The sequence below is a fragment of the Lissotriton helveticus genome, chromosome 7, assembly GCF_964261635.1.
Source record: "Lissotriton helveticus chromosome 7, aLisHel1.1, whole genome shotgun sequence".
NCBI classification, from domain to species: domain Eukaryota; kingdom Metazoa; phylum Chordata; class Amphibia; order Caudata; family Salamandridae; genus Lissotriton; species Lissotriton helveticus.
The window spans coordinates 571,782,203-571,854,291 of NC_136068.1; the positions used below are offsets into that span (position 1 = coordinate 571,782,203).

General features: G+C 46.3%; 1 protein-coding gene across 1 annotated transcript; it reads left to right on the forward strand.

The window, feature by feature from the left end:
* The first annotated feature begins 6,260 nt into the window (after positions 1-6,260).
* On the forward strand, positions 6,261-40,374 carry ARMC5 (armadillo repeat containing 5). The gene is made up of 7 exons (XM_078652689.1): positions 6,261-6,554; positions 6,681-6,711; positions 8,966-9,073; positions 9,820-10,639; positions 12,411-13,387; positions 18,555-18,687; positions 38,494-40,374. The coding sequence occupies exons 1-7, from the start codon at positions 6,291-6,293 to the stop codon at positions 39,332-39,334; spliced, it is 3,174 nt and encodes a 1,057-aa protein (XP_078508815.1). The 5' UTR covers positions 6,261-6,290; the 3' UTR covers positions 39,335-40,374.
* The last annotated feature ends 31,715 nt before the right edge of the window (positions 40,375-72,089 follow it).

Genomic DNA, 72,089 nt, shown 5'->3' on the forward strand with positions numbered 1-72,089 from the left:
TAAACTCGCTGGGTCTCGTTGTTGGGAGAGCCTGTGCTGCTGACGCCGGGAGCGGGACTGCGAGGACCAGAGGTGCTTGCGCCAGGAGATCGCTCGCACCTGGTGCCTCTTCCCGCCCCCTCCTCCTACTTAGCTCAGCCTTCTGACGCGAACGCGGGACGCGGGCGAAGACCGGGCAAAGAGCGGGCCGTTTGAGGCCGTTCGAGGACGGAAGAGACCGGACCGGGCAACCCCTACGTCTTGCCCGTGACCCTCTCTCCTCATAACACTACTTGATCCTTGCCTGCATCCACAGAGTGCCCTATAAACAATGAGTAAAATGGAGACTAGGAGCAAAGCCAACTTGGCTGTCGCTGGACCTACCACGCCCGCTACGGCCCAAGGTAAAATTGATAATTATTTCCTCAAGGCGGGATCCTTGCTGATTGATGATATCACTGTCCTAGAAATACGCATTTCGCAAGAAATCGAGTGGGCTAGGAGATCATCCATGGGCATTCTAGCGATGGCAAAAACCCCTGAGGAAAGGCCGAACACAGATGTCTCGCAGTTTGGAGCTTGTGGAGGGGACCAACTAACTACCAGTCTAGATCTTTCAGAGGAAACTTTAAGTGACCTCGAAGATATGAGTCTACTCTCACTCCCACTGACACAAATTACACAACCACCAACTTTCATTAATGTGGGGGAACATTCCGAACTAACTCCTAACTTACTTGGGGAAGAACCGCCACTGGCAACGAACACCTTAGATGTAATAGAGCCTCCTAGTACAGTTAGGGGCGCAAGGGAAGGAGCAATACAAAAAAGGAAAATGGGGAAACAGAGCCACAGAGAAAGGAAGGCGAAAAAACTAAAGCCAGGTACAATACATAACAAATCCAGCTCTGATAATACCATACACGAGACCCCACCATCAGCCAGAATGGAGCTCCCTCCCCAGGTAAAACCCCCCAACATTTCCATTGATCTTCCGCCTTCCACAATAGAATACAACACTGAAACAGTCGAAGAGGATATTACACTGGCAGACACAGGAAACCTCCTTAGGTCACTGCTTAGTCCTATAGAAGCCCGTCTGATTAAAATAGAAGCAAGGCTAAATAAATTTGAGAAAACTGCCTCCCAGTTTATGGACAGTTGGAAACCTGTGAACTCCTGCCCCATAGCACCTAGCGTAGACTCAAAACATAAGAAGGACCTTGAGTCCCAGAATTCAACTAAGAACAATGAGGCTGGAAACGTGAAATCCGCAACTACATCTATAAATCCAAAACTAGTTAATCGCCAGGCACCCAGTCTGAAGCAAAACAATCCCCTGGCCAGACCACAGCAACCTGTGACACCCGCGGGTGAATCCCACAAACAACCCCCCAGCTCACAACAAACACTCGCACCCACCGATGCAACAAATTCACAGCTACAACATACAAGTGCATCCAAACCTCCACCAAACAAATCACAAAACCTTCAAGATCACAACACTACATTGCCAAAAATACAAAAAACAGTAACTGTAAATCTTCCACCAGAGGTAGCTGCATACACTGTCATTCTAGCTGGGGCACCTGAATTAAAACCTGCATCAAGCGAAACAGGGGCCTCGCTAAAAAATAAAGTAATTAACTGGTTATCTACATTCAGACCACTCACCAGAGGCATGACCAGCGATATTCGCATAGTAAGAAGAGTTTCATGGGTAGGAAAGACGCCCAAATCAATTAGTGGCGACTGTATACTGGTCAGTTTCAAAGAACCAGGAACAGTCTCCTATATTTGTGGTTGCTTCCCAGAGGACGAGGGAAATAACATCCAGCCACTTCCCCTCTCGTTCTTCTACCCATCAAACACTCACACATCCAATGATCAGAGATGGGGACACCCGCATGACCCACTAGGAAACTGGGGGGGAAACTTGGGAATAAGGAGAAATCCCTACAACCAAATGCGAATGGCATCGGGTTACCCCTTAATTCATGATGATGCCCAGGGATGGGAGACTGTTAAAGGAAGAGGAATGGGAAGGGGTGGTTTGGAACGAGGATCAATTTGGCCCCTCAGACACTACCAGCCACCATTTCTGCCGATTTTCAATCGATTTGATTGTCTTGAAATGGTGGATTGACAGCTTGCATCTGAAGATAGGGTACCCCCGCACCCACTCGAGCATGCCATACCTAATTTCATTCAAGATGGCGGCCATAAATCCCCTATCCATGGGGACGAGCATTTTGCTCCCAGAAATTCAGAAAATTTCCAACAGAGTATATAGCGTAACTGAACCAGAGGCCCTACACAGGGGACAAGGGCCGATACAGGGAACATCCCCAAAAGATCATATAAATTTAAAGATAAATCAAGGCACAAAGGGAAATAGCCAGTACGTCCCTTACATATTAAAGCTGCTCTCATGGAATGTCGCAGGACTGGCCAATAAAATAGATTCTGAACCATGGGCTGAATTAGTTAACTCTAAAAGTGCTTGCCTCTTTCAAGAGACTTGGGCAAGGGAGGAGCATACCTATAGGGGCTTTGAGATATTTTCGATACAAGCAGTATGGGGTGGGAGAGGTCGACCATCTGGAGGTCTGGCAATCTGGGTGGCTTCAGACCTGGGCTGCACAGCTTCACGATACACCGTGGACTCGGAAGATATACTGGCTGTCCTCCTTGAATGGCCGAGACTATACAAATTACTCATAATAAATGTCTACTCCAGACCAGTCTCCATATCTGCCACCTCTAAAACCATTGGCGAACTGTCCTCTCTATTAGAAACCATTCCAGAGGGGATTTCATACTTAGTAGGGGGAGACTTCAATTCGCATTTCGAACCACTACCTGGCGTACTTGATGGACCCTCCCTAGAGGAGGATTCAAGTTGGCATGTTCCAGCGACAGAGGCTCCCCCCCTCCGAGAGCATGGACACCATTAGCTGTCCAGATCAACATGCTTACCCTCACACATGGCCTTAGGGCCTGCAATGGTCGTGTTAAGACCGATATCCCGAGCAAATGTACGTATAATAAAGTCGGGAGAGAATCTAGATTAGATTACCTTCTGGTACAGTTACATGCTTGGAAAAGGGCGGCTGACTTCAGAGTAATACCTAGAGAGGACAGCGACCACAATGCCTTGGAACTGGGATATGCCATCCCCCGTATGGGGGATCGGGTATCAAACGAACAAAAACCCAGAGAGGGATACCTCCTAGAAAACAATAGAAGGAGGATAAGATGGGAAAAGCTATCTACTAGTGAAGATAAGCTAGCTGCCCTCTACGCTAGGATCACTCCAATCCTCGCGGAGGCATTTGACCTAGGGGCCCCAGTGTGTACGCAGGAAACAAGAGAGGATCTCGCACACGTACATGAGCAACTTATTAAAACACTTGAGGCAGACTTTTTCTGCACTAGACCGCACAGAACCCAGGGATCACATAAAGGCACATGGTTTAACACCTCCTGCAGAAATGCCAAACGTGACCTCCTAGGTACCATTAAAGCTGGAGGCCCGAGGGAAGAGATCCGCATCAGAAGGAGGGCGTACAAAATACTCGTGACTAATGCTAAGATAGAGTGGGACCTCCAACACTGGGAGAATCTTTCTGAGTCATTAGCAATAAGAGACTCCCGCAAATTCTGGCGAGTAGTCAACCACGGTTCTGAAGACCTCCCCTCGGCAACCGAACCAAACATCGCCGCCAGTGTTTGGCAAAACCATTTCCAGTCACTATATTCTTCGGAGGCTGGAGGGACAGAACCACCGCCTTCCATCATCCAAGACAATCAGGCCTCGGATCCCTTTACTGAGAAAGAGATTAGGATGGCGATAGCAGGGTTATCCTCTGGAAAGGCACCTGGTCTGGACGGGGTGCCGGGCGACCTATTTAAGCAGGAACCAGGAGTCTGGGCACCCTATCTGTTAGTGATATTCAACGCAGTGCTTGGGGGGATGGAAATACCTGATACTTGGCTGGGGGCGGAGGTGGTCCCGATTTTCAAAAAGGGCTCGCCCCTGCTCCCAGCCAACTATCGCCCAATAAGCCTCATTGATGTTTTCCAGAAGTTATTTGGCAGACTAATACTCAATAGGTTACAATCTTGGATAGAGGAGACCAATATCCTAAGTCCTCTACAGGCGGGATTTAGAAAAGGAGTTTCCACAGTTGATCAAATACTCCGATTGAACATCATTTACTGGAAGACAGTACTTATCGAAGGCGGCACACTATACGCGGTCTTTGTGGACCTCCGTGCCGCCTTCGATTTGGTCCCACGGGCCAAACTGTGGGAGGTATTGGCGGAGCTGGATGTCCCAGGAGATATCCTCCATATTTTAATTAGATTGCACACTGACAATTATGCACGAGTTAGATGTGGGAAAGAGGGCAGGTTGGCGGATAGGTTCCCCGTTCGCAGAGGGGTACGGCAGGGTTGCGTACTGGCCCCGACCCTGTTTTGCCTATTTGTGAACGGGGTGATAGAGCACTTGAGTAGGATCCCTAACATTGATGCACCACAATTGAACAGCAGCAGGGTGCCCGCGATTATGTTCGCGGATGACACCCTGCTGCTGTCTAAATCGCCAATGGGGCTACAAAGGGTCGTGAATGGGTTCTTGGGGTTCTGTAGTGAAAGGGGCCTCGAAGTAAACCCCTCAAAAACAAAATTTATGATCCTTAACCCCAAGCCCAAAAAGTGCCCAAACCCCCGCCTAGGCTCTACACTTCTGGAAAGGGTGCATACAAAAGAATATCTTGAAATAACCCTCAACCAGAATTTGACATGGCTGCCACATAAAACAAAAGCAACCACAAAACTAGCTCAGAGGGTGGGAGGCATTATAAGAATTGCTAAGAAATCCCCACTGTGCCCGTTGGTACCTGCCATTCACATTTATAAAGCTCAAGCTCGGGGGGGTATCATTTATGGGGGCGAGCTTTGGGGGCACACTCCGCTATATACCATACAGGTTGCAGAAAATAACTTCATCAGGCAATTGGCAGCACTCCCCCCAAGCACTCCGCTTCTCCCCCTAAGACTGGACTTGGCACTGCGACCAATCACTGAGGAACTGGGCCTCAAACCTCTGACCTATTGGCGTCGCTTGTGGAGTAGTCAGGACCTTGTAAATTACAGAAATGAGCTGCAGGAATTTCTTAGATTAACTAATGCCACCACAATTCCCTGGATAAAGTACATCAGGGAGATGTGTATGACTCTCGGAGTGCCAGAACTATGGACAGATCCGGAAACTGCGTCCGCAAGGATTTCTAGAAAAGCACTCTCACAACTATTTTATAGCTTTATGCTTCAAAAAACATTGAATTCCACTCGGGAAGGGTCTTTAACCGACACATTCATTAAAATAAAAGACTCATATTGCCACGAACATGTATTGGATGGCATGACGCCAGTGCTCGCGCGGAAGATCTATATGCAATGGCGGTATGGATCTCTCCCTTTAAGGTCCCTCACAAAATCTTGGGCTGATTGCTTGGACTCGGGGTGTGTCCGGCCTGTGCTTACAAACTGGAAAGCGATCTGCACGTGGTCTTGTTTTGCAGAGCCTATAGCAGAATTAGGAGTTTCTGGTTGGTTCCTCTTTTAAAAAACCTGGGCTTTAGAACATATGCTCCGGCCTACAGAGTTCTTAAGACTGATTTATCTGCACCAATAGTGTTCGCTATGGCAAAATTCCTGACTGCAATGTGGCGACTGCGTGCAAGAATAATTAAGGACACTACAACTGTGTGAAAAATCTTTTTAAATTCCCTCGTATAAATGCTGATCTTGTTCTTAAAAATGCTATTTTATTAACCATTGGCGTAATTACCACTTTTGGAAATTCTTTTTATAATGGACAGTATATTTATATAAAGTTTTTAAATTGCTCAAAGTGAATAATTAACTTGTATATCTTTTATGATTGAAATAAAGATTTTGAATTTGAATAATACCGGGTCATACTGTTTTGACCCTAACTTGGACAATTATAAAAATACACACCAAGCTAATTAACAAACTACAATAAAAAAACTGCCAATAACACACTGGTCTCGGACACTCAAGCTTGGAGATCATTCACTTCGTCGGAGCCCAACTTCTGACATCAATGAAGGTGCTCTTATGCTTGGATCGGGAATGTCGGGAATAGTAGTTCCCCAACTACTAAGTGCCACTGAATCCAAAAGCAAAACAACTGAGCGGACTTTAAGTCCCAGCAGCCCAATCAGCTGGCATCATAAGGCGAGCGACGCAAACACTGAAGAGGGAGGGGCTGCAAGATGGCGTCGCGGGAAGCGGGAGGGGAGTCACTGGCGGCCACCCTGGCCGGGTTGGCGGGGCCCGATCCTACGGCTCAGGCGCGAGCACTCTATGCTATCCGCACGCGCCACATCAAAGAGCCCGGCGGTATCGAACGATTCCGGGCACGCGGCGGTCTAAAATACGTGCTGAATCTTCTACAGAACCCCCGAGCGCGGCGGTCTATGGACCTGGCACTGAGTATCTTAGCGAATTGCTGCACAGAGAGGGGGAGTCGAACACAGGTGCGTTAGTATGTGGCGCTCAGGGTGTGCCCAGGAAGGTGGGAGCGATGAGCTTTGATCACTTGGTGAGTTATTTTCTCAGGTGGACGGCTCTGTAATCATTTTGCACTTTCTTTCCTTCTATAGGTCAGGCAACTCGGTGGAATCCCCCCTCTTGGTGAGTAGATAGATAGTTCCTCCTGCTTTGCCACATCGACACTTTTGCGTGGTTGTACGTGTTGACGTAAATACTCTACCATCCCGACGCTCTCTTGTGACGTGCTTTTCTGCCATCTTTGATTGGTAACGTTGTGTTGCAGCCGAAGTTTACAGATGACCATATGTGTTGAGTTGGATTCAGTGCTACCATTTTGGATCAGGAATGGATCAGGAATGGCTTGCCGTAGCCCGAAAGGTTTTTCGACCATTTATAAACTGTTTGTATTGACGTAAAGTGGCCATGATGGGTGTGTGTGTTCACACCCAATATCTATAACGGCAGCCTGGCGGTGATGTAATAATTGCCACGTGACGGGTTTGATGGTCACCCAACAGCCAAGTGTGTTTTTTTAATACGTGTGACGACAGCCCACTTTTTTGTTGTGGGTTTTTTTTGTTGCCAGTAGCTCCCTACATTTAAGATACTTAGGGGCAGATTTGCAAGCCCCTTGCGCCACTTTTGCGTCACTTTTCCCATGGTAAAAGTGGCGCAAGGGGCTTGTAAATCTGCCCCTTAGTTTCCCTTTTATTCCAACATACGAAATGAAAGTTGTTATAAAGGCAGGTCTGACTATGATGTTAACTACGGTGATGTTTGCGGAAAGCGTTATGGAAGAAGCTAGCTTTTTTAAGATATTCAAATAATAAAAACTATACAGTCCAGGGGACCGGTTATGACATTGCTGGTGGTACTCGCACTGCATGCCATGATATACAGAGTTGAGGAAACAGGACTGGTGACCCCTGAGGATGTGTAAAAAGTATGTCACATAAGACCTGCATGAGCACAGTGTCGAATCCTAAACTAGTTGCTATAACCTACACCAGCACCCATTTCTTCTCAGTGCCGTGTTGTCCGATATTTATCCCATTTGTAACTGGGAGGCATGCATTTCAAAATGCTGTCTGTATTTCAGAGACTTTCCGGTATTTTCCTGCTCATGGGGCTATTTTTGACCATCCGAGAAGCTCAGTCAACAGTTTCCCCTAAAGCAATATGGTGATTTTGAGGAATCTTCAGAGTTAAGTCACCTTCCTCAATCTGTGTAATTTGCATGTGTTCAATCCCCATGGTAATTTAGCAGCTATGCAATTAACTAGTTATGGATTTCTAACACATGCATTTTTGTATTGTTGACTTCTTTGTAGTTTTTCTTTGCAAAGTATAATTTAGTCTCCGTTTTCTATTTTTACACATACATCGCAGATCCTGGGCGTTCCATTTTCTGTGCAGATTGACAATTTAGAGAGCTCAAAGGGGGCGATACTTCCAAAAATAACTGCATATGTGTATATACAACAGTCTGACTGTCTTGTGTTTTGTATTGTCTGTCATCATATCAGGCATGTCTCATTGTGGGAGTTTCGGGGATCCTCAGCATTACCTGATGGACCACTTGGCTCTACATCACAAAGTTTTGGAGAGTACTATCCTGTTACTCGCTAATCTCTACATGTTCCTGCAACACAGCGATGTTAGAGCCCATGTTGGGCTTTTGTTTAATGCTAAAACTGACAGGCGCCTTAGTGTGGACGAACATTTATTCATATTACAATCTCATTTTTGTTCTAAATTTGGATTGTTACAGACACAATGTGAAAAATAAAAGCAAATGCCTAAAGGAGTGTTTAAAAATTAAATGCTATACAACTGAGCCCTCTTTATTGTTCAAGGTCCCAGCATGGATAATGTTTGGCTGAGGACCAGAACTTACTAATGGTGTCATACATGGAGATTTATGCAGTACTGGGAACAGTTTTTCCTGGTACAATGTGTGGTCCGCTTCACTAAGCCATGTTTTGTCTTTGCGTTCTGCTTCTTTTAGTGCTGAATTTATAATGGGATATATGCTCAAATGAGATGCAAAAAAATGGCCTGGACTTGTGAAGTGTTATTCATGTAATTGTGGAAACTTCAGATACCCAGTTCTCTTTTCAATCCATATATATAGTTTGACAGGAGCACGTATTATCACTGGGGTTTCAAGTACAATTTAAGATTCCAAGGGTTCCTAATGTTTGTACTTGTGCTGCTAAACCTAAATGCCATGTTGCCCGTGGTCATGTGACATGTACATTCGATATGTAGATCCAGATAAGGGGAATGATATGTAATCTTTTATGACGCTTCTAATATATACTACAGTACAAATGTAAACAAGCTTGTATAGGTGGTGAGAATGTCTGATTTAAGGAAATATTTTCTTCTGCAGTAACCATCTTGAAGTCGATCAATGTTGACAGCATCTTGAACCGGACAGCCAGGGCCCTGGGAAACCTGGCGTTGGAGCCTGAGAGTGCCCGTGCCATCCACGAGTCTGGTGAGTTTTTAATGCAAGCATGTCTGTCTGAGTTGCTTTTGGTGTTGTGAGTAACTGAACTGATGATTAAGAGATGTGTGGAGGTGAGGGTAAAAATTCCATCTTTACTCTTCTCAGAATGTTTCCTGTGTGATAGCCTAGGGAATGTAGGTTCATAGATTCCATCATTTTAGAAGAGAAAAGTAGGGGATAAAAAAATGGGATAATGTATTTCCCCTATTGACTTCTTTTGAAGCAGGTGCAATTTCAGATGAGAGACAGCCAAAATAAAGCCGCTTGTGGATTTACAAATTGAGTCTCCACCTGAATTGGGTCTTTAGTCATGTATGCAAAATATTGGCTGATGGGGGGGGGGGGGGTCTGTGGTGTTATCAGCAGCCTCGAAGTGCCATCAAATTATAGTCTGCAGGGTAAGTCTTTGATCTGGATGATTCACATAGCATGGGGGGGATGCATGATGGAGAACTGGCTGCAGGATGAAGTGTAAATCCACCTGTATGGGAAGGAGTACAGTACCAGGAGAGGGCATGCAGGACCAATAGAGCCCTCTAAATTGGGAAAGTGTCTGCCTGGGGATTGTTTGTGGCCCTGGCAAGTCTATGAAAGGGGGAGGGTGTGGTGCCTTTGGTTTGAGTGCTGGGCAAAGTGTTAAGTGTGTCTGTCAGTGGTGAAAAGTTGATGTAGAAAAGTTTTCTAGGATTGTCATGCTCTCTGACTAACCAGTGGCCATTCTGGTATCTTCATAGGTGCTCTCCCGCATCTTGTGGATGTACTTAAGAACAGCCAGGACATAGAGTGTCTGCAGAGTGTTATCCGGGCCTTGCGTAACCTGGCAGACACCCCTAGCCACCGATTTTCTATCACTCAGCATTGTGCCATCCCACCCATAGCGGAGAAGCTATCTTCCTCAGATGAAACCTTGGTGGCAGCCAGTGTTCGTGCCCTCTCTGACTTCACTAAAGGCTGCAGCCTGGACTGTGCTGAGCAACTTTCCCAAAGTGATGGTGTGGCCAAGTTGGTGGTCCTGGCTGATCACTCAACAAAGGCCATCCATGACTGTGCCCTCATTACTTTGAGCAACATATGTGTACAAGGAGTGATACGACCCACAGTGGGCAATGCAGGTGGCATCCGCTGCCTGGTTGAGAAGATGAAGGAGCAGAATTTGGTGTCCCTGCCATACATCCGGGCTCTCTGTCTCTGCTGCCGAGAAGCCATCAATCGTGTGCGAGTACGTGAGGTGGGTGGCCTAGAGCTGCTATTGACCTTAGTCAAGGATGAGCGCTACCTGCAGGCACACACCCGCATCATGGCTGCCTTCCTTAACTTCTTCTATGATGAGGTTGCCCTGGAGTATCTGCTGGCCAATGGACTGGTTCCACTTCTGGTCTCCCGCTTGGAGGCCTTGGCTGAATCCACCTCCATGGCCCCAGTTATGGGTGAAGAAGAGGAGGAGGAGGACGAGCGATATGCAGCCTCGTATGACTTCCCAACTGAGTACAATCGAAGACCGGACCCAGAACAGCAGCAGCAAGGAGCCGAGTCTTCCAGCTTCCAAAGCCTCAGGTCAGAGACTGAAATCTGTGTCCCTTGTTTTCTCTTCTGGGCCTTCCAGTATTGCACATTACATTGCTTTGATCTTTCCTTAGTCTATTCTCCACTCTTCTAAGCCTCCCTTTAAAGCACAGCTGTCTTTTTTCTTCTTCCTTATATGCCCTGTTCTTTCCTCCCTCTGAAGCAGCATTTTTTCACCTCATTTAGACCGCTCTATTTCTCAATTCTCCCTTCTCTTGTTCAGGGGTAGGGGGATTTGGGGTTTTGTGTTTGGCACACACTGCAAGCAGAGCCACCTTTTAAGAACATTGGTGTAGATTTGACAGTTGTTGATGGTTGAGAGCCCGAGGCCTGAACTCATCCAGATGTGAGGTTTGCACATTGCCAAATGTTCATCAGTATGTTTTAGATACATACAGCCTTTGTGTCTCAGAGTAGAAGGCGTACTTGAGCAATAGTGGCTCGGATGAGTAGCGAGGGAGTGTATGTATGCTGTTGGTAGTTTATGTGAAGAGAAGTCAAACAACTGTCCCGAAACTCAAGGCAATTTGGTAATATTAGGGTGTAGGAAACCTCAAAAGAAGGCCTTAGTGTGTGATACAAAAGAGAAGGTGGATAGCGAGGAATAGGACTAGGGATGTCCTCCTGTACAACAGGTCAATCAAATTGGACCGTAAGCCAGTCCTAATAGAACCTGCGTCTGTTCTTGAAATGATCTACTTTATGATATTGTCCAAAGGCCATCCCAAAGCACTCTTCACCCAACTTGCACTTACTGTTGTGATATCAATACTTGCCACAAAGTATTTGTCAATGCCATACCACACACCAGTCGATTGCCAAATCATGTATGCACTCATTGTGAAGGACATCATTTTGTACTTGACTCCCTCTGGGATTTATTTGCCAGCAGTGGCTTTTGAGGTCCAGGGTGCTTAGAAGCCAGACGTTGAATAACTTTTTAACAGATTTTGTAGGTAGAGGATAACCGGGCTTACTCAATTGGTGTGATCACTCCTTAATCACTAAAGTGACTAGATCTTGTCTAGTCTACCTTCAGAGGTTGCATTTTCAGTTTTTCTGAACTTTAATCACCCTGTTTTTATCACACATGACTCATGTAAACAAATGGAGAGCTAGTCTCTGTCAGCTAGGTTTCTCAGAGGAACTCTGGATTGCAAATCATGTCCTCGGAATTATCTTCTCATGCTGTAGGTGAAATAAACACCACCATAAATTTCCTCCTTTTCACTTGACGTCTCCCTTTTTGCATCTTAGTGCTGGTCTTTCTCTGTTTTTAATTTAGTCCTATCTTGTACTCTCCAGTTTCCTTCGTTCCAGGCTCTGCACAGTTGAGTGTCTCTGCTCATGCTTTTTTAACTCTGCCTCTTTTTCTTTTGACTTCTTATACTTACTGGTGCCCTCCTAACACCTTCACCATTTCTTGATCATTCTTTTCTTTGCCTGTTCCCATTACCACTCTGCCCTTGAGTTAAACTATAGCTTTATCTTCCTTCCTCACTCTCTTCTCATTGTTACTCATCTCCTGTGACCTCTGTACCCTGCGCTGCCCCCTCCCTATTATTTTCCTAAATCTGTGCACCTCAATGCACAACTTGACTCTTCCTTTCAATGCCTTTCTTCCCCACGCCTTCCTTTAAAGACCGATATCTATTATTTTTGCACTTCTGTCTTTGACCAGTACCGCTCTGCCTTCTTTTCTAATTGCATGCTTTCTGGCTCACCCTCCTTGACTCTGCTCTTTTGTCTTCACCTCATCCAGGTCTTGGCTCTTGTCTGAAGGATACATTGCCAGTCCTGGAGACCTTTCTCCACAGTGGTCGCCAGAGGCTGGAAGCCCTGAGCTTGACCCACAGTACCTGGATGGCTCGGGCAGCCCCACGCTCGGCCTCCGGGATGACGCTGCCAGCACCCTTGAAGAACTTCTGACCCAAGATAACCCTGACACCAGCCTGGTAGATGAGACCAGTTGTCCGATCAGGGACCAACACCCTGGAGCTGTGACTGATCCAGAACTGGAAACCATAAATCTATTATCCTCTTCAGCTGGGACCCTGGAATCGCTACTGAGCAGTCCTGCAGCTGATGTCCCTGGGCAGCTGCCAGCAAGTGAGCATACCGGCAGCCGTGACCCAGACTCCAAGATGTCCTCCACTTTTTGTCGAAGGAGGCGATCCAAGTCCCGCTCAGTCCTGGGCACTATTGACTCCTCCCTGAACTTCTCAGACGCTTCCACGTCCACCCCTATCCGCGTACGATGTGAGGACAGGCTGGCTTCAGCGCCGGATGCTGGGGGGCAGCTAGTCACCCCCATACAGGAGATTCTGCAGGCATCTGAAGCACTTTCCTCATCCTTCTATCGACAGGAGGAGACCTGGGGTCCTGAGGCCCCGCTTTTGTTGTTGCTTTCCAGGTTCTCACAGGTCGTGGACCCCAGTACTACCCTGGTGACTGATGCCACATTGCGGGGCCTGCTGTCCTATGTGGCCAGGTCAGTGGATCCGAGCCCCCGCTGCCTTCGCCTTCTCAACCGTCTCACCTGCAACCCCAACTGCCTGGAGGCCTTCATCCGCACCTATGGGGCGGCTCTGATTCGCACCCAACTGGTTCTGGGGCTATCGCCCAAGGACATTACTACTTCTTTGAGTGACCCCAATGGAGAGGAGACTGGGAACCCAGTGCAGGAGAGCAGTTATCGACCGCAGGAACGTTGGCGTATTGCAAGGAAGAAGGAACTGGGTGAGTGAAAATGATTTTGGGCAAATGGTGATCACACCGAATCAAGATACAGCTGGGCATCACCTATAAAAGCAGGGACTTCTACATGTGTCCTTTTGTATGGGCTGGAAGTGCTGCTGAAATGACACTTCTAGGCCACCAGGGGGAGCTCTCTAGATCTTGTGCAGTTAATCTAGCCCTGTACTATGCTGTGAAGTTAATTCTAAGCTTTAATTTGCACGTACCCGATTGTTTGTTTTGACCGATTCGTCTGCTCTGGCCCTTTTTTTTTTTTTTTTTTTTTCTTTTCTTAATGCAAATGCTATGTTGGCCTCTTCAATTGATGTATACATGTTACCCCTTTTTTTTTTTTTTGCCCATACTCTCTGTACTTCCCTCTGTGTAACCGACCTTTACCCATTTCCCGCTTTCTTATTTTTCTGTTCCTTCAGTGTTGCTGCCAACTTTTATTTTGTTTTGCGCTCTATTCTCTGGTGACCCTGATCTCTCTACATGTCCGTTCCAGCGATGGGCTATGCTTGCTCTTCCCTTTGCCTGTAGACCACCTTTTGCCGCCTTTCCCATGTGCCCGTGGTCTATAACCTACTCTCGGACCTTGTCCTTGATTTCTGTCCTGCCTCCACACTGGCATTTGCCATGGGCGTGTATTCTGTTTTCCCACTTTATTCCGAAGGGAATACCAGATTTCCTTCTTTGGCCTCTGTGGCCCCTCTGCCTTTTGTCCTGGATTCTGATCGCTTTACTGAAGGTTCTCTGTCCTTTGCATGTGGTCTTGCTCTTCGCTTTGGTCTCTGCATATGATTTTGTGCCTGCTCGTCCTTTTCTTCTGGTTTCTGTCGTCTTTGCCCTGTCTTTTGTCGTCTTTGCCCTGTCTTTTGTCTACCATCGGTCATGCTTTTCTTTCCATTTGTGTGCTCCCTCGCTCCGATGCTTAGTTCTGGCCTTTCGCCTTTGCTTGTTCTTTCAGCACACCCCTCTTTGCTATTTTGTGTGTGTATTGTCCTCTGTGCCTGGCGTCTACCCTACTTGTTCTGTTTCTTAACTGTATTCAGTCATTCTCACCATTACCTTTAGTCTTTGCCTACGCTGTCATTTCCGCTCCAGTCTCTAACCTCTCTACCCATGGAGGAGTATCTCTTCTTGATCTTGCCTGTGTGTGACCTCATTTATCTGGACACTGTCAGTTTTTCGGTTTGATTTGCTCTCTTGACTTTTTCCATCTGCCAATCTCTGCCATTTACCTGTAGTCTGTGTATTTTGTGTAGGGTCTGTCTTCTTTGCCCCTTTTCCCATGTCTGCCCCTTACCCTGCTTTTGCTGGCTTGGCCCTATGATTGTCCTTTGTCCGTAGTCTTAGAGTTGCTACCCCTTCAAACACAACAAATTGAATATTGCTGCTATCTATGACACTAACTCCACTCTACAGCATACTGACACCGCCATTCTTTCAGAATTTTCCTTCTTCTGTAAAACCCTGTACTCCTCGGAATCCCAACCCACTCCCCAATCACTCACTCACTATTTCTCTACCATCCACAAGCCCTCTCACTTCCCCCTTGATCTCTCTGCTCTAGAGTCTAACATCACTCTCGAAGAGCTGCTTGCTGCGCTCAAACACCTCAAATTAAATAAGGCTCCCGGACCTGATGGCTTCACCGTCGAATTCTATCTCCATTTTCCCAAACTTCTCCTCCCCAAGCTCTATTTACTTATTAACTCCTTCTCTGCCTGCGGAGGCTCCTCTGGCACCTTCTCAGAAGCACACATTTGCCTGATTCCCAAGGAGGGTAAAGATGCCCAACACTGCAAGAACTACCGGCCAATCTCGCTGGTGAATATAGATTACAAGATCTTTGCCAAGTCTTTAGCTGCTCGGTTAGACTCCCTCCTCCCTGATCTTTTGGGTGAGGAACAGTCCGGCTTTGTTAAGGGTCGCTTTATCACAGATAATACCAGGTTACTTTTTAACATTCTCACAAAATCCTCACGTATGCAATCCTCACTTGCTGCGATTGCCTTGGACGCAGAAAAAGCGTTCGATAGGGTGGAATGGTTTTACCTCTTTCATGCTCTCACATGGTTTGGATTTGGCCCTAATTTCATTTCCTTGGTTTCCCTTTTATACTCTCGCCCGCGTGCTGAAGTTTGTGCTAATGGCAAGGTCTCTCCCTTCTTTGACTTAGGTAGAGGAGTACGTCAGGGTTGCCCCCTTTCTCCCTTCCTTTTCAATTTGGCCCTGGAACAGTTTCTCTCCAGGTTACGCCAAAATCCCAATATACATGGCTTTCCCTCCACGGATTCCCACGTCAAACTTGCTGCATACGCGGATGACATTTTACTGTTCATTTCTGATCCTGAATCCTCTATTCCTGCTTTCTTGTTAGAAGTGCAGGATTATTCCCTAATCTCAGGATACAAGCTTAACCATGAAAAATGTCAGATATTGCCATTGACCAAATTTACTTTCAAAGCAGACTACGCTGCCTCAAATTTTATCTGGAATTCCTCTCACATCAAATATCTCGGCTTGCACATCACCCCCTCCATACCCGATACGATTTCCTTATGCTTAAATAAATGCATTCAGAAAATCTCCGATCTCACTGCTTGATGGCATCCTCTCTACCTCTCCTGGTGGGGTCGCCTCGACACGATTAAAATGATGCTCACCCCAATTATCCTTTACACCATATCCAATATTCCTGTACCTATCGCTGCAAAGTTATTTAAAAAGATTAACTCCGTTCTGTCAACCTTCCTTTGGCACAATAAAAAGCCACGAATGTCCATCGCACGACTGATTCGCCCTACTTCTGAAGGCGGGGTCAACTTTCCAGATTTCCCCTCATATCAAAAAGCCTTCCTACTCCGGCAAGCATCGTTCTGGCTACAGGATCCTGACGACCCATGCCCCTTGTGGGTCAAGTTAGAACGCCTCTTCCTTTCCCCTTTCTCCTTTGGAGAATATCTCGCTTTTTCTCGTAAACCCTCCTCTGTTTCCACACCCATTCACAGATTTACAACCAAACTCCTTTTGGCTTCCTCCCCCACCCCTCCTAGCTCTATTGCGGATTTTCTCTCCTCCCCTTTATGGCACAACACTCGCCTCCTCATTCGCTCTAAACCCTTCTACTGGAAGTCCTGGAGGCAGAAGGGTCTTTTGTGGGTTTCGCAATTGTTCTCCCATTCTACATTTCTCTCTTTCTCAGACCTTAGAGCGAAATACGCCTTACCTGCTTCTTTCGCTCCTAATTACTCTCGGCTCAAAACGGCGGTAATGGCTGTGTACACATCACTTGCGCAGACGCAGACACCCTCCATTCCCCCTACTCCTACTTCGCGCCTACACTCTTTACTTCGCACAACTCCTAAAGCTTCGGCCATTTATAAGCACCTTCACGTGACAGACACCCCTAGACCCAAATCCACGGTGGAATTACAGTGGGAGCACGACTTTGACATGGCTTGGCCTTTGCTCACCTGGGACAAGTTGTGGCTCAAGATACGCAAATCATCCAGAGCGGCATCTCTCACGCAATTCATGCTCTTCATTTACAATAGATTACTCCTTACCCCCTCTGCCCTTCATAAGAGGTTCCCTTCCACCCAAGATATATGTTGGTCATGCTCCGTTCCATCCGCTACCCTGTTCCACATGCTCTTCTTAAGTCCCTCTGTTCACGCTTTTTGGCTTAAGGTGTGGGCTCAAATCAATGTAATATTTCAAATATGCATTCCTTTCTCCCGTGCTCACATTTTTCTAGGCAGCCTTTCACCTTGCTGGGACATATTTCAGTTTGATATACGTATTGTGGATCTATTGCTGGCTGTTGCGTTTCAACAGATTACCACTCATTGTAAACCCTCATCTAACCTTTCCTTCCAAGCATGGTGGAATATGTTTGTTATAATCACAGACTGGACACTACCTTTGTTTCCCCCCCCCCCAGCTAGCTACGAAGAGAACGGCCCTATGGCTTCCTGTTGTTCTATACCTGGACAGATGTTCTGCTACCTCCCATTGTCCTTTACCTGCCCAGCAAGAAGTTCTCAAACCCCCTTGATTGCCTTATCATTCCCTCATTGTTAAATTTCCATATGTACTCATTCTCTCTTTTTTGCATCTTGTTAATCCGGTAATCACTTTTATGCCTAGATTAACTTGCGCCTTTTTCTTATTCATGACTATTATGTATCATTATATTTACTGTATTTGCGAATGTATTTGTATTCCTTTTTTTTTTTATATATACTTTTTCCCCTTATTGTCAACCCTTTTCCCCCTCTTCTCCTTTCTTTTTATGCCTACTTCTCTGCCTAATAAAATCTTTTTGAACTTAAAAAGAGTTGCTACCCCTAGCCCTTTTAGAATGTGAGGACCCTGAAATTGCAACAATAAAGTGTGAGCAACATAATAAATGACAGGGACACTTTTTGTGGCTAAGCTATGTCGCAAGTTTATTGATTACAGAGGTTGTGTTAGCTTAGAGGCAAGCCAGGTGTCGATGATGAGTTCCTTGAACAGCCGACACCCATCCTGAGAAAGCTAGAGCTGTCCTGTTGGTGTTTTTTTCACCCACTGAGTTAGATTCTTTACAGCTCCTTTATTACACTAGGTTGCCACCTTACTCTGTGTCATGCTCCTGAGAAGTCCGAGCGAGACCCCGGCAATTCTCTCCTATTCCTTATGAAATGATGCGAGGGTGGGTGGATAATGCTGACCGCCAAAGAGGCCCTTCCCTGGGAGGTGAACCCTTCTGAGCCCTCCTGGCCCCCTCCTCCCCTTCTGACACCCCGAGGCCATCAACTAGGGGGATGACCCACCTTCCCTCTACGGTGGCCCGATGGGCTCGTCTACCCTTGCAGCAAGGGAGCAACACTAGGATAATGTCCCCTCATGTCGCCCTGCTTGCAACGTGGCCAGCTGCAATTGCCTTTTTTCTCTGTACTTTCCTGAAGTCCTGTGATCTTTTGGTCGAGCAGGCAGTGTGGGAATCCCTTTGCCTTTTGTCTTCCGACCTGCACCTCTGTGGTCTCAGCCCCATCGTTTAACCTTTGCCTGAGATTTCTGAACTTTCCTCTGCGTCATTTGACAGTGGCATCTACTTGCTCTGAATTTGACCTTTTCCTTTCACCTTCTCTTAACTTTGCCACATCCTCTCTTGCAGGTGAGACCCTAATCCGTAACCTGAGTGTGCAGGCAGAGTCTCCTTTCGGCGTTGGAACTTTGACCCATCTCATCCTGTCTGGATCTGAAGCGGACAAGGCTGCTTGCACCATGGCTCTGCCGCTGATCTGCAGGTTTGTTCACTGTGCTTTCCATGGGGTTCAGCAGTGAGGTTTAAAGGTTGTGTTCCTGTCCCGTCTGGATGAGTAGTTGATCTGTACTGTACGAGTAGCTTGTGCGGTTGGTTGATAATTATTAGGGCTCCTGGTCTTATGGTATTTATTTTTGTAACCTTTGCGTCTGTATTTATCCATATTTATTTTTTGGCCGTTTTATCTGCATTTATCCATATGTATTTTGTGTAAAAACGAAGATGTAAAACTACACATTTCCATATTTATTTAACTGATAGACCCACACTTATACTTTGATGTCTATCATGATTTAGCTTTTCAAGCTGCCAAATATTACGGAATAATACATCCACTAAATATTAGCATAATACCACAAATATTTTGACTTATGCCATTGTTTAAAGACATGCAATTCTGTTTAATTTCCCATGCTGTCCATCTGCTCAGCTATTGGGCTACAATTCATGAAAGGCAGTACGGAGAGTCACTAAAAAGCACACTTTTCTGTATTTATCCACTTTTAAAAATAAATGCACAGAAAACACTGATTTCTTTCTATATTTTTCTGTAAAAACAGGGAGCCTTTACCATTATACATTAGTTTGTGTAGAGAAGTGAGCGTCAAAGGAACTTGCTGGAGATAGGGAGTCCTCTCTTTAGGTTGCAGTGGCTTTGACCTAGTCTATTTGGAGCAGCGCACAGAGCCCCGTTCTTCAGTATGCGCTTGATTACTGTAACTCACAAGACTCCACCAACAGTGTGCACACAGTGTCTTGTATAGTAGTGTGAACAAAATTTGAATGTGCACAGGATGGTATCGCTTTGAGATATGCTGCTGTGGACCCTATAAAGGCCTTTACACATACTGCCAAGGGATCTCTACTTGCGACGCATAAAAAATGCTTTAAGATGAACTATTGTGAGTGGTTTACAGAAAAATAGCTTTACTTGCAGTTCTACTTCAAATGCCCGGATCGTGTGTTTGGGTGAATGCTCAATGCCTGTCATATTCTTGGGCAGATCAGTGACACTAGGTCTGTCTGTCCTTGAATTCTTAGTCAGTTCCATTGGAAACTGTTCCCAAATTGCTATATTTCCGATTACCTGTACTTAAAGACGGGGTATGGAAAATGTCCCTGAATTGGAATAGAGAGATTTGATTGGCTAATTTAAACGCATGCCCAACCCCTTCTTGGGTCGCATAAGCATGTTTTCTTACGTTGTCTCTTTAATAGTATCACCACTACCAGGATCTGGAGCAATTCATCTACCTTCTTTTCCCAGCCATACAATACCTGGACGCAGAGCAGACCACTGTTTTCCTTCAACCTACATACGAGCCAGAGATTTAACTGAGTACACCCACAATTGATGGCTCTACTGCAAAACAGGTTTCCTGTACTGATCTATAGAAATACCAGAGTTTCACCAGCTACCTCTGCATTCTGTTCGCCTGTACTTGCACACCGACTGTCCCTCTCCCCTCCCTTGTACTGATAAGGGGAGATTATTGGCGTTGTTACATTCACAAAGAAGCCCACTTCTTCAGCACCCTCTTTCTTAGTTTCACACTGACTTCCCCTACTAGAGGAACAAGTGTGGCTGGAGTGAAGTTACACTCCACCGCCGAATGCACAGCTTTTTGCGTGAATAATCACCACAGTGACAACTTTATCCACGTTTCAACGATTTTATTTTCATTCCATATAATCCTGTTGATATTCGTTCAACACTTCTTTCCACTTTTCAACCTTTCACATATGCGACCTTAATGTATTCAACAGTTTGTAGTGCGCAGATATGCCGGTCCGGGCCTTTTTCTAGCGCATGATGAATCCATAAAACATCCAGAAGTTCGTAACTTTACCCAATGCATTTCGGGCTATTTATAGCCCTTCTTCAGGGGTTGCCTATAGATTTAAAATAATTGACATTAGTTTATATATTTGGTGTATTCAGCCATATGCTCAACGATCATTCAAATACATCAAACCATTCCGGTCTCATTTAATTAACGTATTCCCTCTAAGTGCGCTGAAAACGCGCCAAAAAGTGTACCTGAAACACCCTTCTCGGTTCGCTCCCATGGACCACCTCATTACCCATCTCGGTAACCCACGTCGATATTTCCCTTCTCCTAGTTTGAAAACAGCCTTTATGTTAATCCATCAACAAAATTACAAAAGGGTCCCCGTACATTTCACATGACACAGCGTGAGTCTCCTTCTCCCCACGATCTTAACTCGCCGAATTCAGCACGTTGCACCTGATTCCTTTTCACCATATATCCCGTGGCTCCACCCCCCTCGGAGCATGGGCTAATCTGGACAAACTGCTTATCTCCCAACCTTTAATACTACACGTCCCATAAACCCTTACTACAGATGCCTGACCCTAATGTGCTGATGACCCATGACTCATGAACTAATTTGATTATTCACCTACTCCCCGCTGTCAGAACCTACCCTGGCTACTATCAAATACAAGAATGCCCCGCCCTCCCTCGAGTGTGTCAAACACGTTGATGAAACAATTTATAAAGGTGACTTTCTTAGACCTGAATTTAAGGCCATGTATATGCGTTTTTAAACAAGACATAAAAAACATCTATCAAATGCTTGCATGCTCTTGCGGAGTCCGATACAAAAACCAACTGTCATAATGTTAAATCAAGATCTTAGTTCTCTGCTTCTGGAATAAATAGATGTTACTGCAGTCGCACATGTGATTTCCTCCATTGTAATCATGTTTGTGAACGGTCCTCCTTGGGTGCGACTTGGAAAGGGGGCAGTAAGTCCATACAATGAATTCAAAAAAAGGGTCACCAAGTGCACTCCTGTTTTCAAAATGTATTCGTTATCCAATGTTTTTCAAATTTCAAATCTTTAGCGTGCAAACTGGAACCACGGCCTGCCCGAGTGCCACGTGTATTTGTATGTATGTATGTATGTATGTATGTGTATATATATATATGACGAAGGAAACGAAACTCGTCTGTCTTGAAGTACTTTTTGGCGAAATAAACAATCTGCTACGCTACCCGTTTGGAGTGCTTTTAACTTCTTGAAAGGATACAAGTGAGTCGTTTGGAGTTGTGAAATAGAGGGGTTCCCATTTGAAGAAGACCGCTGGAAGACAGTACCTCACTTGCTTTAATTGGCGGCATGCTGACAACCAACTGGCACAGGATAGCACATCCAAAATTGAAAAATGCCAAACGCTTTTCGGGAATAGCAAATCCCTTCCTCAGCGGCATGTTGGTTTACCAAAGTGAAAAGCGCTACTGCTGATAGTCCGTTCAATTTAAACCACCCGCCCCAATGGGCGTGGCCGAACACACGGCCTTCTGGATGGTGTAGTTTCTTTTTAGTATTACCCATGTGGGCGCGCTGTTCAAAAGTCAATTTAAAACCTCAATTATAGTCCCAGGTGGGTAGAAGTGCGACCTGTCCGTTAATTGTCCTGCTTTAAAGCCGCCAATGTGACTGAAACGCCGCCACCCCGTTTGGTGCCGTTTCAACTTCCATCCTTACGCTACAACATCGGGTTGATGCTGGCTTGGACCCGCTCACCAGCGGTGGGCCATCTTCCCGACCGGGACCGGCCGTAGAACATCAACACATTTAGGGGTTCCCATTTGAAGAAGACCACTGGAAGACAGTACTTCACTTGCTTTCATTGGCGGCATGCTGACAACCAACTGGCACAGGATAGCACATCCAAAATTGAAAAATGCCAAACGCGTTGCGGGAATAGCAAATCCCTTCCTCAAAGGCATGTTGGTTTACCAAAGTGAAAAGTGCTACTGCTGATAGTCAGTTCAATTTAAACCACCCGCCCCAATGGGCGTGGCCGAACACACGGCCTTCTGGATGGTGTAGTTATTTTTAGTACTGACTTTCAGCAGTAGCGCTTTTCACTTTGGTAAACCAACATGCCGCTGAGGAAGGGATTTGCTATTCCCGAAACGCGTTTGGCATTTTTCAATTTTGGATGTGCTATCCTGTGCCAGTTGGTTGTCAGCATGCCGCCAATTAAAGCAAGTGAAGTACTGTCTTCCAGTGGTCTTCTTCAAATGGGAACCCCTAAATATGTTGATGTTCTACGGCCGGTCCCGGTCGGGAAGATGGCCCACCGCTGGTGAGCGGGTCCAAGCCAACATCAACCCGATGTTGTAGCGTAAGGATGGAAGTTGAAACGGCACCAAACGGGGTGGCGGCGTTTCAGTCACATTGGCGACTTCAAAGCAGGACAATTAACTGACAGGTCGCACTTCTATCCACCTGGGACTATAATTGAGGTTTTAAATTGACTTTTGAACAGCGCGCCCACATGGGTAATACTAAAAAGAAACTACACCATCCAGAAGGCCGTGTGTTCGGCCACGCCCATTGGGGCGGGTGGTTTAAATTGAACTGACTTTCAGCAGTAGCGCTTTTCACTTTGGTAAACCAACATGCCGCTGAGGAAGGGATTTGTTATTCCCGAAACGCGTTTGGCATTCTTCAAATTTTGGATGTGCTATCCTGTGCCAGTTGGTTGTCAGCATGCCGCCAATTAAAGCAAGTGAAGTACTGTCTTCCAGTGGTCTTCTTCAAATGGGAACCCCTAAATGTGTTGATATGTATATATATTCGCTTCCAAAACACCAGCCTGCCGCACTCTAGAATGGGTGCCTGCGTAACGGGGGGTGTACCCGTCAACAATATGCAGCTCCAAACATCCAGCAGGTCATAAACCTGTTAAAAGACCGCAGCACTCACGGGGGTGGTTTTCAACATATATTTTATTTAGAAAACCGTCAGCACATCAAGACTCGTTTCGGCGTTTTTCCTTCGTCAATTGTTGCACGGTAGGCACCGCGGCCATTAGCGCTTTATAACTGTTACACGTTTGCCATTGACCTAGATAGAGGACACACTGTAAACATTGTTGCTGGCCGCCATATTGTAACGGTCAAACCGATGCTAAAAACGTGTTATAACGTATGCCTAGACTCCTAGGTTATATTCATATCCTAAGCGCACCATCACATTTCAAATAACCAAGGATATAAAAAAGATATAAAGTGCTTATAGTTCCTTCAAGCCTTTGATGGGCATAGCATGCATTGTTCAAATGCCCAGGTAGTGTGGGCTACTGTGCAAGGGTTATTTCGAATTTAAGTGTGGTAGATGGCGGGCCGGGGGCAAGTTGTAGTAGATCTGTTAATTTCAAAAGGAAACCGCAGTAGCTTGGTAGTGTATTCATTTCACCTTCAGTAATTGCTTTGCAATTGAGCAACACAATAAAAATATCATAGAACAATATTTTACCTATTTGGAAAAAAAGCCAGCAAATGTTTGCAGTAGCTTAAAGAAAGTCTTCAAGCAGTTTCATATTCACAAGGGTCCGGGAAATCATTTTTTACAGCAAAATTAATGTGTGAAAAGTAAATAAATCGTCAGAAATCACCTGTTGCCAAAGTAATTCTTAAGGAATCTCCCTTCTGGTTGGCTTAATTTTTGTACTAAAAAAAAATCCAGCTCTGTACCTCCAAGTTACTCTAATCCAACGTTTAGAGAAACTATGTTAAGGAGTGCCTGCATAAAAAAGTAAACCTGGACCAGGTATGGTTCTAAACGTCCATAAGCTTGTAGAAGTTTAAATCTTTAACAGAATAATAGTTGGGTGAGAATATATACATTTTTAAATGAGTGAAGTCAAGGCTGCCTCCCAGACTCGTTTCTATGGTGTTTGTCCTCTGTCCTGAGAAAAGTAAAACCTAGTCTACCTGAAGGAAATGGGAGTCAAATTCCCCCAAACAGAACAAGATGCAAATCTAGAGTCATACCACTGATTTAGTAGCACTTGCAATTGAATTGAATGCAACCTATTGTGGTCATTTTGGAATTCTAATTACTATGGACACATCCAAAACCATCTTTTTGGTGGTCTTCGAAGAAGACCGCCTAAATGTAGGAAATGTTCCTACAGTGGGTGTTTTTCTGTGGAAATGTTCAGCAGTTCCATTATTTATGGATTACCATATCTGCTCTACCAGTTTGTAAACTGTACATCTGCTCCATTGTTTCAAAGAGAGCAGACCTTGAGATTTGCAGTGGACTATTGACACAGATGGTATGTATCGCGAACAATAAATAGGGAAGATAGTACTCACTAACAAGACTGAATGCCCACATGAATGATCTCAGGGCAACCAGAAACCATGGCATTTTCTCCCACATGTGTGTAATGCTCAGGAATATGAAAGCAACTCACGGTTGTGGTTTACACTCCAGAGATCGAAATCTGAGAGCATGGTTCTTGGGAGGAATCTTGCGGTATGCGCAAATTAGAGCAACAGACCTTCCTACTGGCTGATCCATATGCTAATATTTCAAATATAGTAGCACATTTTATTACAATAGGAGCATAAAAAGAAAGGCAGAGAAACAAGAGTTCCTTAGGGTATTGAATACATATAAGGCAGATTGTCTGGAAACAACTGGTTTTTAGGTCTCGTTTAGCGATGCATTGCATGCGCTGCTCGACTTGGCGAGACCTATTGTTGTGGGTTTTGCTTCTGAAGAGGGACAGGAGCTGTGCACGCACAGCCGGACATGCGATGTGCACGTTTACGGCTCCCGTCGTTTTAGCATGGCGCGCTTTCACTTTCCTAGTCTACGCGCCTTGCAAGCGTCTCGTTTCAGCCCTCGGAGTCTATAATCCGCTCCAGTGCCAGCTCTAAGCTTGTTTCAGTTTAATATGGGCTTATTCTAAAAGACTTTGTATATATCAGAGGGAAATAAACCACTACGAAAGGCTGTTTTACCCACCCCTACATTTTGCATAACCCCGGTTGTGCGAAAGAACAGTACATTTAAGAATACATTTACATACCCCATTTTCAGTGGGACCTGCCGCTGCTCTGTGTAGTGTGTAGAAGCATCTGCACCTCACGGGCTGTGCTGTCCTTTCCACATCTCACTGGCACTGCCTCTGAGCAAATTCGCTGGTCTTCAATTCTGTCTTCTTGGCGGTAACCAAGCAATACCCTCATCTGCCACACCGTCCGTGTGCCTCCCATTCAAAAACCATCTGATTATTTACAGTGTTCATGGTGTTCATATCTGAAACAAGGGGTGGACGTATGTAATTGCAGACAGCCATATTGAAGAGGTAGTTTATTTCCGGTCAGAATCCAAAGAATTGAGGCTAAGCTGCTAGCCTGTTACAGTCTGAACATTTTATTGACATTGTCTTCCACAGTAATAGAGGAAACTGAAAATATTATACTTTTAGTAAATATTAATTGAATACTTTATATATGATTTAACTTTCATTTTAATGAAAAAAACATTTTAAAGATACTTTAAAAATGAATCTACTCCTTTCTCTTTTTCAGGGCATACATTTGAATAAAAACGGGTGAAAAGCAAATTTTCAATGGCTGCTTTCTTGTTTTGCATATTGAGTGCGTCTACAGGGGCGGGGACACCACAGGTTGCTATACTTGTAATTTCTCTGTTCAATGGTACACCTCTTTGAAAGACTAATAGCGATTTATCTGTATTAGGGTAGCGAGCGATAATGTGTCAACATTATGGAGGTTGAAACTGAAAACGTGCAGTGCTTCTGAAATGGTGGCAAAGGTTGCGTGTAGCCTCGGGATGCGTAAGTTCTCTGGCCGAATGCCGGTTTAAGACTAGGACCGACTGTGTGAACTTGGTGGGATAAGTGCGAGGACTGCTAATTACTTTCCGCCCAGCAGTGAAGCATAAATACCTCTGAAAGCCAGTAGAATAATTTGTTAAGATAAGAGGATGGGAGTGTGGATGGTGGGTTCTGTGTAGCAACTTGCACTGAACTATTTAAGTGTACCTCGGCCACAAGTTCCTCCTGACAGACTGGCGCAAATAACCTGGGAGAGCTAGACCGTTTGAGTGCTGGAGGAACAAGCATTTGCAATGCAATAGGTCTCGCATTTACGCGAGTTTAAGCTATTGGCATTGTAAATGACAATGCCTTTTAGTTATGTTTTAAAAACAAAACTAATTGCTATTGCATTGCAAATGCTTGTTATCATTTTGTTACCCACAAAGAAACCAGGGATGCACATTTCCAATCGTAGTCCAGGCATCTAGTCCAGGTAAGTGCTGGTAAGAAGAATTCTTTATGACCAACACTAAGACCGTGGACTTTACTTCAGTGATGCTTTTACTGCAGTCACAGCGTACAGGATGCTGTCTCGTACTGCAGCACACTGGGTGCGCCTACCGTTGCATCAGTGCCACACAGCGAGGGGCCTTCACTGCACTGTAGTGACCCTTTGCTGCCCACAATGCAGTGAACTGATGCCCTCTCACACCAGTGACACCGCACCTGAGAGTTTTGGTCACTGCGGAGAGAGAAGAGACTGTGTTCTATGCTACGCCGACCCCAGCAATACCCGGATCATCCCCCCTGTGACACCTCTCAAGCAAGGATAGCCTCCAGTGAGCCCTCCCCTCACCGCAGGAGCCCCCGCATTCTCCCCCGGGCACATTTTTTACAATTATTATGAGGTATGCACATGCCCCAGTATGCCCCTTATTGCAATTAATTTACATTCCTGCAAAAAATCCGGATAATTGTGTTGATCTTCACAGTGATGCCATACCTGGGCTGGCTTAACATCATATGTATAGGATGCCTCAATACATTCCTTGACAAACTGTCTAGAGAGCCCAAAAAAACATGTGGCCCCACTCCTGTGCATCCTCTTTCACAGTGCCTGCACTGAAAACCACATCCAGCCTAAACAAGCATTTGCAATGCAATAGGTCTCGCATTTGCGAGAGTTTAAGCTATTGGCATTGTAAATTGTACTGTAATTGCCTTTTTATATAGCGCTTACTACCCCATAAGAGGCGTCCAAGTGCTTTTTCGGCGAGTAGCACGCTACTCTGGGACCCATAGAGGATTAGTGTTGAATTAGTATAGTGAAACATGCCGGTACATTTTAAGTGGTGGATAGGTTAGCCAGTTATTTGGATTTGGAATGATAGCAGAAGGATAGAGGAGGAAAAAAGGTTTGTATTTATATAGCGCTTGTTACCCCTGATGGGGTGTTGAAGCACGATACTCCGGAAGCCAATAAAGGATTAGTGGTGAAATATGAAAGATCTCAATGGTGGATATTAGTCAGTTATTTGGAGTGAGAAGGATAGCGGAGGGAGAAAAGGGGAAGAAAGGTTTGCATTCATATAGCACTTGTTACCCTTGATGGGGTGTTAAAGCACACCACTCCGGAACCCATAAAGGATTAGTGGTGAATAGGTATAGTTGAATATGGAATTTGAGAAGTGAACATGTTAGTCTGTTAATTTTGATAGAAAACGATAGTGGAGGGATAAAAGAGTGAAGGATTTTCTTTTTTTTTGTTTTTAGGTCTTAGCAGTAGGAGGAGGCTTTTGGATGAGTAAAAATGAGTTGTGGAGGGGAGGAGTTAGAGGGAAGAGTTTAGAAAGGTTTGTTTTGGGGGATAGGTATAGTAGAAAGAGGTGTCAGATGATACAAGGAGGGGTAGTGTAGCAGAGTCAAGAAAGGGTTATTTTGGGGATCATAGTAGTGGTATGGGGTTTGGGATGAATGAGTGGATGTAGAGAATTTATTGATAGATGTATAGGCTGAGAAATAGGGTAGTGCATTGGAAATGCTAAATTAGAAGAAAGTGATAAATATATAGATCCATAAGTACCTTAAGTTTATGGATGTGGATGGTGTGTGCTGGGTATTGCTAAATGGGAAAATGGGCAGCATTTCCTGGTCGGTCTCAAACAGGCTCGGGCAGCAGCCCTTGTCCTTTCCGCCCTTAGCCTCGACGCCCGGGCTAAGACGCCTTAACCCTGGCCCTTTATAGCCCTAGTAATCAGGTGACCCCTTCAGCCAATGGGACCCTAGCCCTAACACTATCCAATCACAACACTAGCCCTAAAATCTAGAACCAATAGACCAGGAACTTACAGCCAATCTTAGCCCTAGTCCGAAAACCCTGATCTCGACGCCCAATAGAGGCCCTAGCCCTACCAGTAGTCCCAACCCAAGTCCAAGCAACCAAAGGTACAGGAAGCCCTAGTCCCTACTTCCAATAGAATGCCTAACCCTACTCTTAGTCCCACAACTAGTCCTGCAACCAATCACACTAGAAGCCCTAATCACTACTTCCAATTAAAGGTCTAACCCTAGCCCTAGTCTCACCCTACTCCCAACAACCAATAACATAGAAAGCCCTAGTCCCTACTTCTAATAGAAATCCTAACCCTATCCCCAATAGAAATCCTAACCCTAGCCCCAACCCTACATTGATTGAATCACAGACCCAGAAACCAATCAGAACCCTCAAATACCCAACCAATGAGGACACTAACACGAATCCAATAGAAACACCAGATACAACCACCAATCCGTGTACACATGTACCAACCACTAGCAGACCATATAAGGTCCTGGCAACCTCAGACAAGGTTTGCTGGCCAGGGAGTTGGAAGCTGCTTCTCCTGTTCAGAATCTCCTAGGAGACAGACCGGCTCAATCCACACTTTGAACGTCTGCAGGTAAAGCTTCACTAACTTGAAATCTAACAATACTGTTTGAATAAAACTTTACTCCCTCTCCTGGCCAAAAAAACGAAGTGCCCTGTCCCTAGTAAACACAGTTTAAACACCTCACAGAAGCACACTCTGATGGGGGAGGCAGGGGGGGGGCTGGTTTCACTGGCTTGTGAACACAAAATGGTGACTGGGGGTGCACTGTTTTAATATACAGGTCTTAGCACAGAGCAGAGGAGAAATTTGGAAGGAAAACAATTTGTCAACAGGAATGAGGGGGATAGTCTACAGATTTTGGACTGCAAATCCCACAATTCAACATGTTAAATGGAAGCAATCATGGGCAGGGAAAACCACAAGTTTAAAACACAAAACGGGTGATAAAATATGCAATCACAGGCAGGTTACGACTACAATTTTAAACTGTAACAACCACAGGCAAAGACAGTAATCACAGAAAGGCAAAATCGTTTTTTTACAACTTTTGTGTTGGGGAAGAGACAGCACTACTCTGTCTCTTTACCACTTCCTGGACACTGTTCAAAGGCATTGCTATTACAATGCCAATAGCTCAAACTCTCACAATTGCGGGACCTATTGCATTGTAAATGCGTGTTCAGATTCCAGTGTAGCCATTTTCAGGTCTCGCCTGAGCCAGCTCGCATGCGGTGCTCTGCAAGGCTTCTAGTGTGCATTTCAACTCTGACCACACGCTTTTGGCCTTTGCATGCGTCTTTCTAAGAAAGACAGCATACAATTGGCTAAAGGCGGGTGCATGTCCCGCCTTCTCTCTCCCCTGTCCTAGGGAGCTCGGGAGCGAGCAGCGGGCTGCACTCACTCGAGTGCATCAGAGGCCAGCGTTTGTTTGCTAGCGCGGACACCCCCCAGCCAAAAACACGTGGCCGTCTCTCCCCAGCTAGTTAGTCACCCCCCCCCCCCCCAGCTTGCCTGCAGAGGTCATCATTTTTTAGGTTTTGCCTGGCGAAAAGATGCGCTCTGCGCATCTTTTTCGCGCAGGCGAAATCCTGATGAGAACTGTAGTGTGGCTTTGGGTCGGCCCTCGTCATTCATTGGCTGGCTCCATAAATGGAGCCTAGCCATTGGACGAGGGGCCTGTCCGTCAATGCCGGACCAGATTCGGGGGCGTTCCCGAGATTCTTTGGCTTTTGCCGACGTCACGCGACATCAGCCGAAAGCCGGGAACGCCCCCGAATCTGGTCCGGCATTGCCGGCACTTCTGCGTCTCTCCACCCCCCTTTCCCGCCCCCTCCCGCTTGTTCTTTCTGTTTTCATGTTTGTTTCATTTTCTTTCGCCTTTTCCCTTGTTTCTTTGACTTGGTAGTTCTTTTCTCTGTGCCTGCTTCTGTGAGGCATTGTTTCTTTCTGTGTGCTTTATGAATGCCAGTGTGTTAAAGTGTCTCTGTGCGTGCCTTGCGGTTGTGTGCGGTCCCCATCTCTGTGAATGCCTCTGCATGGCTCAGCTTGTGCGAGTCTGCTCCATGCTGACTGTAGCTCCTCCTGTGATTCACTGCAAACATCAGCCTCGTGCATTCCGCTCACCACAGGAAGTCAGTGGGTGCCTCAGAGCGGAGGTGCAGTCTGAGTGAGACTCTGCTGAGGCCGCCTCGGGTGGGTGCTCGTGAGGAGGAGCGAGGGCTGCAGGAAGCCTGGCACGCGCGGCAGGGCGCACAGGGCACACCCACGCGAGCGCTCCCTCCACTGCCCGCACCTCATCGGAGCCAGCTGCTATGGCTCGGGCACACCTCTGACCCCTGCCCGTCGGACACCTCGGAGGACCGAGCCCGGCCCCCACCATGTTCACTCGAGCTGTCAGCAGGCTGAGCCGGAAGAGACAGCCTTCAGGTAGGAACCCCTCTCTGTTAGACGGGGCGAGGGTCGTCTCTTGGGGGCGCGCCGGAGTCTGACCGCAGGACTCTCCCGCCGGAGCTCTGCTGAAGTCGGGCTGCAGTTCACAGTGGGAGGCGCTTCCTTATGGACCGAGCAGATGTCTGGCTGCAGGGTAGCTCCACGTAGCCAGACTGCTCTCTCGACTGATGTCTTCACTGGAGGACACCCTGGGGAGACAGGCGCTATTGTAGGGACTCAGCTGATGTCTGACTGAGGGACACGTCCTGGCAAGGGGCCTCTGCTGATGTCTGACTGCAGGGCACCCTGGGGAGCTGGGTGCCTTCAGTGGAATGTGTCTGTACAGCTGCTGTCCATCTTTAGTGTGCCTTGGGGCTATGCCCTCTAGGCCTCAGCTAGTGTCCGAGTGCAGGGCACACAGGTGGTGGGAGGAGGGGGTTCCCATATTTCCTCACACCCCTTTCCCTCACATGAGATGGAGACATGTAAAATGCGGAACAGAGACTCGTGGGTGAGTGCCCTTTTCCATGAATCAGCCCCGGACTTGCAGCCGCGAAGGGAGGGGTGTCTCAGCTCCTTGCCAACCTATCTACTCTAGTGAGTTCTTTCTTAATATATTGAAGACTCGTCTGTCTGTTAAAGTTTCTCTCTGTTATTCTTTTTCACTCTCCCTGTCTCTTCCTCTCGCCTTCTATACGTTGCTGTACAGACTTTTTCTCTCTGCCTTCTCCCTCAGTTTAGGTAGATTCAGAAACTGGATTGGGAGGGGGAGAGGGAGAGGCAGCCCCCCCCCCCCCCTCCCTAAAAAAAAAACATGACTTTGGCCCTCCCAGTCAAGCAGAAGAGGCCATGGACAACGCTCCTCGAATTGCTTTCTCCATGTCGATGGCCGAAAGATTTTTTTTTTCTCAGTTTGTTTACTTTAATTTTCAGTCAGGGGTCCTTAGAGAACCTCTACAACACCTTTAAAGTGCTCCTTTTTTTAAAAACGAGTGTTTTAGTATGTAACTATAAAGGGGAAAAATACTGGCTTTAGGTGATTTTCCCATCTTTGTACAGGGTCAGACATTAAAATGAGGATCAATTGGGAGCGGTGACTTCGAAAAACAAGCATTTGCACAAGTTTAAGCTATTGGCATTGTAAATGACAATGCCTTTTATTTATGTTTTAAAAACAAAAATAAGAGTCATTGTTATTTGCAATGCCAATAGCTCTAACTTTAACAAAGGCAAAACCATTGCATTGTAAATGCTTGTTATATTTACACATTGTACTGGATCACGATAGCCAGCTCTGTACTCCGCAGATTGCCGGATTGAAGCACCCTGAAACTTTTGGGCTGCAGTAAACTGTGTCCTCCCATCTACATTTCTCTGTTTCTCGAATACTTTATTTTTTTCATTGGCCTTTAATTAAGTTTCCCTGTCTGCACTCACTTGCTGGCAACTGACTCCATATAACAAATGTTTCCGAACTTTAGCCAATGCATTTAAATGCATCTTTTTGCGGGAGATCTCCTGTCTAAATTTCTTTGTTTCTCCGATACTTTTACTATTTATTTGAGCCTTTAATTAACTTCTCTGCCTTCACACATTTCTTTCCGTCTTCGCATTAGACTCCATTTAACTAATCTATGCATACTTTGTCCTTGCATATGAAAAAATCTTTTTGTGGAAGCACACACGGCTACATTTGTTTGTTTATACAATACTTGTAGTATTTTATGGGGCATTTATTTAACTTAACATGACAGCACACATTTTGGTTGCGTACTTTTGCTTATTTTCGCGGTTTGACCAGCAATGTATTACATGTAAACTTGTTAATAAGACAACCGGTGCATTATTTTCTGGTCACATGTACACATCCCCCATGCGAGGCGCTTTCAATCAAATGGCAAACATAGCAGTTGTTTTCCTTGTAGTGCAGCTTTTCACTCAGTGACAAGAGTTAAAAGGGCTCAACAGCCTTGTCTCTGCTGCTGGTTTTGAAAGCGACAGCATCGTCTTAAACAACCATTTGCAATGCAATTAGTCTCGCATTTATGCGAGTTTAACCCCTTCCATGCTGATGACGAGCTCAGCTCGCCATCCGTGTTACCTGCCGTACGCGGATGTATCGCGGTAATTTAAAAAATGCCGCACACAGCGGGAAAAGCCGCCGCACGCATGCGGTTAAGCTATTGCCATTGTAAATGACAATATCTTTTATTTGTTTTATAAACCAAAATAAAAGGCATAGCCATTTACAATGCCAATAGCTCAATTTCTCATAACTGCGAGACCTATTGCATTGCAAATGCTTGTATTTGTTGCTCTCCCGCTTTGTGTTAGTCCTCTGCCCACCCTCCATAAATAAACGCACTGGGGGCTTAAACAGATGTTTGTTACTACGTCTACCAGACACCTTGCTTAATGGCACACTTGGCATATTCAAAATTATCTGCACCTCCACACCATTACCATTCTCCATTTACTGTGTATCATTGATTGTGTTGTGCTATTTTACCTTGATGCTGATTCACATACCTCTCATCGATTTCAAATGTTCATGGCTAATGTGCTGTAATTCACATGCCACGCTGCCCGTCCTCCTCCCAATCCCTTTTCCTCTCCCTGCAGTTCATTATTTCAACCCAATGTATTGTCCTTGCTCCTCCATGACCCCGACTGCTCCTGTCTCTGGCTCTCTGCCATTTAGTGAGTATGATATATACCTGTAGCAGGCTTTAGCAGCCCATCCCCCTTGTGTCTCAGCCTGGACAGGGGAAAAAACCACACACAGACACGAACTGCTGTGCGCTCCATGGGCAGTGTGTCCGGTCTTATCTCAACATCATCAGAGGATTTCACAGGTCTTTAAAAGTCCATTTATATCCCAATAGGAAATGGTTAACAAGGCTTAGTAATACATTTGGTGAATACCTGCAGCACTGGTTCATGCTTGTGAGAAACCGAGGTGAGGGATTGAATTAAAGAGTGCGCGGGCCAAGTCTCTTAACTTAAGCATCTTCCTCCAGCACAGGCAGCCACTTTATGTTGTGCTTGTTGTACATAGCTTCGTCTCGCCTTTGATTAAGTTCAAGCCATTTGCTTTGCTAACGATATTGCATAGCAAAGCAAATGGCTTTAACTTAATGAAAGGTGAGACCTATTGCATTTTTAATGCTTGTTCATAAATGATGCAGTTATTGGTAATAGAGCAGTCTGTGGTTAAGTGCGTTTTCAGGATCCACTTGACTTAACTTCTGGATCCAAGGCACCACTGCTCTTTCAATGCCAATAGGACTAGTCCAGGATTAAAGAAGGAATTGTGAGATTTGAATAGGATAGAAATAAGACTGGTGGAGTCGATTTCACTGAAGAGTACCATGTGAGAGGTGAGTTGTAATCTTAGTGAAATTCCAGTGTGGCCAAATGATAGAAGATTGGTCCAAATATTACAGATATGCTAGAAGCAATAGCAAAAGCAAGCTGACAGTGTATTGGCACAGAGGGCATAGGTGTTAATAAGGTTATGCTTGGAGCAGTGTAGACTCGTAGTTTGTCAGTGGTGTCTTTAATTTTCAAATAAATATATGAAGTTTTAATTAACTCAAATGAGGCAGAAAATTATTGTAGACGAGTGGCAGCTATCTTGCAGAAAACTTTGTTCTGTACTTTTTTTTTCATTCACAAATAGATATGAAATGTAAAAGCTAGAAAGCATAGAGTAAGCTAACCGTTTCTGGAAAGACTTAGTTCTTGCATGGTCAGTTTGGCTGCTGTTGAGGCTATCGGACAACCTTAGGAGTTTTTTTGGGATTTAAGAGATGCAGTCCTGTTGTTTTGGTGAACCTCGCACAGTGCAGGTTTTACATAGATATCTAATCATCAAGGCTCTCTGTTTGAACTGTTCTTTCATGTAAATCAAGAATTTTTGCTTCTGCTTTTTGTCCTTGAAAACTTGAGTCCTGTGCTCCTCCTATCTTCTACTTGATAGCAGGTTCCTTAAGACTGTTGTTGTGCCTCCAGTTGTGGTCTGTATCCTAGATTACTACAAGAAGTGGAACTTCTCTAGAGGAGTTTTATGGAAATGCAAGCTAAAGAAGTATCTGTGCGTAGTAGCATACCATTTAGTAAATCTGTGTTTTTTAACAGTTTAGTTCATGCAATAGCAAATATTACATGCAGTTTTGTTCGTCAATTATATAGTTCGACAGATCAATGAACAATATTGCATTTTACTTTTACTCTACTTGGATAATTTATTTAATACCTGGGTTCGGGTCTTGATAATAGCTCCTGCATAGCCCCCAGATTTGTTTTGGTGCTTTTTGGGGTACCCTGTAGCTTTATATGCAAATTCTTCAGTTTTGCACACTAAACCACGCCACTAGCCCATTCAGTATTGGGTGGAGCCCTCTTCTCCAGTAATAGACTGTTTCCCTTTTAGCAATCCGCATCCTCCTAGCCATCGGTAGGTTTGTGCCTCTCTGCGACCTATATATGTGATCAAGGCTCCGCTGAGCCGAAACGTCTGTGACTCTTTCTGCCAAATAAAATCTGTGAAGTACCTCGAGGTCCGTGTCCGGAGTCTACTTGCTGGCTGTGCGAGCTGCGCGAGCTTGTGGTAAAACGGAATTCAGGATATATATATATATATATATATATATACACACACACACCTCCCCCCCCCCCCCCCCCCCCCCCCTCTTATTGTCTATCAATCGGAGTATGAGATGAGGTCCCTCTTGCCTTTCCTGTTATTGGCTGAACATATTTTATTGGTTTGTTGACCAAACTAGTTTAACTGGTAGTTTTGGTTTGCTTGGCACATTTTACTGGTCACTGTTGTCGACTGAGAATGCTGCCTGTATTTGTAGTTTGGTCAGCAGAGCATCAGCTGCTTCTTTGTGAGGATGGATGATTGTGTGTCACAGGCTTGCCTGAGTTATCAGATCATGGTGCTCAGCTTTGCGTGGGTTGGTTGAGCATTTGTGTGGTATCCTGTTGGGCTTGGCCCTTTTTGCAGGGCAATCCCTGAACTTTTTGCCTTCCTCTTGTATTTATTGTGACCTGTTGTTGGCTGTTTTATGACTCTGGGCACTTTACCACTGCTGATCAGTGCTAAAGTGCATATGCTCTCTGTTAAATTGATGTATTGATTAGTGACTCCATGATTGGCTTACTTGATTTACTTGTCAGACCTTAGTACAGTGCACCATGTGTGCCCAGGGCCTGCTAGTCAAATGCTGCTAGTGGGCTTGCAGCACTGATTGTGCCACCCACAGAAGCAGCTTGTAAAGTGTAACCCAGAACTGCCATTGCAGAGCCTGTGTGCAGCCTGGGGCTGCCATGTCGACTTAGCAAGTGCACACACTTGCCAGTCCCGGAACTTTCCCTTTTCTACATATCAGACACTCCTAAAGTAGGCCCAAGGGCAGGGTGCATTGTATGTAAGATGTAGGACATGCCCTGATGTGTGTGGCATGTCCTGATAATGAATTACAGCCATTTTCGTTTTTCATTATTGCAAGGCTACCTGTCCTCATAGGCCAGATTGGGCAGTTTGATTATAACATCCTATAATCCTAACTGACCCAGGGAACATGTTAGAAATTCAAATTTAGTATGCCTGAACTCGGGATGATAAAATACATCTTTTAGTAAAGTTGGTTTTAACATTGTGTTTGAAAATACCACTTTTAGAAAGTGGGTATTTTCTTACCGAACCATCCAGCCTGCCTCTGCTAGCTTGTGTATTGCATGTCTGGTTTGTGAGTGACCGGGGCTGGGGAGGCTCCAGGAGACAGGGTGAGTCAGAACAGGGCCAAATAGGCCTATTTGCATATAGAGTGGTGGGAGGAGTAGCACCTGGGCCTGAATAGGCATGTGCCTGCCTTCCACAATGCTGGCTCCACCTCATGTGTTGTGTCTGAGGACCCTGGCCCACCCTGATAAAAGAAGAAGGTGCGCACTGGCATAATGCACCCAGAACTGGTTTGAACTAGGTACAAGACCCTCTGCGTTCAGAGGACAAAGAATTTTGCAGTATAAATATTGGGGCCCGACCCAGGACTTTAGATCACTTCTGGAACAACAAGACAAACCTTTACCAAGGAGAAGAACCAAGGCATCTGCAGGAGTTTGGACTGCCCCTCTGCCAGTGTGTGGTTTGCTGGGTTGGCCTGCAGTGGTGTTTTCATTGCCAAGGAAAGGAGAAGGAACTTTTAAGGAACTTTCATCATGTTGCAGAATATTTCTCCGAGGGCTTGAACTTGTGCTTGCCTCCTGCTGAAGTCTCGGGGCTACAAGACTTCGCCATCAGCTCCCCCCTGAATTTCCTTGCTGGGAATTCTGTCTGCAGAAGCCTGCGTGTCGCTGGGAGCTGGAAGAGAGACAACGAGAAGAAGCGTGTCGCCGTCGCAGCTGATGCCGTCGCATCTCCGGAGAAGCGGGAGGCTGCTGCCGCATCACCAAAGAAGGGTGTCTTCGTCGCAGCTGTTTGCCGCAGCATCACCGGAGAAGCGTGTCTCCACCACAAGGGTCGCCGCCGCATCACCTGAGAAGCAAGTCGCAGGGCCTGCCGCGGCTCCAAAGTTAGAGTTCGCCGCACGGCCGTCTGGTGTGCACGCATAGTCTTCACGTCGTCTCATCGCATCAAGGGCGCCATCTTATCGCATCGCACCGGATTGTCGCATTGAGGCGCCATCTTGCCGCATCGCAACCGGGACACAGTACGAGAATCAACGCATCACCTCCTCTCCTGTAAGGAACAGACTCATCCCCTACTCTGCGCAAGCATCGACTCCCCTGGATCAAGGAACCAATGCATCACTCTCCCTGTGGACCTTTTGTTTGTTTTGTGTTATGCACCCAATGTACTGTTGTGAGAAACGCGTCGCATTTATCATCAACTTGAACTAAGTTACTTCCACCATCTTTAGGTCTATTTTGAGTACGGTATTGTGGATTTTTGTGGTTTTGTGTTTAGTCTATATAAAGAATACTTATTTTTATAAAACCTTTGTGTTGTCCATTTGTAGTGTTTTCACTGTATTACTATATGTAATGCTCAACACACTGCCTCTGAGATGAGCCTGTCTGCTCGTGCCAAGCTACCAAGGGGTGAGCAGGGGTTATCCAGGAGTGTAATCCCCTTTCCCTGACTAGAAGCAAGGGTCCCCATGTGGTTAAAGGTACCTACCTCTCCCAACTAGAGACCCCCAGTTCTAACCTCTCCTTTGAGTACATTTAGGAGGAAGGGGGCTACTGGTTTGTTTCCTCTGCAGCAGAGGTTCTTTTTGTTTGAATTGTGCAAGTACTGGCCTAATGTGGCTGCAATCTCCATTGTTCTCTATTCTAATGTCTGCTTCTTTTTCCTTAGGAAGGAGTCTCTGATGCGTAAGCTGCTTCTGGACGGTGGTGGTCTTGCTCTAATCCTAGACAAGCTAGTGACTAGCTCTGATCCACTCTTCATCTTCACTGCAGCTGACTGTCTTGTTACCCTTATGGCCACCTTGTCACCAGTTTCCGAGCCCCTAGAGAGGAAACTACCCCCTCCCGTTTTACTGTTGCCCAGACCAACTGTAAAACGAGCTCGATTGGAGGAGGATAGCTCAGACTCAACCTTACGTGTGGCCTGTCCATATCAGCGTCTGGTGGAGGGCGGTCTGACAGATCTGCAGTTTCGTCTGGACTGTGGGAGGATGGTAGGGGCGGTGCGTCAGCAACTGCTGTCTTGTTCAGACGTTTTTCAGGCTATGCTGGGAGGGGAGTATCTGGAATCTCGCCAGGACATCGTACCCATTTGTGGAATATCCTTACCTGTTTTTGGCGTCCTAATGCACTTTCTTCATGGCTGCCAGAAAGGAGACCCTTGCCTTGCTCTGGAGGGGGTGCGACAGGCATTACCTGGACAAGGCTTCGAGACCTCCGTGCTGGGTGGTGCCCTCTCAGCAGCTGGCCAGTACCTGCTGCCAGAATTGCAGTCACTGCTTGAGGACGTTGTCTGTGAACTCTTGCAGCTGAGGAGCCTGCCATCTGTATACTGTTTTTGCGAGCACTATCAGAACCAGCGTCTTCAGCACCGCTGCCTGCGTTTCTTGTTTCACAGCAGTCATCAGCCCATGGCTAGGGGGCGCTGCCTCTCCAGATTGGTGCAGGCTGCCTCAGACCAGAGGGTCCTGCTTCAAAGACTGCAGGCTGCAGTGCTGGGAGTCCTCTGAGGGCAGTGAAGAGAATCGAAAAACTAGAAAAGACATTTATTATGTATAGTAGAACTTGCTTTAAGGTGATGCTTTAAAAAAGCTTCTGACCCAGTCCGTTGTGTTGACTGCTGCAGCTGACCCTGGGCTTCAATTGGGCCACTGCAGCTGAGCCATGGGGCAGACCACTGAAGCTGTCCTGCGGGCCCGGGGCTATGTAACATAGTCCAAGAAGCGTGTGGACTGGGCTGCAGCCGTGGCAAGGCTGCACATTAGGCTTCTTGTTTTACTGAGTTGTGGCTTGTGCTGATGACTCTGGATAGTGTGCGCTACTGCGGACGAGTCTAGGTGCAGCAAAGGCCACAACAGCTGGTAGGACCCTGATCATCCACTGTAATTCCCTCACAAGTATATGAGATGAGGAACGTGGGTTCAGTCTCAGTCTGAGTGACCAACCTCCAGATCGATTGAGTCCCCAAAATCTCATTTGCTAGGCATCTATGAACTGGATAGCAATGACTCTTAGCTGCTTTTAAAAATTTTACTGGTTTGGTACATGAGTGCTCTTGGAGGGAGGGTATAGGAAAAAGTTTGATTGTTGTAGCTTGTCAGCTTCAACATTACACCAAAGTTGAGATGAGTGTAGCGGATGCGTGGCAGATATAGTTGTATAATTTGAAATTGCCCCCTGTTCATAATCATTTGCGTTGTACTTTTAGATTCATAAGGTACTGCTTGGGGTAAAAATATTTATTTGGGGTAACTTTTGTCCACCCCTTTGTAAAAATGGCATAAGTTAATTTAGAAATTGGATTTTCTGTGAAAATTCTAGTTTAGTTTAGGCCATATTGTAGAATTTGGTGTGGATGGTTGTTTCTGAGGGTTTTGGGCATGTAATGAACATGATGCACTGCAAGGCTATGGTGTATGCATGTGAACTTGCACTAGTGTCTTGCAAATTTGAGCAACTTTTTTTCTGTTCAACAGTTTCTGTTCAGATTTCAAACATTCATGGTGTAAAAGTTAGATTGATAATCACGATAAAGTCATGTAAGCTCAAAGCAGTGTGTGGTTTTTTGGTGGGGGAGAGGGTGACCAAATGTTAGTTACTTGATCTAATGGATATGTGCAACAGCTTTTTAGCTCTGAATGAAAACCCCAGCTGTCATTTTCTCCAGTCCAGTGTTTCAAAAGGATCCCAACTTTATTTTCTCTGAATGGCCTGTATAGAGTTTTGGAGGAGCTTTAAAGCTATCCTTCCTGGATGCATTTGTTTTTATTTTTAGGACTTCCTCGACACCAAGGATTTGTGTGGTTCCCTTGCACGTTTTATATATTCAGTAGTGAAATCTAAACCCTTAGATCCATGAGTTTCAATAATTTGACCTTTGTTTTTAAAGGCCATGGTTGATGTTTCAGTCATGGGAGTTTTCTTGCAACCCCTCGCTTTAAACGAAAGCACCATGTTGACAGATCTACCTGCCGAAGTCCACTAAGAAAATAGAATGCTGTAGTAGTTTAACTCCTGCGTTCTCTAGTAACAAAATGTTTTGTTTATGCTAGTTATTTGTAGGCCTTTATCTACTTTCAGCTTTAGCATATGGTCTACAATACAATATACACTAAGTACTATGGTTCAGCCTGTTACTCGTGTTAAGATGGCTTTCTTGTCTATTCCATTTCCATGCTCCAGATTTGATGGCTTTCCTCCCTATTCTTGTTTGTCCTTCTTCTAAGCATTTCTTCTTTGGCTATCCTCTCTATTCTTGTGTCCCACCTCTAACTTCTAAGCATTCATTCTTTATCATGTTTCTGATTGGTTGACTTGTATCCTTCAACTGTTAATATGTGCAGCAATTTTTGTTTTGTTTTATGTAGCTTTCAGCTACATGTCAGTGTATCATTTCTTGTGTATCATTACTCTTTCTTCAAGGTCTCAAACCACTTTGCGCTGTCAGCAATATCTTTTTTTTTTAAACAACTAAAAAGGAAAAAAACGGGCAGTCTCGCCCAATATTTACCATTGGTTGGCTTAAAAAGTATTTTTTTTTGTTCTGTTAAAGTTTTGCTTACATGATACCTTCGACAGGCAGATACATTTTCAATTGGGACAGTAGGTAGTTTCCTAAATCAATGTCAAACATTATTGCAGCATTTGCACATATAGCAATCTATATCCATGTCCCATACCATCTTGAGGCATAATAAAGCAGATAAATGGTGTAACTCCAAACTTGTTAGCTTTTCCTTACGGAAGCGCATTGCAATCATAGTATGCATATACATAGGATTCCCTCATATATATCAGAGGGCTCTTGACAGCTATGTCGCTTTAATCTAACTTCGATCAAACACAATTACATGGAACATTTGAATCTACCAACCAGTGAAGAAACCGGGGAAAAAGAGCTGGGGAGCTGAAGTGGGTAGGGGGGAAATGTACAATATCAGTCATATTACCAATAACACAGTTCTACGTCCATATGCTATATATATCATCATATGGTTATCACCTACTGGTCAGAAGTGTAGAGTGTACACCACATTTTCCAAACCATCTGTTTTCATTGCATGGTTCAGCACCATTATTGGCTATTGTTAGGGGTGGGTCATCCGAGTTTGTCATCACTTGAAGCTCCAACAATATTGTGTTCCAAGCTAGGGAGATGGCATATTTACGCAGGCCTAGTGTATCCTCTCTGACTAGTGAAACTGCCTTTGTCTTGGCCCAGTTCAGCATAGATTGGGACCATGCCTTCAGTGATGAGGGGGCTCCTGCCTTCCAACGTAGTACAGCTTCAAAGTCTTTCTTGTTTCCTTACTTCTTGTTGGTCAGCACCTCCTACTTCGTCCTGGGACTTTATAGTCTGCAGCCCCTTACCCATGGTCTGTCACTTAGGTGCTTCCTTTCACTGACCGTCCTCTTGCCCCACCCTCCCTACCACACACCTTATGTTGCTTGCCCCTCCACCCGCCTACAGCTCTGTTGTATTGCAGCTCCTTCCTTCCTCCCCTGCTCCTCGCTGGTGTTGCTTCCCACCCCGCTCTCCTCCCGCTGTCTTTTATGTTGCTGCCCCCCCCCCTGCACCCTCCAATCCGCCACATAAACATTTACAAGGCCAAATAGCGAAAGCAGCGCATGCGCTGCTGTGCCATGCCATGAGAGGCCTTTTGGAATCGATACGATTCCAGCGTGCCCGCGGGGAGACAAACGAGACAGAAGATGTGCACGCAGGTATTTTCCCCTTTACTGGCGGCGTGATACTCTGTGGACTTATTTTTTCGCCTCCAGTGAAGGCAGGCCCCGCGTGCACATCTTCTGTCCCAACGACTGGCCACAAGCACACACATAAACACTAAGCTACTTAAACGGGCGTACATCGCACTCGCACAGACAACCGAGCACCCGCCTGCACTGACGCAGGCACACGCAAATAACCAAACATGGAGGCACACCGGACGCATACCACACGCACAAAGAAATAAATGGACTCACAGAGTAATATACACTCAGACATATGGACACAAACCCATACCAAGACAAACACACACTAGTGCAGTACATGGGAACACGCCATGCACAAAAAATAAACACTTATACTAACACGGCCACACGCACATTGTTGGCATACACTATAACAAATAAGCACACATACTAACACAGTCACACCTACATTGTAAAGCATGGCTGAAGAAAGGGACCTTTAAATGCGTGCAAGGGACGTGTTACCGGGTATCCTTTCCTTAAGAATGTCATAATTCCTTACCCAATAATATCTATTTGTCGGTGCGCAGTGACTGGCGCGGCCTCCCTTCAGTGTGGGACGCAGGATTTCCCGGGCGCACATGCGTGGTAACGCAGTGCTGAAGAAAGGAGCCTTTTAAATACATACATATGTTTACGGGGTAGGCACCCTCTCTCCTGAAGAGCAAACGTTTTTCGTTTTATGGGTACATTCACCTCCCCACTGACTCCCACACATTCAAATGCCTTGCAATTTACCACACACTTAACCATGGGTATTTTTCCAACAGGTGCCTCGAGGCGACAGTCCAGTCCGTCGCATGGGAGCGCATTGCAAAACAAGTAAATAATTAAACCAAGACTCTATGGGGAGTCATAGGTTGGCGTCGACAACCAAAACAACCGCACGTGAGCGCATGGAACCTCACGGTGGTCTGCAGTCTTGGGTCTTCAACCCCTTTACTCTGGTCTAGGAACGGTGTAGGTTACAGGGGGACAGGGGCTAGCTCTATTGTGCAGAAAGTGTGTAAACCTGCAAAGACGCCTTCCAGCTTCAGAAGTCAGCACCAGGTGCGAGCTGTGGGTCTGTCTATGAGCAGCCGAAGGGACGTAAACAGTGCACTTTGAAAGGTATAGTGTATTATGATAGACAACCTTTATATCAGAAGTAGAATTTTATTTGTGTGTTTGTGAGAGCACACGTGTAGGTAGAGGGCGTTTTCAACACGAATTTAGGTTACAAAGCATGCTGATGAGCGGACTTTTGGAATAGATATGATTCCGGCATGCACGCGGGGAGACAAACGAGACAGAAGATGTGCACACGGGTTTTGGCCCCTTTACTGGCAGCATGATACTCTGTGGACTTTTTTTTTTTGCCGCCAGTAAAGGCAGTCCCCACATGCACATCTTCTGTCCGTCCCACGACGGGCCGCTCTTGTTCTTCTCAGCTGTCATTGCGTACATAAAGGGATAAGAGACGTGAGTGTCAGTTGTACGGAGATAACCATCTCTCTAACTCCCTGGGCACAGATGGGCGATAGCTGACAGTAATGTGATGACGTGGGACCGAGCCATGAAAACATCAGCACTTCGCAGCTTCTCTTTCATTGAAGGGAGCAAGTGCATTGACTGTATTTGTTTGTCTTTTGTTAGCTTTCTCCGCCTTTTTCTTGGCGCCACTGTTTGGTTCATCCAGATCCATTTGGAACGGGTTTTTGAAGTAAAAGAATAAGTTGGAAATGTGACTTCACGTTTTACAGAAGAGCTTATTCTCCTGACTTCGTTTCTTCTCTGATTCTGTCTGTGCATTTAATGTACAGCGGCTTCAAAGGACATGTTGTGGAGAGGATGATCAGTCACTTACAACAGAGCTGCACAGGCTTTTTTGTTTAGAGGCTTCCTCTTCCTTTTATGTGACAACCAACAGGGGACACTCTTCGTCATGGAACAGGCGCTGTGGCTCCATGCTCAAGTGAGTTTTCAGCGACTGGGAGCAGTGTGATGAGACAGTGGATGTAATTTATCGCTTTGCCATTCCGAATAGAAGCACCAGGCAGCGGCTTGCTTACTCCTGGGACCCGCTGTTCGACACTAGCAGTTCAACTTTTTGCATTATCCACTTTGTATCTTGATTGGGTCATACATTGCGTAATAATTTAATCCTATGTGCACCTGTAGAAGTGATGTCTGAGCAAGTATGAAATAGGGAGCGGCTAGGATCCCTCTAGATTTTCTACAATTTTCGAGAGCTTACTGGTCTCTGGTGCACAAACAAAGATAACTGTGCCTAAAAAATGAAAGTGTGTCCTCATGTAACGTAACTGGTGCTATGTAAAGCGCTCTGATAACTGATTCGGTTCGGTTCTAGTTCGCGCTATATAAAACTCCCCAAAAAAAACTATGTGATTGGAAGAGAACCGCTCTTGTGGCCATCCTGACCTAGCAAAGGTACTTTAATGTCTAGCACACATACCAATAGTTTTTAGGCCTATTGCGTGGTGGGAGCAGGTCGCTATACAGTTCAGTCTGCGTGCAGCAAAAAGTCAGTTCCCTAGTCCACTGTGCTAATGTGGGGACCGGGCCTCGCATCCAGGTACGTGCAATACACCGTTTGGCAATAAGGAAAGACATATCTACTAGTCTCCTATGCATGGGGTGGAGGGGCTTGGAGTATCCCAGTATGGCGAACAGTGGGTCGGGAGTCAATTTGAGGTGTGTGATCTCGTTAACTTCTTGGTACACTGAGTGCCAAAAGGCAAGGACATCCAGGCAAGACCATGCGACATGTATAAAATCGGCGAGTAGAACCCCACATTTCTCACAGTTAGCACTGTCCTGTAGGCCATATCTATGTAGTCTTTCAGGGGTGTAGTATACCCTGTTGAGATATTTAAAGTGCTGCAGCCTGTGTCGGCCGTTCAGAGATATTCTTCTCGTACTCGTGCAGCAATACTGCCACATCTCCTCCCCCACGTCAATTCGCAAGTCAGCCTGCCACGACAATCGTGGTTTGGCACATTCCGCTGTCTTCTCAGAGGGCAATGCGATATAGATTGGTGATTAGTTTAGAAGGGGCCCTAGCGTTGACGATGTAGTCAAAGGCTGTCGCTATCGCAGGTTCCTCCATATCATCCTCTAGTGGGCCTTTAAGAGCGATCAGCGCACTCTGTGGAACTGAAAGCGTGATAGAAGGGAGTGTGTAATGTCATCTGTCTCGATCTCACTCCAAATCCGGGCACACCCCCCAGAAAAAAGGTCTCCCATAGTATTGATCTGCAGCCCCTTCAGCGCCTCTACTACCCCTTTATCCCTACATGGTGGCAACCATGCACACCAAGCCGCAGGTGCATTAGGGGCGTATAGGAGACTACACGCCTGAATATCCATCATGTGGTGCCAGGCATGAGTGACAACGTTTAGAGAATCAAGGAGACCTGTTCTGCGATCTGGCAGTCTGGATAACAGTGCCGGCAAGGGCGTCGGATCCGCCACTATTGACTCGATATGGATATGTGGAATGTTCACTGGTCCATGAATCCAGTGGTAAGTGTGTGCACATTAGGCTGCGCGATAATAAAGCTCCAAATCCGGGGCTCCCAGCCCTCCCGCCTCATGTGGACGCACTAATATTTTCCATGCTACTCGGGGCTGCTTCCTGGCCCTGGCTAGGCGCACCATTAACAATTGTGACTGCTGGAAAAAGTGTTGCGATAGAACCATAGGGATGTTGCTGAATAAAAACAATAAGCGTGAGAGGACAACCATTTTCATTAGGGAGATTCGCCCCAGCAGCGATATTTGAAGAGCTACCCAGCTCTCCACATCCTCCTCGAGATTCGAGACCGCCACCCCATAATTCTCACGTAGGACAACTTCCGAGTCCGTGTGGAGACGAATCCCCAAGTACCGAACTGCGTCCGTGGACGACTGGATAGGATAGTACGGCTCAAAGGGCCGCGTGGCTGGCGTGCGCGGGAACATTAGGGACTTCTTCCAGTTAACGTGGATCCCCAACAGCGAGCTAAACAAGACCACCTCGTGGAGTACAGCCAGCAGTTGCATCTCCGGGTCCCTGACATATAGAAGGGTGTTGTCGGCGTACGTAGACATGATCAGGTTATAGATGGGGAATCGAATTCCTCTATGGTCGTGATATTCGCGCAAGGTGCAGGCGAGGGGCTCGGCGACCAACGTGTATAATATCGGGGAGAGGGGGCATCCCTGCCTCGTGCCTCTACTGATCTGAATGGGGTCCATGGTGAGAGAACCTATGTGTATGCTGGCAGACGGGGAGGTGTACAGCGTAGCCAGTAACGGCAGAAACGGCTCACCCACCCCCATGCGACTCCGAACATGTCGAAGGAAAGGCCACTCGACGGAGTCGAAGGCCTTCTCCATGTTAAGGAAGACCGCTACCGTGGGGACCTCAGGGCGTGTGTGTTGGAACACCGCGAAGACTGTCCGGAGATTACACGTAAGGTTTCGGGTCGGGACAAAGCCGGCCTGTCCCAGGGCCACCAGCGAAGTTACCATGGGGGCGAGGCAGTTGGCGATTAGTTTCGCAAGTATCTTCGCGTCAACGTTGAGCAATGATAGAGGACGATAGGAGGCACAGTCTCCCGGGTCCTTATCAGGTTTGAGAATTGCATCTAATATGGCCTCGCGTAGAGTGGGCGGCATCGTGCCAGTCTCAGCCATGTCCTCGCAGAGGGAAAGGAGGTGTGGTATCAATAGATCCGAATAGGCTTTGTAAAAGGCAGCAGATAGGCCGTCACTGCCCGGGGTGCCGCCACCCTTCAATGCCGGTAATGCCCATACTATTTCTTCCCGCTCTATAGGCCGTGCCAGGAACTCTCGTTTCTCGTTAACAACCAGGAGAGCTCTACCCACTAGTATGCGCTCCTCAGGTACAGGGCCTCTCGAGGCATAAAGTTTCGTATAATACTCCCGAAAACACCTGCTCAGCAGGGAGCAACTCTTCCGTTGTGGGTGACCTCATAACGGGGGTCGACGTTCTGTCCCGTTGGCGTGTAGCCAGCTGCGCGAGAACCGTGCCAGGGCGATCCCCCTCCCCATACACTGGCAATTGCATATTTACCTAGATACTTGATCTCAGAGTCTGCCTTCTCATTGTATTCACATAGCGTGTGGGCTATCTCCTGGGCCAGTGCCTCACTACTATCGTGGACTTGTTTCCGCTCCAACTCCTCCAGTTTGGATTCCAAGGTACGCAGCCTGCCCCTAATCGATTTGAGAACTCCCGCATATTTCGAAATAGTGACCCCTATAACATACACCTTGAAAGCCTCCCATACAGTCTGAAATGAATCTACTGAGCCTACGTTGGCTTCAAAAAATGTCTCAATGGCCACCGCCAGCTCCTCCTTGAAGGAGGCATCCAGCAGCGAGTACGGAGGGAAGCGCCAGGCAAATGGCGGGATGCGCATCGCTGGAACTGCCACCGTCAACAGTATAGGGGAGCGGTCTGAATATGTACGCGGTTAAATAGAGCAAGCGTGTACCATTCGAGTAAGTTGTGTCGTAGCCAGTAGTCTATCCTGGTGTGTATCTTATGTGGGGCTGAATAGTGCATGTAACCTCCTTGCGTGGGGTGCAGGTGTCTCCATAAGTCCCGCATATCCAGACGAACCATTCGAGATTCTAGAGCTCTAGCTGAGGCCGAGGGACGGCGGTCAGGACCGTCCGATCTGTCTAGGTGTGGTTGTCTAGTCATGTTAGTCCCCCCCAAAACCCCCCCCCCCCAAAGCACGTCCCCTCTTAAGTACTTCTCAACCTTTGCCCCTAAGTCCGAGTAGAAGTCAGGGTTGTCATAATTGGGGCCGTAGGTGTTCACCACACAGACATCCATGCCCTTACCACAACACCTCGTGGTGGTATATCGTCCCTCACCGTCATTTACTAAAGACGTCATCTTGATGTGTGTCTTCGGGTTGACTCACGTGAGCACCCCCCTGGCGTGTGATGTGAACTCAGCAGCATGAGTGTTCCCCACCAGGCCCCTTTAACAGAGTGTAGGTGCGTCTCCTGTAATAGTGTGATATCAACACCATGCCGTGCAAGACCTTGCAATACCTTTCGAACCTTTCTGTGGTCGTTAAGACCTCGGACATTCCAGGTTATTAGCGTCCATGTGTCCGAGTTGTCCCCGTGGGTGTTTATCCTATCAACGGTGGTCTGAGTGCCTGTTCCAGAGTATTTGCCTGCATATGCATCCCAACACTGTGTTGTGCCCAAAACATGTGAGGTGGCCCATCAAAATCGCCCACCGGCAACAAACCAATTTCGCAGCATGAAAATAATACACAACGCTCCCCAATGCTCCCACCCACGCCTGCCCATCGTCAACTAGGCCGCGAGCAACCCCTCTCCCCATCTTAGCTACCCTCACCTCCCAGAACCCTCCCAAACCCTCCAGAACACAAACAAAACTTTGTACCAGATTCAGTGGGAAACACGCAGAGGCAGCCAACAGTGTGCAAGCTCTATGTAAGGTCAAAAAATACGTGTAAAGCTGCACGCCCCTCCCCGTCTCTGTGCAAGGAAGAAAAAACTTTGCGTGTAACCAACAGGTGCGACCGAGATGCAAACCCAGCATGATCAGGTACAGTGCTTTCGTTACAAATCATAATGTACATTCCAAAGTATGAGAAAAATAAAGTAGATTTGTGACACCTGGGCATCTAGATCTTCTGTCAGTGCATGAATATAACTAGGCATCATACCTAGCACCTGGCAGCACTTGCCCCCAGAGCAAACCATCGTCCATATAACTTCAACCCTCCAATGTGTCCTGATGTCAACGCCCCGGCAACCATTCTCACCTCTACGCCCCCTCCCCCCCAGACCCCGTAAGATGCAAAGCCAAAAACATTCCTTATCTGCGAGAGTCACTGTTATTCCAGGTTATACGGGGAGCCTCCCGCTGCCTCACTCGACCTTTCCTGGGAGGATCGGGTCTCCTTGTGCCAGTCCTTCGGGGCCCTCTGCAATGCCTTAGGGTCCGTGAATATCAGGGATTTACCCTGCCTGTTGATCCTTAATTCCGCGGGATACCACATCGTGTAATCCACGCCAATCTCCCGTAGCTGCCTTCATCGGTTGGAACCGACGTCGGGCCTCCTGTACTCTTGCAGTGAAATCCGGGAACAGCGAAAGTGTCGAGCCCTCATATCGAAGTGGTTGTTTCTCCCTTGCGAGACGCAATGCCACGCCGCGGTCCCTGTAGTTCAGTAGCCTCGCTATAATAGGCAGAGGAGGAGCTCCCGGCTTTGGCCGCGGGCCGAGTGAGCGGTGCGCATGTTCTACCACAAACATGGCAGAGAAAGCTGAATCGCCCAGGAGAGATTTAAGGACATTTTCAATAAATATTTCCATGTTCCCAGTCTGTGTGGACTCCGGCAAACCCGTAATGCGAAGGTTGCATCTTTGGGAGCGGGCCTCCAAATCCTCAGTCTTGTCCTGAAGCGCCTGAATCACTCTAGCCAGTTGTTTGCCATCGGAGTCCACAGAGGTCTGGGCTTCCTCCACCTCCGTAAGCCTGCGCTCGGACATGTCCAGACGCTCCGCATATTTAGCGAGCCTCTCCGCCATGTGATCCATCAGGTAGGTGAGCGCATCCATCTTGGTACCCAAAGAAGCAATACCCCCTGGAGGTTATTTTCCATTGCCAGTAGCAGACTGCGGATATCTTGTGGGGGGGCCCTCAGGCCTCCCGGCCCTTTCTGAAGATGGCGAGCCGAGGCCTCGGTGCCAGGCGAAGGGCACAGGGGGAGGGGCGCACAGAGGCTCCAGGCGCAGAGGGCAGGACCCTACCTTGTCACTGCGGTGTCCGCGTGTTCTTCGGGGCAGGTTCACCGCCCAGCCCAGGTATGGCCGCCTTCTTAATTCCTCTGCTCAGCTCAGGGCCCGCTCAGTCCTCCCAGAGGCGCGGAGCGTAGAACGGGGTCTCACTCCCGTACAGTGATCGCCAATGGCCTTCAGCCACCACGTGGGACTCCGGGCCCGGGGAACATCTGGGAGGGGAGGGCGCCAAGTCCACAGCCGTGCGACTCACGGCCCAGCGCAGAATCCTTCCCGGCCTTGTATTGGGGCCCTAGACCTGCTAAAAGCGGGAGGCAAGTGCGGTCGTCTGGCCCAGCCGCCGCCCAGGGCCACGAAGCCTTCGCTCTTGCGCGGCGCCGCTGCACACCAGAGCGACGCGCTCCACTGCGCACTTCGGCACCTTGCATACCCGGTGCCGGAGACAGAGGCACTTCGTCGGGGTCTGGGCAGGGGGGTCTTCGTCAGCAGGCTCCGGCCTCGGGCCTCCCCAGTCGTCCCGAGCGCCTGGGTCACAGCGCCATCATGCGGCAGCCGCGTCGTCGGAGGCGTCCCGCCTCCTAAGGAGAGTCCGGCGCTCGTGCCCGCAAAGGCTGCCCCCAGGCCCAAATGATCGTGGCTCACCCGCCTCGGGGGGGCGCGTGTGAGCTGAAGTCACTCTCGGCAATGTCAGTGGGGGGGCAAGCTTCACCAGGCCGCAGTGTGGAAGCCCCGGAGAAGGGTTAACACGCAGGATGAATTCAGGATCGTTGACGAGGGAGCTCCGGGCTCAAGCAGCCATCTTGGTTGTGAGCTGGTTCTGCCCCACCCACTTCGCACACATTCCACTAAAGTAAGTTACTCACACTCTCTCCTACTCGCTCTCTCTCCTACTCGCTCTCTCTCCTACTCGCTCTCTCTCCTACTCGCTCTCTCTCCTACTCGCTCTCTCTCCTACTCGCTCTCTCTCCTACTCGCTCTCTCTCCTACTCGCTCTCTCTACTCTCTCTACCACTCCCAACTTCTCTACATACGCACACATATGCACATATATATGCATTTATATATGTATGTGTATATATATACATACACATATATATACATCTGCATATCTATATAATTACAAATATAAATGCAAGCATACATATTCACATATACATGCATATGCATGTTATGTACTTGAAAGTTTGAAAAACACTAATAAAAGCAAAGCTACAAAGCCACCTAATTACAAACGGAATTGCTTTAACTTAAATGAGGGCGAGACCTATTGCATTTTCAATGCTTTTTAATTTAAGTTTTGTTGCACAGCACCCTGTGCTTCTGTGCAACATTACTGAAAAAAACATTGAGCCAATAGATCTTGCTCAGGTGAAACCTATTTCTTTGCTAATGCATTTTTTTTCCTATCTTTTAACTTGTGCTACGGCTCAGCTACCATACGGCTCTCTTTTGGGCATTTGCTGCATGAACCTCTCCCGATTACCACCTCCCCACGCCCCCACTCACCCTCAACTCTGCCACCTGCCCCGTTTTTCAATATACTTAATGAGTGGCCATTAGCTGCACATCTCTACCTGGCTGCACGCTTTAGGGCATTTGTTTCTCATCCCCTGCTCCCTGCCTTTAAGTCCTGCTCTTCCTCTACTTTTGCGAGGGCATCTTAGCTGCACACTGCTACAGTGATGCTTGTTTGACTTTCATTGTGCAGCATCTCCCACATCATTATATTTATTTTTTATTTTACTCTTTCCAGATGGTCGTCCGCCATATTTGAAGGGTGTATTTTAAAAAATGTTTATGATGGCCTCTACACACAGGCCCCATTCTCTGAATTGTTTTTTATTAATTTTTTTTAAAGAACATACGTTTCAAGATGGCCGCTGACCTTGCGTATGGAAGCATGGTGGTTATCTTTTTTTTTTTTGCCTGTCAGATTTTTTTTAACTAACTTTATTGAGCCATTGTTCAGAGTGCATTACAATATAACAGCTGTTCATGGCATTTTTCATTTTAGGTGTAATATTGACTCATCCGTTTCCATATGGAAAGATATACGTCAACCCTCGTATATGGTGGGTGTCTTAAATTAAATTGTATTTTGCTTACTGAAAGGCATTTACAATGCCAGCAGATCTCACTTTTTTTTACCTCTTGGCTTTGTCAGTGCTTTTTACTGATGCTATGCAGTGTAGATGAAAATCAAAATGTTTTTTTTGCGCTTTTGTACAGCATTGATAAAAAAACAAGCATTGGCAAATTCAGTCGATTTGGCCTTGGCTGCCAGGCTTTTGGAATGCTTTCGGCTTGTTTTTTGCAGAATTTTGGAAAAGCTGCTGGGGGGGGGGGGGGGGTGGGTGTGTGGGTGTGTGTGTGTGTGTGTGTGTGTGTGTGTGTGTGTGTGTGTGTGTGTTTTTTATTTAACAGGACCTTTCACCAAATACCTTGATTTTTTTTATACAAAGGAAAAAGCTAGGAGCTTTTTTTTTTTTTGTGCCAAAAAAGCACACCTTGCCTTGCACTGGGTGGAACTACTTCGTGTGAATGTGCTCCTTGTGAAACGGCAGACGGTCGTCATTCTCTGAAGTTAGCTGTTGTCTGAGTTGGGCTGACCATTGATCCATGCTGAATGTGGTAGTGGGCGCAAGAGAAATGTGAATGGCACATAGCAGACCATTAGATTAATAGGACTCGGTAAAAGCATCTATATGCAGGTTAACTTTTACTTCTAACTGCAGTCAAATGAAATGGTTTTGGAGAACACCAAACATAAAAAGAAAGGGAAGCAAACCTTGGTAAAGCCAATACGTCTTGCCTATGAGGTAGTTATTGGTTTTGCCAATGCCTTTTGGTCATGTTGTACACTAGTGTGGCTGCTGTGCAGCCTGGCTGGAAGCAACAAAAGAAGTGCTGTGATGTGGCCAAGTGTTGGCTTCGTCATAACGCTTTTTATATTTTTTTTAAATTTTAAATGTTAATTTAAATTGCTGGCGGGATGGGAGGCAACACGGAAGGATAAATGCAATTTGAATGCTCACTAAAGACAACAGAGTGTGGGAGGGGGGCGGTATGATTCTGCCAGCGCTTTTCTTGTTTATTGCTGGGTGGAAGGCAATATGGAGGGAGACCGCCTGAATCCTGTCCATGCGGGCAACTGGGTGCATGGGAGGGGGGGGCCTGACTGCAAGCACATGGCCAAAGGAGGGGCTGGGGAAAGCAACAATATGGACAGCAATGGATTGGGGGGGAGTGGGTGGGGTGGGAGTGGGTGGGGGCGATCGAGCAAACAATACAGATATGGGAGGAACACGAAGGGGGGGGGGTACACAGGGAAGCTAGCTGTAAATAACGCACTCTGGGAGAGTGCTTAAACGCAAGTAAAAAAGCAGTCCCTAAAAAAAAAAACTAAGCAGTGGTAAGCAATGGGCAACCTTTAAGCCCACCGTTATAAAACAAAAAGTGACTGTGCATGCACTGCCAAAACGAGACCTAAAAAAGTGTGATTTTTGTTTTATTTGTCGATCCAAGATGGCAGCTGTACGAAAGTGCTTCTTAGAATGTTTTCTGGCTCTGCAACAATTGGCAGCTGCAAGGCACGCAGAATAAAATGAAAATATTTTATATATGAGTCAGTGCTGGGTGAGCTGAGTAGTGGATGGCGGTGGTGCATGGGAGGAAAGCAATGAGTAGTGAGGATAAAACAATGGAGTGTGGAGGAGCTACGCTAGCAACCAAGATGGCCGCGTAAGCTCCCGGCTCCGCTGGAGAGGTGTGGCGCCGCGGCCAGGGCGACTGACGCTGGAATCTGGGGATCACGGTTCGATCTCCGGCGGCAGATTAGCCCAGCACCATGTGACTCTGGGCAATAGCTCGCTTAATCTTCCCGACGGCCCCCAGCGCCTAGAGACCCTTACGGGTGATTGTGCGCTTTACAAATGTGGACTTTACTTTACCTCCGCCAGCAGCTCGAATATCCTGCCTTCAATCCTGACTTCACACCTGATTTCCTTGTTCATGAAGTTTTTCTGCTTCTAAAGGTGCAATCCCGAGTTTTCTACCTCATCGGCTGACGAAGATACGCCGTGTCTCCATTCTCGGCCTAACAACGTGTGGAAGCCGGGACCTCGATTTCTAGCCTATCCGGTTTGGAACACCGGCCGTGAGACCTGGACTGAGCCCGGTCTCCCGAAGGGTGCCGTGAATTGTTGATTTTTGGTGACGATCCTGTAAATGATCTACACCGGGGACACACCAGCGTGTTCCACCGGCTGCCGTGGTAGGGGTCTGGTGCCCGAAGACCTTGCTGACCTCCCGGGGCCGACGGGCTGGGGCCCTCGCTGACGGCGAAGGTGTCTTCTGCTAGACTAGGAGCGCCCACTGTTCAACATCTGATTTGCGTGGCCTGTTACCCCGGAGTAGCCGGCCTCCGGGGTTCAAGTCCGGCTCTGCCGCCTACTGAGAGGGAATGGAGCGGATGGAAGGCACGCCATCGCTGCAGGCCGTTATGGCCGCCATTGGGGCGCTCCATTCGCACAATATCGCTGTGTTCCGGACACTGATCGTGAAAGTGGACGGTATCCTGGAACCGGAGGATGACTCTTTGTTGAGTTCCCCGCTAGCTGTTGTACCGGCGGTGCACCGAACGTCTGGAATCTAGGTCCCTGTGCAGATCCCAGATTTACTGAGCCTTGGCGGTTCTAAATCAACGCCACTCCAGCCTGTGCTTATCGGCAGCGTCTCCTGCTCGATTCTGCCGACGCCTACTACATCTATAGACGGTCTCCAGTGTGGTAACAAGTTCTTCAGTGACTTTTCGAGATACTCGCTGTTCTTGGACGCATTTCCTCGTTTTATTCGTGAACTTTTATCCTGCATGCGATCCTACTGCACTGACATGAACTTTTATGAACGCTTTGCCTTTTCCATCAAGATGGCGGCTCGAGGGAAGAAGACTCTTATGAAAGATCGTACTGGCCAGGGCTGAACTTAATCGCTTTGATCCGATATTATAGCTTTCAGCAATGCCGGGGTTGTGCCTATATTGTGACGGGAGTTGGGTGGTTATTGACTATACTCCCCCGACTGGCTTGTATATTTTGTTGAATGTTGGCTTTATTGCGTCTGGGGGTGGTCGCGGTTGGCGGGGGGCACGGGAGACCGGGAGTGTTTGCTTTCTCCTCCTCCACTTCTTCTCTCTTTCCCTTCTTTTAGGGTAGTTCTTGGGCGACAGGCACGCTGCTAGTGGGGTTAGGCCGTAGCCATTGCAGGGGTGCAGGGTGGGGGGTTAGGGGAGGTTTTTTTATTTTGTTCTATGGACCTTTTGTCTTTCCTTTTTCGAGAAGTGGGCTGTTTCTTCTTCACGGATCCTTTCTTGCTCCGGTGTCTACACTAGCTTTAATTATCCTGTATCATTGCGGACGGGGTCGGGTGTGGTGGGATTGTTTTCGATCGTATAATAGACTGTTTATTCTTCTTTTCTACTGTGCATTATCGCGATAGGCCATGTGTTCCTTACGATGGTTGTTGTGTGTATATTTCCCCCGCCTGTCCCTTTCCTGCATTGTACCGTTTGACACCTGATATTTGTAATGCCTACTCTTGTCTTACTGTTAAAATAAAAAAATATATAATAAAAAAATTTAAAAAACAATGGAGTGTGGGTGGCTACAATAGTGGAGCACATGGGGCAGGTGTTTTAGGGAAGTGCTCAAGGGGAGCATGAAAACATGTGGGGAACTAAACCAAAAAGAAACCGGCATTGGCAAAGACAATAGGTCTCGCCTGTGCAAGAGCTATTGGCTTTGACAATTTGTTTTAGCTGAAAGTTAGTGGAGTGGGGTAGATTGGGGTGGAGTAGATTAGGGCAGAGTGAGGTCGATTGGAGTGGGCTTTACTGTAGTGGGTTAGATTGTAGTAGGGTAGATTGGAGGGGGTATTTGAGTAGATTGGACTGGACTGGAGTGGGTTGGGGTTGATTGAGTGGTAGATTGGGGTGGAGTGGTAGATTGTGGTGGGGAGTTTGGGTGTATTGAAATGGACTTGGGTAGATTGGTGTAAAGTGGAGATGGTTAGATTTGGCGAGTGGTGGAGTGGGGTGGTTTGGGGTGGGGTAGATTGGATTGGGGGGGTGGGGTAGATGGGATAGGAGTGGGGTGGATTACAGTAAGGCAGATTGGAGTGGGGTAGATCATGGTGGAGTGGAGAAGAGTGGGATGAAGTATATTAGGGGAGAGGTAAGAGGAGTGGGGTAGTTTGGAGTGGGGTAGGTTGTGGTAGAATGGAGTGAAGTGAGATAGAGGGGCTGGAGTGGAGTGGGATAGAGGGGGTGGAGTGAGGCAGATTGGATCACAGGATTGGGGTGGAGTGTGGTAGATTGGATTGTAGAGGGGTAAATTAATGCAGATTGGAGTGGGGTACATTGGTTTAGGTTTGAGTGCAGTAGGTTAGATTGGGGTAGAGTGGGGTAGATTGGAGCAGAGTAGATTGTTGTAGGTAGTAGTGGATTAGGGTAAAGTGGAGCGTGGTAAATTGGAGTGGGGAAGGTGGAGTGAAGTGTCACAGAATAGAGTGGCAGGTTGTGTCGTAGAGTCGAGTGACATGCAGTAGTTTTGAGTGTCATGGAGTAGAGTGTCGTTAAGTGTAGTGGCATAGAATGGAAGGGTGTGGAGTGCTGTAAAGTGGAGTGGCGTAGGGCCAAGTATGCAGGGTGTGGTAGTGTCCTGCCATTACAGACAACACATTGAAATGACCATAACATTTGCAGAGATGTACAGTTTTAATGCGCACAAATGATAATGTGTGGAATTGTCATCACCTAATGTATTGTTGTACACTTCAGAATAGGAAACAAAAAGTGCTTTATTTGTACTTTATGTATTCCTCAATTATCAGCACAGTTCATTTTTTGTTGTGTGCTGGAAAATTTACATTCTCCACTCCTCTCACATAGCTGCTCAGCAGTATTGTCACATAAATTTCCTCCCTTTGAAGTCGGAGATAGAAAGTAAACACCAAGCTGATATTTTACCTCTGTCTTTTAAGCACAGCGATTGTGATGAGATCAGTGTTTAAGACTGGTTTTACTGAAAACTAGTACTCGGAAGGATACAGTAAACCAGTAATGCTCTTGGGAGGGGCGATCTCGCGCTGGACAGCCTAAAACAAATAAAGCCAGCAAATAAGAGTAACCAAACCCAGAAGCCAATGGAAAGCAATGGGCGGAATGTATTCCCAGGGAAGCTTTCCAAATGCCCAAAAGAAGTATTAAGTAAACCAGACCGCTGTGGTTTCTGCTATGCTTAGACCTAAAAAGTAGGTTTGTAGCATGTATAGTTGCAGATACAGATTCTTGGCATACTCCTGCCATCTAGTGTTGGGCTTGATTGTTTTTCTTCTAAGTTGTTTGAGTCCTTAGGTGTGTGGTGACTTTTCGATTAGGGGGCAATGTGCATGCGCAGCAGTTCAGCTTAGATCATTTTTATCCACCATTGGGTTTGAATGTACACAGAGAGGGCTTGGAGTTTGTTGTGCTTCCTGCATGTCTTTAGGCACACATCCAACAACATTTGAAAACCAGTCTTCTCCTTGATGACTGTCAATGCTACTTCACCAGGCACCTGTGGTGGACTGACAACAAAACGCTTGTGATCCTTGATGCCTGGGGCGTGCCCTCGCCCTTTGGGTACCAGATGACTTCCCTCGACCTTTGATACTTGAAAATGCAGATCAGAAGGGAATTATGGGACAGATAGCCTTCAACATTGCTCACGGTAAAATACTAAATACTTGCGGTGAGATCATTATGACATCTACAACTATTTCTTCTCTCATGCCCATAATGACTCCTGTGAGTTCCAGCTCATCCTCTGCTCAAAGAAGATCGTAAGATACCATAGGGAAATGTGCTGGGTACACTGTAAAATGCACCAAAATCTTTCTTCGAAACGCCAGACCTCTTTAGAGAACAGGAGCCTTGCCGCACTGAAGAAGGCGAAGAGGTTGGCCAATCTGCAATTGTGACAGCCCAGGCAACACCCTGTCTAAAGACTGTTCCTGCGATCGTCTTAGAGCACCAAGAAGATGGTGTTGTGCTGATGCCAAACATCAGCAACCCTCGAGCTAAGACAAACCGCCGGGTCATAGGTTCTCAACATGGCTCAGAGACCCAAGCGACCAAGCCACGGGCACCTAAAAAGTCCCATGCCAAGGTAGAGCACCACTCCAGAGGTTAGGCTTTGAGTCCTGAGCATTGACACAAGGGACTGTCCCCATCATCTGTGATCTTTGAGCTCTGGTAAGCACCGAGAAAATGCATTGGAGTCGACCAAGTCTCCACTGAATTGTCTATATTTCTCTTATGGTAAGTAGCAGGCGAGAATATAGCCCTTTTATTGGTTACAGCAGGTCTTGCAGATAGCGCATGCACGCTGCCTAGGCTCAACCTAAAAACAACCTGTTTACTCCTAGCGATCACTACATGTCATGGTGCACACACTTGATCTGTGTTTGCCTATGGCAACAAAAATCAGCAGTACTATTTGACCTGTCTGCCTTAAGGTGGTCCTCCCCCAAATCTTTTGCATGTTTCCCTCCATTGTTGCTGGAATTCTTTTTTTGTTGGTCTGAAGACTGCACTTCACCACTGTTCTCTCCCCTTAACATGATGAAATTGGTTTATACATGTTTGACATATTTTAATTTATTTGAAAGTCCCTTGTAGAGTGGTATACCATATACCCAGGGCCTGTATGTTAAATGCTACTAGTGAGCAGCGCATACGGTGCCACCTACTTAAGTAGCCCCTTAAAACAGGTCGTAGGCCTGTCATTGCAGCCTGAATGCAGTTTTAGCTGCCAAATTCAACTCCGTAATATAGCCCCCTTGCCAAGCTTTAAATTCCCCTTTTAATGCATATATCACCCCTAAGGTAGCCCATAGGGCAGAGTGCATTGTAATTAAAAGGTGAGACGTACGTTTAAGTGAAAAATCCTAAATCTGTTTTCCACTGCTATGTGCTAAATTTTGATTGAGAACAGATAAGCATTTCATGTTTATCTATGAAATTGTAATAAAAAATCCTCTTTGATGGTGTAGTTGGATTACCTCTTAGTTAAATCTGCCTGCTTTTGTGCCAGGCTACCAGAGATTTAAGCACAGATTGATTTAGTGACTTTAGTGGTTCATCCTGACCGGGATTGTGGCTGCTGTTTGAATAGGGGGTCACCCTCTTCTTCAACCAACAACCTAATGTCTAACATTGGTTTTCAGCGTTGTGAATCAGGACTTATGTTTGTGCAGTACTATGAGTGATTTGTGTTACAGGAAAATCCCACATAAATAATTTGACACCAGCGTTGACCTCTTTAAATTCTTCTTGGTTTTCCATTGGCTGTTTTCTCCCTTTCCTAAATTTCAGTGCCCTACCTTTCTGTTTTTTTTCCATGGAGTTGGAGCTAAGCAACTTTGGCACCAATACCAGCGTCTGGCTTTGTGACTGCGCCCGTTACGTTCTTCTTTGAAGTAGCAAATCCTGTTCAACTGTCCTTGGCTAAAGGAGTATCTGACCTCCTACAACTCTCATCAGCTACAGTTTCAAGCTTCATCCTGCTGGAGATTTTCAAATTCTAAAATGGGGTCTATATCCAAATGTAGAAATCTTTACTGTGACTTTGCCCAGCGGCTCCCTGACGATGGTGCTCCCTGCTTGGACACGGTATGCAGCCTTGCCCTGCTGATTTTTTTTACCTTTTCAGAACATTTTCTTCAAAATGTTTCTAAGTCCATTGGTATGCACTGAGCTGGCCCAAACCACTTTTTGTATCTCACTCGTGCTCCATCCTGGTCAGCCATATTTTTCGACTTTGATTTGGTGTTGCACCACTAGATGTCCATGGTTGACCCTTTGATCTTTTAGGTGGCATTTTTTACCTTAAACTTTAAAAATGCAGATCTCCTGTTCTATTGGTTGAAATTTTGGCATTTGGTAAATCATTTAATAGGTTTATTCTATTTTTCTAAATTGGTGTGGGATTTTTCTTGTAATGTAACTTTATTGCTGTTTGTGTGCTGCATAAATACTTAAAAAAAGCAAACACAAGAAGATGATGGATGGAGCGCTGAAACTTTTCAGACACTCACCCCCAGTCACAGATCTGGGTTTAATCCATCATCGTTCTTTAGCTCACTTCGCCACCCAAAGTTCAGACACAGCTATATGCAAATCAGTTTTGACCCTCTGCCTCATGGGAACAGTCTAGCCTAAACTGCCAAGCCATGTCTTCCCTGGACCGTAAACAAGCATCCTGGGACCGGATGCAGGCTAACTGCCCGCATCAGCCATGCTAGCTTGAACCAGTGGCAAACTGAGCAAGGGACCCATGTCTGGGCATACCCTACCAACTTAGGGTGAACAAAGCAAACACACGGAGATGATGGACGGAGAGCTGAAACTTTTCAGAAACTCACCCCCAGTCACGGATCTGGGTTGAATCCATCATCGTTCTTTAGCTCACTTCGCCACCCCAGTTCAGACACAGTTATATGCAAATCAGTCTTGACTCATGGGAACAGGCCAGCCCGAACTGCCAAGCTAGCCTGTCTGATGAGGGCCGTTAGCCCGAAACCCGTCCCAGGATGCTTGTTTCCGGTCCAGGGAAGACATGGATGGGCAGTTCGGGCTGGACTGTTCCATGAGGCTGACCTGTTCCCAGGAGTCAAGACTGATTTGCATATAGCTATGTCTAAACTGGGGTGGCGAAGTGAGCTAAAAAATGATGATGGATTCAACACAGATCTGTGACTGGGGGTGAGTGTCTGAAAAGTTTTAGTGCTCCTTCCATCATCTCCTTGTGTTTGCTTTGCATAAATACTTTACCTCTAAGTTGAGCCTGACTACTTTAGTGCCAGGCTACCAGAGGGTTACGCACGTGTTGATTTAGTGACTTATATGGTTCATGGGAGGGAATGTGGCTGCTGCTTGAATAGGGATCTCCCACCCTTCTTAAATCAACAATCCAATTTCTCACAAATCGGGATCCAGGCATTGGTACAGTTGGGCACTCAAAGCAGGGGTGCATGTTTATTATCACTAAGAGGACTTTTCCGTCCTAACACTCCAACTAGTAGACTCCTTTTGCAAGCAACAGCCATAGGGAGGAGCCAAGCCCACTTCACCCGACCAGCTGCAGTCTTACCAGAGCCTGCAGCAAACCTTCCACCAACAGGTTGGCTGGAGTTACACCAGGGGTACATGTTGGGGTAACAACAAAGGTATGGGCAGAGGTGGTTCCAGTAAAGGAGGTTCCTTCTCTAAGCAGAGACTCCTCCCCCCCCCCCCCCCCCCATCTCTTGTTACATGTCAACTGTCGGGAGGTGAATATATGGTTTCCTTTCTCTCTGGGAGGAAGTCCTATCTGACCAATGGGATTTAGTGATGGTTCATCATGGCTACTGCCTGGAACTTCTTACAACCCCTCCCATCATCCCACCCTGGAGAGACGTCCTCAGCAGAGATCATCTCTGCCTTCTCGAGGAATAGATACAGCTGCTTCTCCAGAAATGCCAATAGAGAATGCCTCCACTCAAGGCAATAGAAGACATCTTCTGTCTGTATGTCCACATCCCCTAAGAAGGATGTCACCCTCGGGCCTTTCCTTAAATCGCAGGGCTCTTAAGTGCATTAGGTTGGGGAAATTGCTGCATGACAACCATGCAGGTCAATGTCTCTGTCCTCTGATAAAGCGATTAAATGTCTGTGCTTGATTTCCAGGATTCCTGCTTTCACATACCTGTACACCCCACCCACCACTGGTACCTTCTCTGTGGGGTAAGTAGCTATCATCACCAATTCAAAGTACTTCTTTTGGGGTGTCTGCGACACCAAGGGTGTTTGCGAAGCACCTAGCAATAGTGACCACAAATTTATGAAGAGTGTGGGTGCTCTAATTTCTTCCCCTGCCTCAACGATAGGCTTATTAAGAGCAGGAGCAGGTGGTAGCAATGCGCTTCGAAAGAGGAGCCAGTTATTTCTCATGTAGCCTAATGTCATGGTGCAGGGTAGAGAAATCTTTAAAGCTCCGGCTACTGCAAAATCACTTACACCTTAATACAGGTAATATTATGTCTTCAGAGGGTTGTGTGTGTTACAATAACACAAATCATATGCACCTGCTAGAAAGAGATTACAGAACCCAATAGCAATACCTTGCCCACCTTGGGCACAGCAGGCACACAATGCCACATAGCTATTCCTGCCTGAAACTCAATGGCAGTAAGACCGAGGTGCTCGTGGTGGGGGGAGGCCCATCTGTATGGTCGTCGGCATGGTGGCCACCCTGCCTAGGAGAGACACCTGTCCCCTGCCAGGAGGTAAGGAACCTTGGGGTATGGCTGGATGTTAACCTTACCTTTGGCTCCCAGGTTAGCCGAGTGGTGGGGACATGCTTTGGAGTTTTAAAAACTCTGAGGAAGGTCTTGGATCTCCTGCCTATTACAGCTCGCCGGACGCTGGTGCATGTTTTAGTCACCTCGCGCCTGGATTACAGCAATTTGCTGTATCTGGGGGCCACAGGAAAGGCTCTCAACCGCCTCCAGGTGCTGCAAAATGCTGCCGCTCGCCTTGTTTTGAGGCTTCCTAGAAGATCTTCCTCCAGGGCAGCGCTCCAGGCTTTGCACTGGCTTCCTGTCAGGAGCAGGGTGGAATTCAAGGCTCTAGCCACGTGTCACCGCATTCTGAGAGGCAAAGCACCTGCCCCGTTACAGAGTCTGGTTACCCGGTATGAGCCTACAAGGAACCTGCGCTCCTCCTGTACAGGACTTCTGAAAATCTTTAAAATTAAGAAAGCGCGTATGGGGGGCAGGTCATTCAGATATTTGGCTGCGAAGCGGTGGAATGACCTGCCGCCAGAACTACGTTTGGAGCATTCGGAATCCTTGTTCAGGCGGAAACTTAAGACTCCTCTTTTCAGACGGTAGGTGACTGTGATGGCTGCTTGGACTGCTTACCCTACTTACCATAGCGCGGGGACACGCCTATGGGCGTAAACCAGGCGCTTTATAAATCTCCCTAATAATAATAATTCCCACATTGTATTTAGTAGATAGCCATCAGCAGTGGGAAGACCTAACAGTAGTGACAAATTTACATCCCGACAAAGACATTATACAGGAAGTAAAGCTCATTTCAAATACTTCTTTAAAGACTGCCCCACACCCAGTGAGTCAACAACTGTAGAGAGTCTGTAGGAAGAAGATATTGGGGTACCGGTCTTGAAATCTGAGGTGAAGCCTTCAGTCATTGAAATCCTTTGGTGAGTGAACACTTGTTTAGGCACCCGGTAAATGGATCTCTGGAGCACGCAACAAAGGATAACCAGACCAACAAAGGCAAAAAAGGGCTGTATGACCTAAAGTGCCCCGGGGCGCAACAGGCGTTTGCTCCTGCTTTATGCGATCCCAGGGCACTTTGGTATTACAGAAGGGGCCACACATGTTTGTGCGGCCCCTTCTGTAATACCAAAAGCGCTGGTGCACATAAAGCCCCAGCGCTATTTTCAAGGGGTCATTCGTTCTTTTGCATGGGGGCGTGCCCCATGCAAATGAGGGAATCCCTTTGCCTCTGCGCCCGTGCCGTATCACCGACATGGGCGCATAGGCAAAGAAGCCCTCAGGAGGCACACTGAGAGTGCGCTATCTAAAAGGTGGCACTCTGTAAGTGCACCCCTGATGGCAGCACTCTTGAAGGGGTTCCCCTGGACACCCCCCAGACATTCCTTTGCAGGGGGATGCAGTCACTTATTTCCCTGCAAGGGGATCTCTAATCCCCTTCAAAAGTGCAGGCGTGTTGTCGCCGGCACTGTGAAAACAGAGCGGCTGTAAAGCATCCGCTCCGTATTTCAAGTGAATGCACTGCCCCCGGGCAGCGCGAGTTCGCAACTGCCCTGGAGGCAGTGCATTCATGGTAATATGGCGCATTTTCACTGTCTGCGCCAGCACAAACAATGAAAATGCGTAATTACCATAATACGGCCCAAGGTATCTGTAGAGCAGATATACTTGTAAAGCAAGCATTTGTCAAAAGCTGTAGGTCTTGTTTTTGTTGGGTGGTTGGTTGTGTTTCTCCCAGCTGTCCTAGAAAGAAAATGTCACATTGAAGCAATCTTTTGGCCGCAACAATGTGCAAGCAGAGAGTAGGGCTCCTTTCCGAACACACTGCGTTAGCAGACTTTAGTTTAAACAGAGTGTTGTGAAAAGGAGTCATGGTATTGTGTTGCAAGCTTAAAAGATATATTGCACTGTAGATAATTCTTATAACTAGCCAGTGTTTTCAGTGCAGCAGTATGAAAGCTTGTGCACCTTTTTACTGTGTGCAAAATACAATAAATCCAGCATGTTATCAAGACAGCAAAATTAAACGAGGGTGAATAGTGAACAGCCTAAGACAGATAGATACTGGATGCGCTTCATAAGCCAACAAAAAAAAAACATAAGCCTCCAATTAGAATGTCATTGTGTCAGATATGTAAATACATCAAGCATGCCCGCGCAACCTGTCAGTGCCTCACAGACCTTGAATCCACCTTAGCTTCCCTAGAGCAACAGTTACTGGCAGGAGCAGACGACAGTGTCACACTAAAACTATACAGCACCCTGGAAGAGTATTATTCGACTGCGGACACCGAGTTACGGCACCTAGGCAAATATGTGACAGCCCGCATATATGGGGAGTGTGATCGCCCGGGGTCGGTACTAGCTTCCCTGTTAAAAACCAGAAGAGAGAAGTCCAACGTCACAATCCTACAAGATGCCGAGGGGGAACCGTTAACAAATCCTATCGACATAGCCAATAGATTTAAGCAATACTATGCATCCCTGTATAGCACTGAGCGGATGCAACGACAAGGCTATTTTAGATTACCTCACTCATTAAAATACCATGGCTACTTAACGGGCATAGGGAATATCTTATGCGTACGCTGGAGCTAGACGAAATAGCAGCAGCCCTAGCTGGTATGAAAGCTAATAGTGCGCCCGGGGTAGATGGCCTTACTGTCTCATTCTACAAAGAGTTCAGGGACCTGCTGATCTCACACCTGCAGACCCTGTTTGAGGAAATCATTGAAACAGGCATGCTCCCTCCTAGTATGCGGGAGGCACTGATTGTTACAATCCTAAAGCCTGAGAAACCCTCACAGCCTGCAGTTCCTATAGGTGTTATCGCTCCTCAATGTTGACACTAAAATTTATGTAAAGGTCTTAGCGAACAGATTATCTCCCTTAGTGCCGCTGCTGATATCACCAGAACAGGCTGGCTTTGTTCCTGGTAGAAACCTCACTTACAATCTAAGAACCGTATTTGGGGCTATAGAACGACACCCAAGTAGTGGCGGTCTTCCTTGATATGGAGAAGGCTTTTGATTCGGTGGAGTGGAAATTTATGAAGCATGTTTTTACCAGAATGGGGCTGGGGAGCATCTTTTTGCAAATGCTGGGAGTGCTTTATAACTCACCTACAGCTAGGATAAAAATTGGAGACATGGTTATGGACCCTACCTATATCACTAGAGGTATGAAACAGGGGTGCCCACTCTCCCCATTAGTAAATGCCTTGGTGGCCGAACCCCTTGCTTGTGCGAAGAGGCAATACCATAGCTACAGGGGCATACGATTTCTGACATACAATCTGATCATATCCACATATGCAGACGATACTTTATTATACGTTAGAAGCCCTGATCAGAATCTCTCGATGGTGCTACGTGAGGTGATTTTGTTTGGGACCAGGTCGGATCTCAAGGTGAATTGGAATAAATCACTTATTTTCCCACTCACGGCAGAGACAGTCCAATTTACACCAGACTACCCCTTGGGTTGGACGATAGACCCAGTCAGATACTTGGGCATCAAAGTGCATACTGACTCGGAGGTGGACTTTAAAGAAAATTACTGTAAATCTATCTCCACATTGGAAGATGACATGGACAGATGGATACAGTTGCCCGTCACAACCTTGTGGGTAGAATTTCCATTATAAAAATGGCAGTATTACCAGGGTTTTTATTCCTATTCACTAACATTCCTATTGTCCCACAAAGCTGTTTTTTTCGGGTGCTGACATCTCAAATGGTACGGTTAACTTGGGCTGGGAAACACGTGAGAGTCAAGTGGGAAGTACTCACACTCCCATACAGCATGGGCGAACCGGGAACGCCTGATCTAGAGCTGTATTATAGGGCTGCGCAGGGCGCTCATGCTCATCACTGGATACACTGCCCCACAGATGCCCCACATTTCCGGATAGAAAAGGTTGTTGCTGCCCGACTCCGTTGCCGCCGCTTCTGTTTAAGCCTCATGATCGTAGAACAGGGATACTCGACTCGCTTAATGCGACAACACATGCCTGGTATAATCTTCTGAAATTACAAGCTGGCGCCGTGCTTTAGTACCCTCTGAGACCGCTGGACCGGTGTTACTGGTCGCCCCCCATGTAGGGAAATAGGGTGTGTTGTGCTATGAAAGATATTAACATCCACTCGATAGGGGAGTTGTTTGACGAAGGTAATGTTAAATTGTGGGATGACATGATACCGGAGGGTTGTACGCCAACAACACTAACCCAATTTCGATTTTACAGGGTCAGACATGCACTAAGTGAAATACTGGGCCCAGAGCTTGAGGAGCCGCCAGAGGTAGAACCGCTCACATATGTGATCAAAACTGCATTGCCAACATGCATAGTTTCCATAATCTATAACATAGCGCAAGGCTATAGAGCTAACCACTACACTAAGGCACGTCTCGCTTGGTAGACAGAACTGAATGGGGTGTTGGATGACTCCACTTGGAAGTATTGCTGCGAAAACACAAAACGAATATCACTTAATGGGTGCCATAGGCTGATACACTTCAAGTTTTTAAATAGGGTATATTATACACCAGAGAGACTCCACAGGTATGGATTACGGCCTTCTGCGGGATGTGAACGCTATGGTGCAGACCCTGCAGATTTCTATCACCTGGCCTGGTTATGCCCTAGGATAGTGTTGTTCTGGGAAATGGTTTTTAAGACGCTTGGCGAAGTCACTGACACTACACTTGATCCGGACCCTGCGCTGGCCCTGTTGGGCTACTCCAAACATTTATCTAAGGAAATCGGATGTCTGATAGATATGGGGCTTCTTATGGCCAGGCTTAGGGTCGCGATTTGTTGGCCTCGCGGGCCGACCCCCACCTTGTCGGGCTGGACATGACTTACGGTAGTACCCAAACTGAGCACTATAGCGAATTATTACCTCCCCACAATAGACCTAAAAACGTCTGGGGGCTCTACCAAGCTTACTTGACTACTAAGACGAACAACACACAGCGGTCTGACACTCCAGAAGCATAGTGCGGGTGTAGGCACTACAAGATGTGTGGCTAGGACCTGACTGGAGGGAGGGACCAAGCCTAAGGGCCCTATGTTTAGGCTGTGGATTTACTATCATAAAAAGTAAAGGAGGCCCCCTTATCTGTCAAGTCTGGGACAAGGGAGTAATATTGAGAAACAGGGAAGTCCCATGGGTTAACCACAAAGGTGGTTTAGGTTAATCAGGTGGTGCCCAGAGACTTGTTTTTTAGCAATACCAATCACACAGAAATATTTATAACGCAATACACAACTTATTTCACTAGACATAGGCCAACCGTTGTAAAAAAAGGATGTCGAAAATCATGTATACCTATATTGCACACATATTACTTATTTTTGATCAAAGCTAGAGAGAAAACCACAGGAGAATTGTTTTAAGAAAAATATGTCATTTATCTATTTATTAAAAGACACAAAATATGGTAAGAAGGAAGGTCTAATTTCCTGTAGATTCGACAATACATATATCGAATTCTGTACATAGCCCCAATGCTTTAAAGCAGCTTATATAGCAATACCCAAAAATATAATCATAACAATGCTAAAGAATGTAGTATACATGATGACTTCAAGGGCCAAATAAAATGGTAAATACAGTACAGCTGCCCCCACAAGTAACGTATCACCACGGTGTATATTTAATACTAGTAGGTATACACCTGTTAGATGATGGGTAATTAGAGTAACCATTCTAATAGGAGCAATCCTTTTGTAAAACATTCTCCCTTCTTCCATCAACAGTGGCAGGAGAATCCCCGCTAATATATGAACGCGGACCTCAACACAAGCCAATTGAGAAAGCTCGTGTAATATCAATGCACCAGTGATCAAAATCTGGGTAAGTGCTACTGATAGAACCAACAAGGACATTTGGGAATCACCCCTTGGCAAACAATATATTAATGGATATTTATTCACCTGCAGTAAACCAGAAAATTAATATCGGTGGCTCCTACTACCAGAGCGTGTCCCTGCTAATTGAAAGCACAAGGTAGATGCATTGCGTAAATACTATTTATTCACCATCACTTATGAAACCAGTGTAATTAGTATATCTATGAATACTCTACTGTCATTTATTTACAGACATTAGAACTGCCCATGCTATATAGAAAGCCATGAGGACATGCAGTTCAGTTAAACCCCGGATTGTATAAGCGGGAGTCTGGTCTTCTACAATTTACCCGGAAGCCGGCATATAAACTCAGGTAATGAATGTCTCTTCTAGACATTACATATCAGGTGTTAACATAATGTAGAGATCTCCCGGTAAGCACATGCTGGGAGGTGTTCAATGGTGTCCTGGATGTACTTTTGACAATACCAATAAAGTTACCAACAACTAGATCATGACAAGTTTCAACCGCTTAAAATTGTCATAATATGCTCCATACCCCTAGCCAACAGGAATTGTTTTTGTTAATGTGTTTGATCTCTAAAAACGAAATATCTGTAAATACAAAAAAGTAATTGTCTGTTTCTTTTTAGAACTTGGTCCTGAAGAAGGTTTTACATTGTTTGTCCTAAACCGAAACGCCGCGTCGACCCCTGTTCTTGCGAACATTTTTAACTTTACATTGTATAAATTGTCTCTGTATATTGCTTTGATTTTATATGTCTTTATTGATTATACAATATATTGTACTTTTTATTAATTGTCTGTTACAATTACCATATTTTGTGTCTTTTAATAAATAGATAAATGACATATTTTTCTTAAAACAATTCTCCTGTGGTTTTCTCTCTAGCTTTGATCAAAAATAAGTAATATGTGTGCAATATAGGTATACATGATTTTCGACATCCTTTTTTTACAACGGTTGGCCTATGTCTAGTGAAATAAGTTGTGTATTGCGTTATAAATATTTCTGTGTGATTGGTATTGCTAAAAAACAAGTCTCTGGGCACCACCTGATTAACCTAAACCACCTTTGTGGTTAACCCATGGGACTTCCCTGTGGATTTACTATTACATGTTCGGTGGGGGCACCACTGCACTGTTCTGAATATTGATGCGCTCTGTTTAGTGATTATGCGGATATGGTGTACTAAGGGCTACTGTACCTGTCTTACAGTGCTGATTTCTGTGTACTTTGACTGAAACAACAAGTATGCTATGTCTCTTTTTTGATTTTTGTTTGCAATAAAAAAAAATACATTAAAAAAAATCATCAAGCACACGCTGACTCTGAATTACATGCTGCGCATCAAGTTGCTTATGCAGTCTGCCAAAATAACTACTTGTGCATTATCACCAATGGGAACGCAAATGGAACAATGTAACAATCCACAAAATGCTGCGTCCTTGATTGACAGAATATTCAAGCAATGGCAAACCAAGAAAAAGAGACGAAAGCCAATGGCTGATGTGGGGTGACTAAAACCTACTCTCTCTGTGCTTCTCTTATATGTACTTCTTTGAAGTATTGGTGACATAAGATCTTCAGAGCGCGGCTTATAAATATGAACTCTCATTCGAAGAACCGGGTGAAGACCGCTATATTGGCAACGAGGATATTCATGTGTAAAAGCCAATCAACATCGTGGTAAGAGTTATATTCTAGTTAAATGCAGCCCTTTTGTGAAAGGATGAGACTCTATCCCCTTTGCAAAGTGACAAAATACTTGCACATCCCTGGTCACTCAGTATCATCTCAGTGATTGATATCTTAGGGATCACCCACAGGAGTGAGAGATCATCGGTTCAGGCAAGTTGATTTTAAGAATAATAAAATATGAATACAGTTGCTACCACATATAAGACCAAAGAACTAAAAAATGAGAGCAGATAATGTCATGAGTTCAATGTTTGAAGGAGCAATAGATGAGAAGAGAGAAGTTAAGGGAGACTTTGGTGCACGTACTTAATTTAAGGCATATGAAATATGTAAAGACATTAAAATTCAAAAGGATAGTAGTACAAGATCTCATCCTCATTTCATCTGTCTTCTGAAGGATGCAGATGTGAGATTGACATAGGGATGCACGCCCAACCACTGACAATATCCGGCAGGTCACCCTCACAGAGAGTTGGGATCTTTGAAAATACTTGTCCAGGGAACAAGATGCTTCAGAAGCTACTTTGCCTGTAAAAAACAACCAAAAAAAACAATAACATAACTTGCCATGCAATGAGGTGGCAAATTATGGCAGAATTCTCATTTTAAAGTTCGGAAAAAGCCTCTCTGTTTTTGTTCGGGTTCATAATAGATCGGGTTTTGGATTCTAGGAGGTCTAACATGCCACCGTTCTGATTGTCCAATGCACTCAACACAACATAAATATGGGAATAGTCACAGTTTCTGCATGTTTTGTGGCCCTGTTTATGAATAGGCATTGTTTAGATCAGTTTTCTGGTGATTGTAAGGCTCAGAATATGCCAGCATGTTGGTTATGCTGGAATTCTGATTAAAGCAAAGTTCATGATATGTCAATGGCTTTAATTGCGTCCCTGTTCTCTTTCTGGCTTGTGCAAGAATCTTGGGAATTGGTCTCACAAATTTTCTTTTAACCGCTTCAGCGCGGCGCGAATTTTCGCGCTGTGCTGAAGGTTCTAATGAGCCAACGGGCTCATGACGGAACGGTTCCGTCATGAGCACAGGCCAACCGACACTCATGACGGAACCTTTCCGTCATGAGCATCGAAGGGGTTAAGCATTCACTAATTTTCACAATATGTTACAGTAAATAAACTCAGATTCCACCTGCAGTTCGGTGGCAAGGTTGCTAGTAGAGGATCAAGCAAATCACCTCTGTCAAACTTTGTCCACTTACTTGTGTAATTTGGACTGATCATTTTACTTCACTGTACCGCAGTTACTGAGTTTGCTGTCATTGTGAACATATACCAGCCACTATATCCAGTGTAGGGCAATGGATTTATGTTGCAGTACCCCCTCCTCCACATTTTGCCCGGTATCTGGTGCAACTTTGACTGAAAGTGTGCTGAATTCCTGCTAACCAAATCCCCAGCACCAGTGTTCTTTCCCTAAAATCTGTTCCACAATTGGCACGACTTCAGCCCCCCTGTACGACCCTAGTGAATGGTACCCCTGGTAACTAGGGCATTGGGACTCAAGAGGGCCCACTAGGGCTGCAGTACGAATTGTGCCACCCAAGGGACCCCTCACCAAGATCATACAAACTGCTAATGCGGGCTGCCTGCATTGGTGCAGACAAAACCAAAGAGTCGACATGGCACACAGCCCCGTGTGCCATTACTGAAGACACTGCATGAGATACAGGTGAGCCACCACTACAGCAGGCCATACAGCCCGAAAGCAGCGTGCACTATCAACCCATGT

What these genes read in the sequence shown, in the direction of transcription:
- ARMC5 (XM_078652689.1), top strand. Translation starts at nt 6,291, where the DNA reads ATGGCGTCGCGGGAAGCGGGAGGGGAGTCACTGGCGGCCACCCTGGCC. An exon ending in TGCAAGGAAGAAGGAACTGG is followed by an intron (nt 13,388 to 18,554) that starts GTGAGTGAAAAT and finishes CCTCTCTTGCAG; the next exon opens with GTGAGACCCTAATCCGTAAC. An exon ending in GCTCTGCCGCTGATCTGCAG is followed by an intron (nt 18,688 to 38,493) that starts GTTTGTTCACTG and finishes CTTTTTCCTTAG; the next exon opens with GAAGGAGTCTCTGATGCGTA.